The following is a 62,883-nucleotide window of genomic DNA, read 5'->3' as shown; positions in this document are numbered from 1 at the left end:
ACGAGAAAAAAAAACCTCATTAAATTTCGAGAAAAAAGTCGAGCTAAAATGTTGAGAATAAAGTCATTAAATTACGAGGAAAATGACGTTAAATTTCAAGAAAAGTCGAGATAAAATGTTGAGAATAAATTCGTTAAATTATGAGAAAAAAAAACTAATTAAATTTCGAGAAAAAAGTCGAGATAAAATATTGAGAATAAACTAATAAATTATGACGTTTTTCTCAACATTTTATCTCGACTTTTTCTTGAAATTGAACAACATTTTTCTCATAATTTAACGAATTTGTTCTCGTAATTTAATAACTTTTTTCTCATAATTGAACAAGTTTATTCTCAACATTTTATCTCGACTTTTTTCTCGAAATTTAACAACATTTTTCTCGTAATTTAATGAGTTTATTCTCAACATTTTATTTTGACTTTTTTCTCGAAATTTAACAACTTTAATCTCGAGATGGTTTTAATTTTTTATTATTGGCCCTAATCCTCTTCCGTGAAATGGTCATCAAACACCAAGCCAGACATATAGTTAGTTAGACATATAGCATAAACTTTAGAAGTATTCTTCACTCCTCACAATTCAACCAATCAGAAAGTGCAAATTTACTTGACGCAAAGATACAACCTGAATTCCGGAAATGTTGGGACAATTTTTAAATATGAATAAAATGAAAACTGAAAGACTTTCAAATCACATGACACAATATTTTATTCACAATAGAACATAGACAACATAAATGTTTAAACTGATAAATTATAAAATTTTATGCACAAAATGAGTTCATTTCAAATTTGATGCCTACTACAGGTCCTCTTCTTTTCAAAACAGTTTGAAGACATCTGGGCATCGAGGTTATGGGTTTCTGGAGTTTTGGTGTGTGAATTTGGTCCCATTCTTGCCCAATATAGATTTACAGCTGCTGAAGAGTTTGTGGTCGTCTTTGAACTGCACCAACAAACATTTGATCGTAACACAGAGAGCGAAATATTGTAACGTGTGTAGCCCGGAGTCCCGTCTCCTGCTCCCACAAACACACCACAATGTCATAAGTTGAACCAGAGAGGAAATGTTTATTTCTTAAATTAAGGTTAAGTTCTCTTTGGTGTAGGCTTGGAGTCAGTAGGTTTTGGTCGGCCAAAACAATAAACAAAAGAAGGTTGTTCTGCCTAATTTTAGAGGTCTTCCCTGGAAAAAGATAAAAAAAACCACACAAGTCTTACCTCCCTGCTTAACAGTAAACAGGAGAAAATGGTCATTAAACAAAAAGGGCCTCCCACCTTGCAAACGGTCTGCATGAAAAGGGAAAAAAGGGCAACTGAACATTTACCGGCCTATACCGTGAACAACTTGTACTCCACACGAGGAGGTCTTAAAGGCTAATCCAGCAACGTCACCCACACTTTGCTAGAAGCACGCTCACAGGCGTGCAACAACGCTGAGGAAGCAGGAGAGGGAACTCATCGAGCCGACTTCCCTCAAAGCTTATATCCACAGCAGATGAACTTCAGCTCTGCCCAGGTAAACAGCTGCACCTGCTTTCACACAAATGAGCACGGAGCGACAGGGGGAGAGCGAGAGAGAGAACACAGCACGCATACACAGTTTTGCTCCACACAATATATGGTACACAATATGAGTAAAACTCAGCGACGTTCAGACACATAACAATAGGTGAAAGATCTGGACTGCAGGCAGGCCAATTCAGCATCCGGACTCTTCTACGACAATGCCATGCTGTTGTGATAGCTGCAGTATGTGTTTTTGCATCGGCCTGCTGAAATACACAAGGCCTTCCCTGAAATAGACATCTTCTGGAGGGGAGCATATGTTGCTCTAAAACCTTTATATACCTTTCAGCATTCATAGTGCCTTCCAAATGCACTTATGCACCCCCATACCATCAGAGATGCTGGCTTTTGAACTGAACACTGATGACACGCTGGAAGGTCTCCCTCCTCTTTAGCCCCGAGAACACGGCGTCCATGATTTCCAACAAGAATTCCAAATTTGGACACTTTTCCACTTTGAAACAGTCAAATTTTAATGAGCCTCGGCCCACAGGACATGGCGGCACTTCTGGACCATGTTGACATATGGCTTCCTTTTTGCATGATAGAGATTTAGTTGGCATCTGCAGATGGCACGTCGGATTGTGTTTACCGACAGTGGTTTCTGGAAGTATTCCTGGGCCCATTTAGTAATGTCATTGACACAATCATGCCGATGAGTGATGCAGTGTCATCTGAGGGCCCGAAGACCCAATAAAGGTCTTCAGTGCTTTTTCAGACCTGTAGCAGGCATCAAATTTGAAATGAGCTCATTTAGTGGATAAAAGTGTAAAATTTCTCAGTTTAAACATTTGTTATGTTATCCATGTTCTATTGTGAATAAAATATTGGCCTATGTGATTTGAAAGTCTTTTAGTTTTCATTTCATTTAAATTTAAAAAAAAGTCCCAACATTTCTGGAATTCAGGCTATACAACACCTACTGTAAATTGAAAATGCTTCATGGTGAGTTCAAGTCATGATGGAAAGGTCATATTTATGAGCTGAATGCACATGAACGGCATCACAAAATTGTAATTACAAGTGGGAAACTAGAAACTTCCTTTAAGCCTAAAGTTTCTGAGTTTGGGTGTGTGAGTGAGCAAAATGTGAATGCAATTTATGATTATGAATAATTAAAGATGATATTAAACCATTAGAAAATGTTCTGCAGGATGAAATGATCTAGTAAGGAGTTAGTTTGTTTCTTTAAAAATAAAACCTAAAACATAACCATTAGAGAACATTCTGTATAGGTTCTTATTTGGTTGTCACAAAAACAAATAACTTGTTCTTGAAAATGTTCCTAGAATGTTAAAGAATTTGTTCTGAAAACATAACCAAATGTGAATGATACACTAATGTTAAGGGAATGCTGTGTTTGCTGGAAAAGGTACCAACCATGGTTGGCATTCGCTCTCAGTGTATTTGTCTTCACACATGCACTTTAAGCATATAAACACACTGACATAAAAATTAAAAGTATACAATGTTCTTCAATTTTAAATTCGCTATTACCGTTACCTAGAGCAGAGACGAGAATATGGCAGCTAAGTCTGACACTTGGTAAACACACAGTTAATGTCACAATGATTTGTGATTTTACAGTACAGCACTATTCAGGTTGAGGTAGCAGTTGCCATGGTGAGCATTATCAACAAATAACCCCATGCCCCCATCTGCCCTCTCTCAAAGCTAATGCTGGTTTGCCTGAGCTGTTCTTACCTAGCCATCAGTACTTAGTATACAGTATGTAGAGTCTGGGTTGAAATCAAAGAAAAGTGCACAAAGATGTACAGCTCAAGAAATGAGCCTTTTAAGATTGTCCAGTGTGTGTTAAATACATTGAAGTTCATAGAAAACCCATTTGGTCAAATGAAGGATAGCAATGAATGCCGAAGCACATGGCTGTCGAAGGTCAAGCCCCCTCAAGGCAAGACTGTTTATCTGCTTTTTGAGTGCTTTAAATTCATTAAACAAGTTCAGATGCTCTAAAAAATAATAAACTGCTTGACATCTCAAAATGACTGTGACTGAAAACCTTCATGAGCATTTGTAAAATGAGACAAGGAATTCCCATGTTGAGACTTGTTGAGGGAGAGTTACAAAAGTAATACAAAAGTATTTGTGGAACTGAAAATGACAAATACATGATTACTAAATGGTTACATGAATGAACTTAAAAATGTGCAACTTGTTCAAAATTAAACGTATATAAATGGGTGAAAGGCTCTTTCACATTTTAATACTCTTCAGAAGATGAAACTCATAACCAATAGTGCTTATGAGATACATTCCCTGCAAACAGACCCGAGGAAGATGATTGGCGAACAACAGACTTACAGACAAAATGTAATCTTTTATAGTGGGCTTTGTGCTGTATGAAATTTATCCTTCATCCTGCATGAGGATTCTTCAAAAATTTCCTTATGTGTTCGACAGAGGAAAGTCATATAGGTTTGAAATCAAGATGTAAACTCAAATCTCTAGTTTTACTGCAGAACATACAGTTCTTGAAAAATGCAGAGTCACAAAAAGCATTGTGGTTAATTAATTTAATGAAATAAATACTACCAGAGAACAAATAACCAGAGAGAAGAGTGAAAGTACAACTGAAATGAAATGACAAAGCATCAGTCATCAGGAAAGAGACATGACTGCATTTTTATGCATATAAAACAAATCTTCATTAATAATTGAAAAGGGAGACAGAGGCATTTCCCAGGGGATTCTCGTCAGATTTGGGATAAACAGAAAGCTCAAGCCAACGCAGAGTTGTACATTTTTTATTGAGAAATACATTTTTGCCTGTTTGCCATTGAGACCTGGAGTGAGTCAGTCACTGAACAACAAAGAAAATACATATTTCCTCTTAGCCAAAAAAAATAAAAAATGGTTAAAGCGCATAAAATTTCACAATAAAAAGAAAACAAAACATTTTAATAATATCCATAAAGGAACTACTGTATATAAAAGTAAAACATTTGTCTATAAATGTGGCTCTGAACAGCTCTCTCACTCTGAGATACAGTGGAAACTCTCGCACATGCCAACAGCTTCTCTTCTGCGAAAATACTCTGCTGACCACATCCACCACAATCGTGTCAGTGAAGGTCAGCTGTGTGAGAATCAGCATAATGAATGGATTCTGATGAGAGGAAGAGATGCAAGTTTGGGAAACTGAGATTGGATACTGATATTTTTCAATGTTTGTGGGCAGAAAAGAGAAAGTGAGGGAAGAGTTAACGCCAACAGTGTGGATATCAGTTATCAGAGCTTTTGAAATGCCAGACAAGCGTTCTTTAAAGGCAGGCCGCTCGAAGCCAAGCCACGGATTGACAGTCTGTTGGGACAGTTCCCTCGAGTGCTCGCTTCTGGATCCCAGCAGATCCAGTGCAGTCTTGAAGCACCCATCCATCACCCATCCTTTTCCTTTAGCCTGTGGATCAACGCTAAGGATTTCTGCAGAGAGGAAAGGTCAGGGATTTTAGGTTCATAACTCTGACAGGCGGGCAGGGCGAGGGTCACAGCGGACGTGACAAACAAAGCCTCTGGGACTGCAGCGGTTTAAAAGGTCAGGCTAAAACTGGAGTCTCTGCCACAATCATAACTGACAGGCTCTTGGCTCATTCATTAGAGTCCTTCCTATTAATTGCTATAATAAAATAACCGTCATCAACTGTACAAACTCTAATATTGCTGGTTTGGCCATAGTGCAGTCACAAGTTTGTACTCTCATGCTTTCATCCAATCAGCAGTCAGGGATGCATTACAAATTACAAGGGGGAAAAAAATAATTGGATGGGGCCATCAGTGCTTTATTCCTGAGAATAATAAGTGTATTGCTCCCCAGTGGGAATATGGAGCTGTCAGTCGGAGTGGCCCAATCCTCGGAGTGCATAGAAACAGGTTCTCCATCTCGTGTTAAGCAATGTGCATATCCACGTCCAGTCCCAAAGTTGGTTGAAGTGGTTTTGGGCAGGGTCGGGTCACAGCGCTAGGAAGGTGGACAGCTTTAATCCATCTCCAGGTCCATAAGCTTGTTTCGGGGGCGAGGCGTGTGCATGGGGTTCCTGGAGAAACAGCAGTGGGCGACAGCAAGCCCCAGCAGCACTGAGAGGAGAGCAGCGATCACAGCAGCGACCACACCGTATCCCACCGGCATCTTCAACGATTCCCACACTTCAGAACAACAAACAATCATCAGTGTCAATCACAAACACACCAGATATGGGAAAATGTGTTGTTCACGATTCTTCATCATTAAAGGTGCCGTAGAACATGTTTTCACAAGATGTAATATAAGTGTAAGGTGTCCCTGAATGTGTCTGTGAAGTTTCAGCTCAAAATACCCCATAGATTTTTTTTATTCATTTTTTTAACTGCCTATTTTGGGGCATCATTAAATATGCGCCGATTCAGGCTGCGGCCCCTTTAAATTCTCGTGCTCCCCGCCCCCGGAGCTGGCGCTTGCCTTAAACAGCATAAACAAAGTTCAGTGTATGCAGTTACGTTGAATGGGTTTATAGCACATTCTCTCTAGACATTGTTAGTTTACTCATTTGCTTGCTCATTGCAAATAGCATTTCTAATATGTTGGAGCTTTTGTGATGTTTGAGCCGATGGACGCACCACATGCGAAAAGTGCGTTTGCAACATATGCTGTATTTTTGTAGGTCCACTAGGTGCCGCTAGTGTCACACAAACAATATACTTTACCTTTAAACGTCTCAGTTTAGGACACAGATCTAAATCAGACATGACAAATAAAATACACCATAGCTTCAATTTAATTGTATGCCAGAAGTACTTTTTAAATTAATAAAAACTATTAATATTAATAATTAGTATTATCAGCCTATTATACATAAAAAATCAAATGTAATTATAATAAATATAAGTAGGCTATAATAAATAAAAATATCAGTATTCTTAAAAAAATAGGTTGAAATTATGCAAACTGATGACTTTAACAAGACTGTCGATTAACATCATCTGATGATGTTCAAAATGATGACACATTAGTTCATTCTTTAACTTGAAGTACATCAGGGTCACATGTGTATTTTTTACACATGTTTTTTAGTTTTTTTTACCCTTTCCAGCGATCGTTTTCAAAAAGTTTTGCATAGCATGTATAAAGTTAGATATGCTGTCAAAGTTAAATGCTTTTGAACACATTTAACTCAGAATGATCTACTATGAAAAAGAGGCTACATGATGGAGGGACACAGGAATATTTCCTGATCAAAAATGAAGAGGTGTGGTTAAAATCAGACTCAGCCAATGGACTAAAACAGTGGTTCCCAAACACATCTCTGGAGCCTCCCCAACGCTGCATGTATCAAACACACCTGATTCAGATCAGCAGCTCTTTAGTCGAGACTCAAAGACCTGAAATATGTGTCAGACAAAGGAGACATGCAAAATGCGCTCCAGGAATGTGTTTTTACATAAAGTTTCATGATTTATAAAATAAATATATATTTTTAACTTCACTTAAAAAAATTAAAGTTGAAATTCAGGGAGTTAGGGTTCAGGACAGCCACCTCCCAATTTAAAGTACCCAATAAATGATTATTTTATATATATTAAGATTACTGATATTTTAAATATTATTGTGGGAATCAATAGATAATAGAAAGGATCTAGTAAAATCTAAAATTTGAATACTTCAATGCATGTTAAATGTGTTTTTGGTTGTGGGACATCAGTTTGCACCAATTCTGTAGAATGGCCCATGCAAGAGGTTAGTCTATAATAAAACACACTGCAAGTTTTTTTTTACCTCAAAGCTCACTACCTAGTTTAAAATATGAGTTCTTGTTTTCCAACCCTCTGAAACACCAGGATCTGAAATCACCCCATTCATGACATTACAGTTTTCCTTTAACATGCCAATAAAGCAGGTGTGTTCTTAATAACTCATGTCTGTCCATCATCACAAGAGTAATAGTGCTGTGAGGATGAGATGTAGAGTAAGATAAGACCGTCTGAAGCGGTTCTGTCCCTGATGTAGACAAAGTGCACCTCCAAAAACTGTGCCTGCCCTTCCAAAAGATCAGATTATAAGAAATGCACGACTGAAGTTTATTTTTTAACGACGTGCCTGAGCAATTGAATGAGAATGTTTTTGTCTCATTTCATAACTCTTTTCTTAATTATTACCAACATGCTGCCATTTTTTCCTAAATATCTTGTATTGAAAGTTACAACAGTGTCAAGTACTTTGAACAATTGTTGCATTGGTCCATTTTAGTTTGGCTCAAACATATATAGCTCTATTACAGCGCTGGCCAATTCGAATATCAAAACACGGATGACGTGCTGAGAGGGAGCACAGCAGTGGGCGTTTACTGTCGTTTCTGAAAGCGGTAACCGTGATTAAGTGTTTGTGACTGAGAGAAAACAAGGATGGAAAATGATCATTTTTACACCTTTTTTGATGCAAAATCTTCATAAACTAACCTCCAGAATCTGAAAATCATTCTATGACCCCTTTAACAATGCCCATTCCCAGACACAACCATCAGGATCCTTACATTGCATTTGGACGGAGAGGAATGATGAAGCAGAGGTGAGGTCCTTCTCCCTGCTCCAGGCTCCAGTAGCAGGGGACAGGAGCCAGGGTGTGGCGCTACAGTAGTATTCTCCCACATCTCTATCCTGAACGCTGTGCAAGCTGAGGACAAACGTGTGCCAGTCGGTGCGCTCGAGGCAGCTGTCATTGGAGCCGCTCTTCTTCACCACCCCCCAGTGGTCCATGCTGATGAGAGGCGGGACTCCTCCGTTATCCACAGCCCATGCTGCACTCCGGAACCAGCGAACGTCAAACGCCATGTCACCTGTGGGACAGACAGGGTAAAACCATTGATGTCAACATGGAAAAAATGACATTTAAACACCTGCCATCACACCATTCTGATCTGTAACACCCTCCGGTGTGATCAAGTGTTGCTCTACAAGACTTGTCATTTAATATCCTGTTTTACTCAGAAGTATGTCTCAAGCAAATCATCATATTACAATGATTTCTGAAGGATTATGTGACACTGAAGACTGGAGTAATTATTTTGCATTCACAGGAATAAATTACAGTTTACTATGCATTCACATGGAAAACAGTTTTAAATAATAACCATATTTCATAATATTAATGTTTTAGAGTATCTTTGATCAAATAAATGCAGCCTTTGTGAGCAGAAGAGACTTGTTTCAAAAGCAACCAAAATAAAAATAAATACATTTCATGATTACTCCTAACTTGAGCGGTGGTGTAACTGTGCGAATGCGTTCAAAAGCGTTCTGCTTCAGCACTCCAAACAGCCGTGGCGGTGCTGCAGATTATACATGTATATGCGCCACAACCACAAGTGTATTCAAGTAGTGTATGGAAAGGAAACAAAGTTAAATGGTGTCTTTCAAGTGGTTCAATAGCATTACAGCTCCATTGAGGAAGCAGAAACACTCCCTGATGATCCGGAGTGAGGCAGGAGATACAAACAGGCCTCTACACGCCGTCCCGCTGCTATGTGTGGAATCTCAATGAAGGCCATTGGGTAATCAGAAACTGACAACCACGAGCGCGGCTCAAGCTCACCACAGCATTCTGATACTAGAGTCAAAACCAAGCTAATAACTAGAAAAATCCCATGGGAGCTGCAGACAACTTATGATTCTTACAGTGACATTTTTTTCAATATCTTGATACTGATTGTGTCTGAAACTGGCTTCAGTGTTTTCAAAGGAACCATAATTTCAACAAATTGTGTATATATTAGGGCTGGACAATAATTCAATATCAATATATATCGCGATATAATTCTTTTCGATAACGGTGATATGATTTTTAAACACATTTCCGGTATTTCGATATACATTACAGCATTTCTCACTGACTTGAGGCGCAGCGGTTAGAAAGAGCAGAACAAGATTGGCTATTTGCGTGATGACGTACACCACAGAGACACGCTGCCATCAGCGTATCTATTGGTTAATATGGTTTGTTTAAAATAGCAACGTGGAAAACAGACAGAGTTCAGATAATGTATGTATCAGTCGATGGATGCGCAAAACGTTACAACAACGATAATCAAAAAGCGTGGACAAAACAGTCACCCTTTGTAAAATGTTAACAGCTAACGTTAGTGCCGTATGCTCTAATGTCCAGTCATTTACGCCTTCATCACCCGGGTGTTGATAGCGCGCGAACGCAGGTGAGACCTGAACAGCACACATTGCTATCTGTGTTTAAACTAAACTCAGTTAAGCCTTGCTGATTTAAACCTTCAAGAACAAGACGCGAAAGAGAGAGAACTCGCACGCGCTATGAGAAGATTTGTGTGCGCTCATCCGAAGCGCGCACACGCTTATTTCAGACAGCGCGCAAATACTGAGTTCTCTTTCAAGTCTTGCGCTTCGACGGCCACATTCATACAAAAAATGATGTCAACATGCCCGTCTTGTCGAGTATCCTAGCAAACATAGTCAGTTATGTCTTAAGTGAACGTATAACAGTCGAGAAAGACAGCGCATGTGTAACAGTATATGTACTGGTTGTCTTAAAGGGAAAAAAAAACTATTCCTGCTGCCTGTTTTTAATGTTAAATCAAATAACAAAGAAATCACTCACTGATCTTGACTAAATAGTTTTTGTAACTTCAATAATGATTCATCTTATATACAGTAAAGATAATATGCAGTGTTATTTTATATTTGATTACTTTATCCATTTTCTGTACCTGAAAACTACTGTTACATACCTGAAAAACCTGAAAAGCACTGTTTATTTTATTTGAATATTTGCTTTATTGTACTTATTTGTGATGTTTCTTGTAGTTTGATTGTTTGTTCTTATTTTCTTTATTTTTATTTGACAGTAGTCCTATTTTTAGGGTCACGGTTTCGGTGCGGTACAGACATCCATTGTGGCCGTTCTTGGCAGTTTTTCTGAGGCTATTATATAGTTCATATCGATATCGGAATTATATCGTATCGACCGAAATTTAGAATTATATCGTGATATAAATTTTGGCCATATCGCCCACCCTAGTATATATTTATTTATAAAACAATTCTTTCCGGTTATTGAATCTGATTGGCTGAGAGTCGTGCGATATTCTAGTGATAACGGCACTCTTTTACCTTTTCACCGTTTGTATCACTCCGCTTTAAGCAACTGTCATGGCGGTCGAGCAAATCCACTGTTTATTTTTTACAACTACTACACTTGTTGTACCACGAACTGTAGTTTTAAGAGTTTTTTAGGTGAGAATGAAATATGTGACTCATATTTAATAGCATCTATTTTACAATTTGTTTAGACGTTTTCGTTTAGACGTTTTAGATATGAGCTCCAGGCCGTCAGCAGCCGTTCGGTGCTCGAGTACCCGCCGAGAACAGCTTCATCTCGGCCAGTGCTTCAGGGATTTGCTGCTGTGTGTTATAGTGGTTAAACATGAGATATAATTCCTTTTGGGTACATAAAACAGGCAGTCTTTGTTCTTATTCATCTATTACTTGTTCCTGAGCAAATTGAATTTAATAATTTAATATGAAGGCTATATGTAACTCTCATCCTGTAGAGCACTGCTTTTGTATGTTTGACTGAATTGTACAATTGTTTATTTCCTATCATTCATAATGGCTATTGTTGTTAATTTAAATATTGTTGATTTATAAATATTATTTTATATAAATAATTTGTTGTATTTGTTATTGAGAAAGGGTCCATTAGTGCTTAATATGGATTGTGTGAAAGTTACATGAATGCGCCATTAGATGGCAGCAAACATTACGAGTGATTATAAATGCAAAGGGACTTTTGTAAACAAAGGACGTTGTTTTAGTGGTTATATAGTACAGTCCAAAAGTTTGGAACCACTAAGATTTTTAATGTTTTTAAAAGAAGTTTCATCTGCTCACCAAGGCTACATTTATTTAATTAAAAATACAGTAAAAAAACAGTAATATTGTGAAACAATTTAAAATAACTGTTTTCTATTTGAATATATTTGACAAAGTAATTTATTCCTGTGATCAAAGCTGAATTTTCAGCATCATTAATCCAGTCTTCAGTGTCACATGATCCTTCAGAAATCATTCTAATATGCTGATCTGCTGCTCAATAAACATCTATGACTATTTTCAATGTTGAAAACAGTTGTTTTTTTCAGGATTCCTTGATGAATAGAAAGTTCAAAAGAACAGCATTTATCTGAAATACAAAGCTTCTGTAGCATTATACACTACCGTTCAAAAGTTTGGGGTCAGTACGAATTTTTATTTTTATTTTTTGAAAAGAAATTAAAGAAATGAATACTTTTATTCAGCAAGGATGCATTAAATCAATCAAAAGTGGCAGTAAAGACATTTATAATGTTACAAAGGATTAGATTTCAGATAAACACTGTTCTTTTGAACTTTATATTCATCAAATAATCCTGAAAAAAATATTGCACACAAATATTTTGTACAATTGTACACATTAAATGTTTCTTGAGCATCAGATCAGCATATTAGAATGATTTCTGAAGGATCATGTGACACTGAAGACTGGATTAATGATGCTGAAAATTCAGCTTTGATCACAGGAATAAATTACTTTGTCAAATATATTCAAATAGAAAACAGTTATTTTAAATTGTAATAATATTTCACAATATTACAGTTTTTTAGTGTATTTTTAATTAAATAAATGTAGCCTTGGTGAGCAGACGAAACTTCTTTTAAAAACATTAAAAATCTTAGTGGTTCTAAACTTTTGGACTGTGTATATTATATATATATATACATAGTTATAGTTATAGTTTCCAGTTGTTCCCAAAGACTTGCTTTTGATAAAACTTTTGTGCGATCCATCTTTGAATCCAATAAATCCCAACAATAATTATATTTTAGCTTTAGAAACTCTACTGTGACTGAAGAGCTTACACATACTGCTGTGGACTGACCATTACAGAAAGACACAAATGATTTTGATAATCACCAATACTGTTAGTTTAGGGCAGCTGTGGCACAGACCTTACTTTGGGTGGTGCTCTAATAAATTTGTTAAACACTGCACACACACACACGTAAACATACACACACTACTGTTTAAAACACTGCCAAATAAAAGTATTAATTGTTTTCAAAAATGTATCCGCACACACACAAGCATGTTAAGATAATTTTTTTGCTGCTATATTGCCAAGTCCTGCTCTCGTTAATACAGTAATCGATTACTTCACAAATCAATCTCCATATTAGAGTTATGATTCATTCCAACCATGACGACGCTAGTTGGGAAATTAAGGAAAGCCTTTGGCACTGCATCGTCATTACTATATATATACAGTATATATGTTATGATCATCAGTGGATGAGGAATGACATGTCCGAACTAGCGCTCGCTTCCGGAGCCCGAGGGTGGGCAAATGACACTCATAAAGGCCGAGTTGACTGTTCCCTACATTCACTGGATAACTGTGCCTTTTCTACATTCATGCCATCTGTAATGATTAATGACTGAACTTTACTGCCTCAAGACAGCATCTAATGCGGATTGCAGTGACGGGTCAGACGTGGGTCGCATTTTAAGCATCACTGCTTTATTAGTGTACACAGATTACACAAAATGACTATTAGGGGGTATTTGCCACACCTCAAACACTTCCGCTGTGAAAAGAGATTTTGAAAAGAGATTTTCACAGCCACGAAACATAAAAAAAAAAAAAAAAAACATTTTCAAAGTAAAACCGTTTTCTTTATTGCCTCCATAGTTTGTGTAGGACTGATGCTGTTCTTCTGCACAGGCTTTTTTCTCTGAACCTCAAGGTCATATGGAGCCTGAGGGAGCAGCACTGTCCTTATTCTCAACCACTGTGAACAATAACTAGGCCAAAATTAGCCTTAAAACGATGTTCTTTCTGCTCTAATCGAGCCCGGAATAAAAGAAGAAGCCCTCTCAGAACTCATGAGCAGCTCTTGACTCGCAGTTTTGGGTTGAGATTGTACTCACGGGTCCTTTCATCTCCCGGCCCTCCGCTTCCCTTCAGCTGAAGCTCATGTTCTTGGATACATTACTTGAGTACGTTACTCAGCCTGTGCGCAAGAACAAGCAGGGCAGGCATTAAGATTTATGAGTTTAATTAAAAATTAAACACTGCAATGTGATTTCACACTACAATGCTGTAGAGGAATAGTTCAACCAGACTTAGCTGAACATGTCGTTCCTAACTTGTATTTTATTATTTTGTACTTTTTGGGTGGAAGACAAAAGTAATCATCATGCAGCTCTGGAGGGATAGTTCAAACAAAAATGAAATTTGTCATCATTTAATGTAACAAAATTAAAGCTGTTCACACCAAGAATGATAACTATAAAGATGACGAAAAAGATATAGTTCTGAAAATCGTTCTAAATATAAAACAATAGCGGAGTCCACACCACAGCTATAATGATGATGACTGCACTTTATTTTACATGTACTTACCTAAGAAAATATTGGGTAATGAAGTCAAGTCAAGTCACCTTTATTTATATAGCGCTTTTTACAATGCAGATTGTGTCAAAGCAGCTTTACAGTGATAACTGGTATATAATTTTGGCTGCACAGCAGCTCTTAAAGAATAGTGTCAATGCAGGCAGATCACAGCAATGTTGAATATCAAATGTCAAGTGTCCCCAACTAAGCAAGCCAAAGGCGACAGCGGCAAGAAACTCAAACTCCAACAGGTACTCCAACAAACTCCAAATACAGGGGTTAAGGTTAGGTTTAGGGGTAGGTTCAGCATTATTACATAAGCACTAGAGCTGGGACTATACAGCGATTCTCGATTCTCGAGTAGCGATACGATGAATCTGGATCGATCCTGATATTTTCTCTCTCAAATCTACTCTGAGCTTAGTTTTAACAGCAGATGGCACTCTAGGCTAGTTTTTAACTGCGCACTCAAATGCTCAAAATGGATTGAGCATGAGTAAATCATGGAGTAATTTTCATTTTTGGGTGCACTATCCCTTTAAATATACTTGCACCTCGGCTCAGAATGCTTTTATGCAGCAGACGACAAATCCTCAGCACTTGCTTATAATCAACAGAGCGATATTATGGTGTGGACGCAGATATTGTTATCATTATAGTTCTCATTCTTGGTGTGAACGGGACTTCTTTATTTCTTTTGTGGAACATGAAGATATATTGACAAAAGTCTGTTTTTTGTCCACACAATGGAAGTCACTGTGTTTCAATGCTGTTCAATGAGGGTGAGAAAATGATAACAGAATTTTATTTTTGGGTGGACTATCCCTTTAATTTGCTTTAAATGGCTAGTTCACCCAAAAATGAAAATTCTGTCATTAATTACTCACCCTCATGTTGTTCCACACCCGTAAGACCTTCGTTGATCTTGAACACAAATTAAGATATTTTAGTTGAAATCCGATGGCTCCGTGAGGCCTCCATAGCCAGCAATGACACTTCCTCTCTCAAGATCCATTAATGTACTAAAATCATATTTAAATCAGTTCATGTGAGTACAGTGGTTCAATATTAATATTATAAAGCGACAAGAATATTTTTGGTGCGCCAAAAAAACTAAATAACAACTTATATAGTGATGGCCGATTTCAAAACACTGCTTCAGGAAGATTCGGAGCACAAATGAATCAGTGTGTCGAATCAGCTGTTCGGAGCGCCTAAGTCACGTGATTTCAGCCGTTTGGCGGTTTGACCCACGATCCGAATCATGATTTGACACACTGATTCATTTATGATCCGATGCTTCATGAAGCAGTGTTTTGAAATCGGCCATCACTAAATAATTTTTTTTTGGTGCACCAAAAATATTCTTGTGGCTTTATAATATTAATATTGAACCACTGTACTCACATGAACTGATTTAAATATGATTTTAGTACATTAATGGATCTTGAGAGAGGAAGTGTCATTGCTGGCTATGGAGGCCTCACGGAGCCATCGGATTTCAACTAAAATATCTTAATTTGTGTTCAGAAGATGAATGAAAGTCTTACGGGTGTGAAACGACATGAGGGTGAGTAATTAATGACAGAAATTTCATTTTTGGGTGAACTAACCCTTTACATATTGTGTGGCTTCACAAGCCTTGGAATATAGTGCATGAGTTGTGTGGACTATTTCTACAGAAAATAAGACAGGATTGGGATGACATACAGGTGAGTAAAAGATGACTGAGCTACACTTTAAAAACACAAATCCTGAGAGACGCACTGTAGAGTCTCCGTGGGGATTACACTTAAAGAAACACAATAGAAACAGAACCTTTTCCTTCAGGGCGGCAATCTTTTCAGAATCCCAACAATAAAAGCAGCACAAAAACATCTCTCATTTCTCTACACTGTACAGTGAAAAGAGAAGTGTGAACATTGTGCTGACATGTATCTATGACTGCAGCATGTGTGTGCCTGCCTGTGGCTACAGACTGATGAGGGAGGAACATGAGTGTTACCCAACATTCAGCCACAAGAGTGCAACATTTCTGACTGATTCGATCACAGCAGGCAATGGCACCGACAGCAGCCCGCAGGTCTGTATGTTCCCCGACACGTTTAGGATCACTAAACACATAAACATCCAACAGGAAACAGCAGTGCTTGAAAGTTCTAACCATGTGAGCCGTGACAAATTTCCACCGAAAAGCAATTTGTCGGTCCACAATAAATGAGGCACGACGTGGCACAAATCAATCACAAAACACAGTCACTTCCTGACACTCACAGCTAAACTCTGCATTGGGTGTGGATGTATTAGGTTTCATGTTATCTTTATTTGTAGGCCCTTTTTGTGTTTTCTGCACTAATTATAGGAAAACACTTATTACACTGTAAAATAGTCATATTTTAAACAAAACTAGAGCTGCACGATTAATAGTTAAAAGGAATGACACAATCTCATTCCTAAATAACAACGATTAAACCTTTGACAAAATCACAGCCAAACATTCAGATCGGTGTCGGTGCTGCCGCTGATCCAGAGAGAGCAGTTGTCAAGTATAGATATGAAAGAGCTTCACAAGCAGTGTTTTTAACCACACAGTATCATTATTTCTGTGTTACAATATTCATATTCTCACAGTACTGGGAGAAAAGTTTATAGTTGGGATATAAACACTGATGATGTCGATGATAGTGATCAAAATAGAGCAAATCACCTATTTAAAGTAACTTGATGCTTCTAATAATAATTGTATCGATTACATTGTCATGCCAGTAGGTGTCGACAAGTGACTTAAGTGTTTGTTCATTCAAGAGATTCGTTCAAAAAAAAAAAAAAAAAACGCTGATTCATCCAATAAAAAAGTGAAGAATTTATGAGTTGAATCCTTAAAGGGTTAGTTCACCCAAAAATGAAAATTTTGTCATTAATGACTCACCCTCATGTCGTTCCACACCCATAAGACCTCCGTTCATCTTCTGAACACAGTTTAAGATATTTTAGATTTAGTCCGAGAGCTTTCTGTCCCTCCATTGAAAATGTTTGTACGTTATACTGTCCATGTCCAGAAAGATAATAAAAACATCATCAAAGTAGTCCATGTGACATCAGTGGGTTAGTTAGAAGTTTTTAAAGCATCGAAAATACATTTTGGTCCAAAAATAACAAAAACTATGACTTTCTGCCGACAGATGAAAGGATTCAATGGAATCAGTTCAATGGAATCAGTTCAATGGAATCGATTCAATGGAATCGATTCAATGGAAAGGATTCCGGAAGAGAAGACAATGCTGAATAAAATCGTAGTTTTTGTTATTTTTGGACCAAAATATATTTTCAATGCTTCAAAAACTTCTAACTAACCCACTGATGTCACATGGACTACTTTGATGATGTTTTTATTACCTTTCTGGACATGGACAGTATAACGTACATACATGTTCAATGGAGGGACAGAAAGCTCTCGGACTAAATCTAAAATATCTTAAACTGTGTTCTGAAGATGAACGGAGGTCTTACGGGTTTGGAACGACATGAGGGTGAAGTTTTTATTAAATAATTTGTTCAGAATCATTAAACATTGCAGCAATTAACATTTTGTCTGAACCTCTAGTAAATTATGTAAGTTATTTTAGTTGTCTGTTCAGAATTGTGGGAGAATCGTGATTCAGTTTTAAAAACCAAAAATTATGATTCTCAATTTATCCACAATCGTGCAGCTCTAAACAGAACAAATATTTCTAAACAGTTTTTTGAAGTTGATATCATAATTAATAAGCTAAAACAATTTATAAACAAGAGGTTGTGTAGAACTTTAAAGTCACCATAAAATCCTAATTTTAAATTTATGGAAATTACTACATTTATTATGAATAATTTATCTGTGCACATCATTATTTTTTTAAATCCATGTGCCTCAATCTTGAATCAAAATAACTCTCCTTGTCTTCTCTAACATCTCTTCTCTTTTCTTCTCAACCTCACTCACACGAGATCCACCAATAGCAAACCTCAACCATCCAATCAATTCCCCACAGACAAAATCAAGCCCTGCCCTTTCCAGAAGCCGTTTCTTTGGGATATACGTCACAATAGGGAGGAAAAGACTAATTGCAACTAGTGTATTATGCCGAGTGTAAATGACAGATGTTCCAATTCTACCAAAATCTGAAGCAAGCACCAGTTTACCACAAGGCCCAGGATTCATGACATTTTACACTTCATACACCCTTTGTGGGTTTGTTTATTATAGATTTTCAGCTACTAATAAGAGCAATACTTTTAAAAGAGAGTTCCATTTTACCACATTTAAATGGATTCCACAGATTTTCACCAAGAATGTGTGCTAAAATGCCGACTTCTCAATAGTACGCTTGCTATGTTGACCAAGGCAGTCTCACGCGTGAAGTTTAAGCACTTTTGAAAAGACTGCTAAAAGCTCATTATAAAGAAACACTTCAACTTACTACCCCACATTACTGTGCATACCGTATTTATGAGTAACTATTAAACAACAGAAACAAAAGGAAAAGACGTGATACAGGATGTGACTCAGGGGGCAAAGTTGAGGTATTAGTTTATAATATTACCTGTGAATAACTGCAAAAACCACACCCACTAACCATGAGCAACAACATGTGACTTCTGAGGTGCTGATGAATAAACTGAATATGGATGACTTAATTCAAAAGGTTCAACCTGAATATTGATATTAAAACATGCCAAAACATGCCATCCAGAGAGCTTACAAGGTGAGAGCGGATTAAGGCCAGAAACTGAACAGTGCAGAGATGCTAAAATGACTGGCAAAAAGCTAAAAAGTGTTTTACAAAAAAACTTTGAATAATTAAAATTGTTAAAGCACTTGGTTACTTTTGAGATTCAGTTCGTACATCAATGCTTTAGGCAGAATGTGACATTGTGAAGTCATTCTCACAAAAGCTGTCAAGAACATGTCAGAAACATTTCCCCAAAAATATGTACAATAAAATCTCAGTCTGGTTACTTATAAGAATTTGGACATAAACCAAAATTAAAATGCAATGTCATTGGATTAGATCAATAATCAAACTAAATCACATTTGTTTTTAAAAATCTGAATGTTTGAAATTATAAAAGAGAAAAACTCTAGTAGGATTTTCTTGAAGATGCCATTTAGTTTTATCTTCTTTTTACACAAAGAAATCCATTCGTTTATTAACATTCTAAAAAACTTTATATCATATAAATTGTACTGTATATTTATTCTCTCTTGCACTGCACAAACAGTACTTGCCAGTGTTAGGAGAAGCGTTCAGGATGGAAATGATGCACTTCATCTGGACCGTGTCTCCTGGTAACACACTGTTTGCTTCTGAATGAATGGATATGTTGAACACTGGACCTGCAGAGGGGGAACACACACACACACACACACACACACACACACACATTCAGTTTTTAAAGTCTACCAAGATTGCATAGTCTTTAAGTGGCTGTTGAAGACTTCTATATTGATAAACATTTCAAAAATCAGCTTCTTCATAGTTGTGTTTAGTTCTAGTTCATACAAAATGGAGTAAAAGAGTGAGAGAGGCTCCGTTCCAAAACTTAGTGAGCCTCTCAGTCTATTGTCTACACAGGGAGCATCCTGACTGAATTTGAATATCAAAAGTGATTGAATTGTAAAATTCCACACAGTGAAACTCAAAATAGTGCTTTGCAGGAGAGATTCATTTCTCTACTGATTTCAAAAGACGCAATGATGCCGTACTCTGCATATTAAAGTGAAAAACACACAAATATTGGTCCATTTTAATTAGTCTAAACTATTATAGATACTTTAACAGTGAATGAAAGATAGCTGCAGGGATGATGTATTTTTGTAGGGCAAAATCCAAAAAAGGGTTCCCTTCATCCCAAATTATTTTTATTTTTTTAATTTTTATTAAAAGCCTGAAATAAACAGAGCTTGTGTTAACCACAGATGTTTTATTCTACAACATAAAATACGTCTTTAATACCACTTTTGATTAAAGCGTTTACTTTTCCCAGACAACCTCTGCAGTCACATTTAGACACTTGATGGCAAACATCTTTTTCAAGACATTAAACTTCATCAGCATCCGCTTTTACAGCCTCACTGTGTTTATAATCACACTCTTGCATATTATTCTAACTCAAACTTTCAGGGATAAACTTTTTTTTTTTTTTTTTTAAATGTTGGTGATGTTGTGACCATGGTGTAGTTCCCTAATGTAGGCTACATTAGCTTTTTTCTTCTGGTGATTGTATTTAGGCTTCAAAATTCGTGAAAAATCTCTCAAGATTATCAGGATGAACAAAACTTTGATGAATCATAAACTTTTGTTTGGTCACAGACCATATTGGGGTTTCTATTGAAAAAACAAACACACACACACAAAAAAAAAAAAACCCACAGGGTGACGCTAACTTCCGGGTTGGCCAATAAAAATATGTGATGACGCAGCGCTCTGAAATTATATATATATATATATATATATATATATATATATATATATATATATATATATATATATATATATATATATATATATAAAATCAAAATCAATTCTGCCATGTTGGATTTATTTTTTCCATAAAAGGATAGCCTTCATTGTGGAGGATACATGCGGTTTGGCCTTAGAATTTGGCCTCCAGCTTTTGGAACAAACTTTCACATCAGGAGTGTGTCTATGATGTTTTAAAAATGCTGCCTGTGAACGAGAGAGTGTGCGAGTGATTAAGAGAGAGAGAGAGAGAGTCTGTGGACAGCAGGAATCTGCCCTGAGGGAGAGACTATAGAGCTCTAGTCATCCAGAAGCAGACATGAAGAGGGAAGTACAGAATTAGAGAGTGAGAGGTAACATGACCCAGCTGTAAACACACCTACAGGCAGTTCAGCATCACCCAATGAGTGCTCAAGCTCACTGTATTCGGAGTCTAGTTAGCATGGTAATACCTGTGTGCACAAAGGCAATCTCAATCTTGTTGGACTCCGCGCTGACGGCTTTGATCCATTCTTGTTTCTGATCCCGTGTCCAGGCCGTGACATCGCAGTAATAGAATCCGCGATCTGTGTCCTGGGCCCCATACAGACGGAAGCGGTACTCGAGCTGCCCGGTCTTCTCCAGAACCACGCTGTCGATCCGGCTCGGCTCGCTCCACTCCTCTGACTGCAGGACCGAGTCTTGGCTGAGTGACAGCATTTTCCGGGACTTGCCTCCAAAGATCTCCTCGAAACGGATGAGAACGGTGTAGCCGGGATTCCTCAGGTGCTGACCCGTCACCTGACAGGTCATCTCAAACGTGGATCCAGCAGTCGAAGCTTCTCTCACACGGTGGGCTACTACTTGCAAAACTGGAACTGAACAGACCACACAAAAATACATCATTAAAACATTTGTAAAGTCCCCAAACTTCCCTCAAAGAGACAGGGATATATATATACATTTTTGTACATAAATCTATCTGAAAGCAAGAACTGTGGGAATAGCCAGAACACAGCAGAACCAAGTTTAGGCCAAGCAGTTGAGAGCAGATATAAATAATTGTACAGCTTTGACCAGTGGGTGAGGGGGTCACAAAACACATCTGAAGAACAATTTTTTTTTAAGAGTAGCAGTGGGAAAACTATACGGCAAAATTGGCAAAAATGTAACAAATGGGGCATCAATGAATTCTGTTTAACTCAAGCAATATTGAAGAGACTTCAAGGCATTAAAATAAACTTTCTTCTTGTTTCAACTTTCATCCCTTCTGCAAAAGCCCACAGTTAGAGGTCTATGCAGATTTTTCAGGCCCAATCCTGTAAGGTTCTGTCTCTCTGTGGTGTCATAGGCTCCTTTGTCTAATTCCTCAACAACGGACCTCACCTTGTTGCATTCGTCACAGCAGGAAACAGGATGCTACTTTGCCTCACTGTTTCTTGCAATTGAAAGCCATTAAAAATACTGAACCATGTGTCGGTTGAGGAAGATTTTTTTACTTTTAACTTTATCTAATTTTAATTAATCATAACTAACATTTCTTTCCTCAAAAGGATAACATTTATACATGTTTTAATACTGAATGTCTCGAACACTTTGGCCAGAATTACTGTGTCTGAAAATAACAAAAGGAGAAATAAAACTAGACAGGTGTCCAGTGTATGTCCAACCTCATGATCAAGGTATCCAGATTGGCTACCACACCTTTAGGACCTTCGTTTATCTTTGGAACACAAATTAAGATATTTTTGATGAAATCCGATGGCTCCGTGAGGCCTGCATAGCCAGCAATGACATTTCCTCTCTCAAGATCCATTAATGTACTAAAAACATATTTAAATCAGTTCATGTGAGTACAGTGGTTCAATATTAATATTATAAAGCCACGAGAATATTTTTGGTGCGCCAAAAAAACAAAATAACGACTTATATAGTGATTGCCGATTTCAAAACACTGTTTCAGGAAGCTTCGGATCATAAATGAATCAGTGTATTGAATCCGCCAAAGTCACGTGATTTCAGCAGTTTGGCGGTTTGACACGTGATCTGAATCAGGATTCGACAAAAAAGATTCATAACACTCCGACGCTTCCTGAAGCAGTGTTTTGAAATCGGCCATCACTATATAAGTCGTTATTTTGTTTTTTTGGCACACCAAAAATATTCTCGTGGCTTTATAATATTAATATTGAACCACTGTACTCACATGAACTGATTTAAATATGTTTTTAGTACATTAATGGATCTTGAGAGAGGAAATGTCATTGCTGGCTATGGAGGGTTTCATCAAAAATATCTTAATTTGTGTTCTGAAGATGAATGAAGGTCTTACGGGTGTGGAACGACATGAGGGTGAGTAATTAATGACATTATTTTCATTTTTGGGTGAACTAACCCTTTAATATTATGAAGTGACTAGAATACTTTTTGTACGCATAAACAAAACAAAAATAACTTTATTCCAGCTATCTACATTGCAGCGCTTCCAGGATCTACATCAGAATGCTGGTTCAGTATTGGCCGATGCCTGGTCACGTGAGCAGCACGACACATTCATGTGATGCTGACGCAGGAGCCAGCCAATAATGAACTGGCCTTCAGACATAAACAAGGAAGTCATGCACTGCGCCAACTGTGTTGGAGACTAACAAGGAAGAGGAAAAGTTTTTGAATATAGTAATTATGTTTGTTTTGTTTTTGCATATAAAAAAGTATTCTCATCTCTTCATAACATTAAGATTGAACCACTGCAGTCATGTCGACTGTTTTAACAATGTCTTTAGTACCTTTCTGGACCTTGAATGATGCCAATTATGTTGCAGTCTATGGTGGACAAAAAATATCTCTGAAGATGAATGAAGGTCTTACGGGTGTGGAGCGACATGAGGGGGAGTAATTAATGACGGAAGTTTCATTTTTGGGTGAACTAACCCTTTAAATCAGGTGCGTAGGGGAATTTCTACCACACTGTAAATAAAGTGTCTGCACCTTAAAAACAAAATACATTTGAGCATCTTTTAATTTATTTTCAGATATTTATATTCTGCAGAAGTCCCACAAGTCTTTATTTCTTTATCTCAATGACCTCTATTTGGAGACTCACCAGTAAAATTTGAAAGAGATTGACTGGAAATCCTTCAAAGATTTCAAAGACTTCAGATGAAGTGCAAAAATCATCATATTTTGGTAAAGATTTGACAAAATTTGTAGGAGCAGCATCAAGATATAATCATAGTGAATTCCATGCCTAGATGACATAGTTCATAGGAAATGAGCTGTTGGTGCTGCTAGTGGATTTAAGAGATCGATCCCAAAATTGCTCCAAAAAAAATGATTAGACACTCCTCAATTAGTGTGCCAAATTTCACAGCTTTTTGCCATATGGTTCTACCCTGCCAGAAATGAACTAACAGATGCCATCACACCTTACTACGGCGCTCGCCACCTAACAAGTATCAGAAATGTAAATTTTGTCAGTATCAGATATAGTTTCAGAGCACAGTATCAGTGACATCAAGGGTGCAGTGGAAAGCGTCCAGTCCCAGACAGAGCGGCCATTGTGTGTCTTCACAGAGAAGACGCCATCAGACACAATTAAAGTCATTTACTCTAATCCCTTATTGAGTGCTGAAAATGAGAGACACTAAGAGACTTTCAAACTCCAAGCTTTGATGCATGCTTTTTAAACAGTGCTATAAGTGGTACAACTCTCGGCCTCAGATGCTGGGAGCTCTGAGCTCATGGGCTAAAAATGAAATATCAGAACAGCGACTGCAAATCCTAAAAGGACAGGATAAGGGACAGTGAAGTTGCTGCTAAATGCGCTGGCTAAGTGTGTTTCTGGCCAAAGAAATGTTTCATCTTTATCAAATTAGATGTAATAGACAATAAAATGAAGGAATTTAGTGCTTACTCTTTGGTATCCACTGAACAGTAGCCAGAGTTGATTGGACCTCCTTCACTTTTTCCCATCCACCTTGCCGGGTGGGCATCCATGCGGTCACCATGCAGGAATAAGAGCCCATGTCTGCATCTTGAGTCTGGAGCATTCGCAGAACGAAGACGTTGGACTCTTTCCTGGTCACCGCTATGTCCCCGCTGTCCAGCCTCTGCTGGTACTCATTTCCAGCAATCAGAGCTCCTTGCTCATTCAGGGAGGCTATAGTGATCTTCTTCTGAGGTACGTCTCCAGGTGCGTTTGTAGAGTAAGTCCAGGTCACGCCCAGGCGGCCATCTTGAAGGTGGAGGAGGTCGACCACCTGACAGCGCAGTTCAGTGGGTTCGCTGGTGGACTGAGGCTTCAGAGAGGCTGTAAGGTTCACCTTAAACTGCAGCTCTGTGGGACAGGAAAGGAAAATAAAGACAATCAGTCACACATAACACTTGCGAGATCTACAGCTAATGATTAAGCATGAACTACACTCTAAAAAATCTTGGGTTATTTTTTCTACCCAAGTCCTGGGTTGAGCTTTTTGGGTCATTTTTTGGGTTATTTTTCCAGTGTTTGGGTAGTTTTTGTGTTACCCAGCTCCTGGGTCAGACATAACCCAGGGGTTGAGTTATTAATCGCGGGCTTTTTGCGCCCTCTTCAGGAGAGAGCAGTGCAGCTCCGTCAAATTGTGCATGTCTTCGGTAAAATACAGGTTTGCGTACATTTTATTTGATCTAAAAATATGTTATTGTTCTGTATATCAGTTAATTTTATGCAAAGCAACATAAAGGGGCATGATGTGAGTCACCTAAACGAGTGTCACATTGGTCTTTTCACGTGATGGAAACGCCTGATGCCTTGCAAAAAATGTTATGATTTTATTCAAAAAGATAAACAACCCAATTTGCTGGGTAAAATTAACCCAACATGTGTTCTGTCCTATATTTACCCAGCTCTTGTTTTTAACCCAGTGTTTTTTAGAGTGTATGTCACCAAATGAATTGCATAAAAACGTCTTTCATTAATTTTCAGATATATTTCCCCCGAACCTGGCATGAAATGAAAGTTGTGATTTCTTCCCTATTGTGATATCTTTACTTCAGAATGAAAATTTCCTGATAATTCACTCACCCCCATGTCATCCAAGATGTTCATGTCTTTCTTTCTTCAGTGGAAAAGTAATTAAGGTTTTTGAGGAAAACATTCTAGGATTTTTCTCCATATAGTGGACTTCACTGGGGTTCAACGGGTTGATGGTCCAAATGTCAGTTTCAGTGCAGCTTCAAAGAGCTCTACATGATCCCAGACGAGGAATAAGGGTCTTATCTAGAGAAACAATCACTCATTTTCTAAAAAATATAAAAATTATATACTTTTTAACCACAAATGCTCATCTTGCACTGCTCTGTGATGCGCCACGCATTACGTAATCATGTTGGAAAGGTCACGTGTGACGTAGGCAGAAGTACCGATCCAGTGTTTACAAAGCGAACGTGCAAAGACCAAGTCAAACGCCTTTTACAAAAAAAAAAAAAAAAAAAAAAAAAAAAAAAGGGAAAGAAATGATATTGGACTATTTTGAATTTGGGGGGGTAAATTAGTAGTTTTTCACCCTACCGCGGTACTTTTGCCTAAAACACACGTGACCTTTCCAACGGAATGTGTGCAGCATCACAGAGCAGTGCAAGACGAGCATTTGTGGTTAAAAAGAATTGAAGTTTTTATATTTTTTTAGAAAATTATCAATGGTTTCTCAATGGACTCTTATTCCTCGTCTGGGATCATGTAGAGCTCTTTGAAGCTGCACTGAAACTGACATTTGGACCTTCAACCCGTTGAAGTCCACTATATGGAGAAAAATCCTGGAATGTTTTCCTCAAAAACCTTAATTACTTTTCCACTGAAGAAAGAAAGACATTAACATATTGGATGACATGGGGGTGAGTAAATTATCAGGAAATTTTCTTTCAGAAGTGAACTAATCCTTTAAACACAGGCAGCTGCTTTGTGAGGCACAAAACAAGCTGTAATAGGACAGTGTGAAATGTGTAAAAAGGTATATAACACATCTTCACAGAAATAACTCAGAGTATGCTACCAGCATTACTTTCCTGAGGTGTGATGTGTGAGGCTTTAAGCTCTAAACCTACCCTTAAAACCATAACATGGTGTTGATGCATTGTCAGAATACCAGTAGGGCTTTATGATCGTCCCAAAGCAAACTTTTACCTCGTACGTGATCCTATGCTTTGTTTACACAATCATCTACTGCTGACTTCTCATGCTGGAAAAGTGCCAGAACTGATTTACCAGTATTTTTGGAAAGTCCTGTTCACACATCTCATCTGTACACTATCACATAGCTTTTTTTGTTTGTTTCTTGAGCATCAAATCATCATATTATTATGATTTCTGAAGAATCATGTGACACTGAAGACTGGAGTAAATTCATCTTTGATCACAGGAATTAGTTAATATATTCACATAGAAAACAGCTATTTTACACTGTAATAATATTTCACTATTTTTAATGTATTTTTGATCAAATTTTGATTTTGATGCATCCTTTAATGTGCTTCTTTAATGAAACATTTTAAATCTACTTGTAGACTTATGCCGATATTCGGTAATGCGATAAATCGCGATAATGAATAAGCGCGATATTGTAATCGTCGGCACTTCAGAATACCGTAAATAATAATTTATTACCAATTATTAATTTTTTATAAGGCAATTAAGAATACTTTACCCATCAATCGTATAAAATGCACAACACCGCTGTATTCTGCGTCAAAAGGACACGCGCTCAGACGTAAACAATCCCAGCGTGCACGAGAAGCACATGGCGGAACCAGTGAAGGAGACGCGCTGAGTGAAAGTGCGCGTTCACTCTCCGACAGCAGAGGGCGCTGATGGAACAGCAGCGTGCAGCGGTTACCACGGAAACCGTGCAAACAAAGTAATTTCATTCATTTTTTGGTAATCTCAGTGTTGTTCATCACAGCACCAAATACTGAATACTTAAAAACGACTTAAAAGGATATTTATTTTCAAACCTAAACATTTTTATATTTTAATCTGGACTACAACATGCCCTAATGATTAGAAATGTTCTGATTATTTGTTATTGTTCAGTAAAACTTTGAAAACATACAGCTTCATTAGTTAACATGTTAATTCATTATCACTAAACTGACAATAAATACACTTATAAAGTATTAATTATTATTAATTAATGTTAATTTCTTAGTTACTGTTTAATAACATTACTAAAATCAAAATAACTTATTTAATGGACCTTAGATAAAACTAACAATGATCAGTTGTGTTTCTAAACTAACATTAACAAAAAAAAAAAAAACACTTTCTGTAACAAATGTAGCTATTGCTCAATCTTAGTTAATGCATTAAACAGAGTAAAGTGTTATCTGTTGTTCTTTATAGCCTAATTCTTTTGCATTTTAATCTGTTTAAAAATTTCAGTCAGAGTTGTTTTTGTTTTATTACAAAAAGAGTTCTTAAACCTGTTAAACTATGACAAAAATGGTTTTGCAACTTATTTTAATATCGTGATAATACCGTATACCGTGATAAAAGCTTCATCAATTAATCGCAACATGAAAATTTGATACCGACACATGCCTATCTACTTGGCTCCAAAGGACTATTTGATTGAAATGATTGATTGATTTCTCTGACTAAAAATAAATCACCCCTTTACAGCCATTTCACGTCAAACACATCAAAAATGAATCAAAAGAATAAAAAACACAGAGACATACAGTAATTGTTTCCGTTATACATCACCCAGTCTCAGTGTCTGTAGATGTATGCTAGTCAACCTAGTTTTTTAGTTTTTCTCTGGGTATGAAGGGAAGGGCAAGGGTGCACATTCTCTCGATTTTCAGCTGTCATTGTTCAAGCTATGATGAGCTCGCACACACACACACACACACACACACACACACACACACACACACACACACACACACACACACACACACACACACACACACACGTCTGGCGTTGTGTATTTGACACCGGACCAGCTCACTGCAGTCACACTGTACTCAGCTGTTGTGTGCTGTGAGAAGAGACACCTGTTTGTATGTGAAAAACACTTGATTTAGCTCTCTATTGTAAGTCCTGTCCTGTTAAAGACAAAGGGCCTGAAATGATAAAATTAGTCTCTGCACATGCTGAACCAGTTCCTCTGCTCCTTATCTTACCCTGACCCACATCACACTATAACATTCATGCACTTCCTCTAGCACTGCTGTGTCCTCAGAAACATTACAAACAGACATACAGTATCACAGAAACTATCATAAAAGGAACAAGCTCTGACAAAGAGGGCTACGGCACATTACGTTTGGCAGCATTATGTGGCAAGCTTTGAATATCCAGCTACGTGGAAATTCCCCAAGCTGAATTCACAGCGCAGTTAGAATATGCAAAACACTGATTAACATTTAACGTTGAGGGAGAAGAGACTTCAAAAATAAAGCTGCACGATGCACAGAAATCCTTGACATGATTCCATCACCAGCGGCAAACGGCGTGCTGCTGCTCTGCGAGCACGCAACCGACAGTGTGAGAGCTGAGCAAAAACACAGCTGTAATGTTTCACAATGAGCCACTAGAACGAGAGATTAATAAGGAATACGAGGCCTCAGGAGAACTCAAAGGAGGAACTTCCTTCTGCCACTTTAGAAGCACATCCTGTCATAATACAGTCGAGAAATATTATGGTCCATTCATGCAAAATATTACATCAGGATATATTTCACGTCACGGTATAACATCTGTTAGTAAAACGTGGTAGTGGTCCTGTAGCGTAATTGACATTTTATTATCTAAATATAGAATTTGCGTGACCTAATTAGCTAATTAGAGTATGACTCATTAATTACTACACTAAAAAACCTGGGTTCAGCCTGCTGGGTAATTTTATTGGGTTATTTTTTATATGGGTAGTTTTTCTGCATCTCAGCTGCTGGGTCATTTTTTAATGTCAGTGAACCCCCTCACATACCGTCCCAGTGCTTGGTAAATAACCCAATGTTGGGTAGTCTGTGCCAAACCGGTTAAAACTGGAACTTAATGGTCATTTAGGTTTCTGTTCTGAGAGAAAACTTCCTGAGGGGAAATTCCTGAACGAAATTAAGTTTTGTATTACAGTGTATTCCTATCAAATTATTGCTGTACAAAAGAGGAAAACGTCTGTAGTCTCACATTTGATCTTTATTTTTTTATGTACACCGCAGCTTGGAAATGCTAGCCTTCTACAAACGCAGCTAACACTGGATCTACACTCAAAGCAAATAACGCGCCGGCGCGACCATGGACGTTTCCAATTGACGCTATAATATGAGCGCTGTTGATGTAGTGCGCTATGCATTTAATGGCTGAAACTTAAATGCTTGACAGATGTGCACATGGCACAAGGTAATGCTGTTCTTTATGTAACTTTTCAAAAATTAATATATAAGATCACCATTTAATGAACTGGAACAGCCTACTGATACCAGTTTTCTCCCCACAGACTCCATTGGCCAAACATTTACTAAATGTTTTGGAGTGTTTTATGATTGTAAAAGATTGACTTGTCATTGAACAAAAAATATTGTATATGAACTGTTCCTGTCCTATATGTATAGAGAGATTTTAGAGTGAATTTTATTATTTAAAACTAAAAACCACTATCAAATTGATTAACCCCGCACTAATTAAAAAAAAAAAAAAAGTTGATAAAACTAGGGATGCATGATATATCGGCCACCATATTGGTATCGGTCGATATACACTGCCCTCCAAAAGTTTGGAAACACCCCTGGTAAAGTGTGGTTTTGGACGATATCAGCATAAATCCTTCTCATTTTTTGGTGCAAATACATTACAGTAACTTGACATTGAAGACCAGCAATAATAATTTTCATTTTGATTACATAATAATGGCAGTATAAACTTGTCAAAGTCAGACACGCCCCTTTGCCAGCTGTGATGCTGGTTACTGGTTTAAACTTGGCCAGGTTTGTAACAGATTTTTGGGTCAGCACACGTTAATAGCTTCAACAATTAAGTTTAGAATACAATGAACCAATCAGAAACCAGTTTAGGTCAGAGAGCTGCTAATGCTGGATATTTAGATGAATCGAATATTTAGGTTTTTTCTATGTATAAACTGTTTATATAATAAAATATGTGTTTTCGTAGTTTGTTTTGTCCCTTATCAGTGCAAAATTATCACAAATTAAAAAGGATTCATGCCAATATTGTCCAAAACCCCACTTTTCTAGGGTGTTTCCAAACTTTTGGAGGGCAGTGTATGTTCACTTGTAATGTTATTGTTATCAGCCTGATAAGAAAATTTGGCTGGCATATATTACAGCCAATAAATAATGTATTATTTCCTTCAGCTGAGACACTTCAGCCCTCCATGATGGTTTTGAACTGCTTGAAATATGATTAAAATGACTTCAAAAATACAGTTAAGTGCAACATACAGTGCAGGTCTGTCATTAAGGCTACATATCATGATTGTGTTTGGGACATGACTTTTAATGGTGAGCCTTTTTTTTTTTGTAATCAGGCTCTCAAAAATTATATAAAAAATTGGATTTAGATTTATCGGCCAATATATTGGTTATCAGCTTTCAAATAGCGATTATCGGTATCGACCAAAATGTTCATATTGGTGCATCACTATATAAAACCCAGCAAGCTGAGTAAAAATAACCCAGCATGTGTTCTATCCAATATTTATCCAGCGCTGGGTTCCCAAACAAACCAAATTGGGTTGTTTTTAACCCAGCATTTTTTTTTTTTAGAGTGTAGAGAGAATCGGACTCTAAACTAAAGTGTTACCGAAAATTCACTTGTTACTGAATAAATCTATTGGGAATCCATGAAATGTTGTTAATCAGAATCCCAACAGGAGAAATTAAGACATTTTGAAGTTCATGAAAAACAAAAGAAAGTTTACCTCCTCCTACTGTTAATTAAAATGTATTCATTCTTGGGGTGTGACACCTCCACAACAGAAAGAAAGATTAATGGCAAATTTATGCTTATTAAAGTTTTACTTATTAGTCTCTAATTTTCCCTTTTCCTAAGCTGAAGAATGACACGCTCTTCCACACACACTTAACTAAAACACAACCATAAACTGGCAATTACTTCAATCTATTTCTACTGTATCTGCTCTGGCTTGTGTACTAGCTTACACTTTATGTACTGCAGATATTGTTTGCTCTTATTCTCTGTGATGTTCCTCATTTTAGGCTGCTTTGGATAAAAGCATATGCTAAATTAATAAATGTAAATGTAACCGTGGGAAACAGTGTCAGAATAGCTGGAAAGATCTACCGGTGTGACATACAAAACTACACACAGCATGTCATTTTCATTACCTCATGTTGTAACTATGTTTTCTAGCTCATGTGGCCTTGTGTTGTGTCAAAATAATGAAAAGTACAAAGAGTTGATTTAAACTGGTTAAACTTAAGTCAGCGCATCTGTGCATACACTTTCCCTTATAAAATATATAAAGTATTAATGAAAACAAAAGTTTGTGTCCATTTGTCACCTATACCGTCCAGCCCTACTTCACATATGTAAAACAAGAAATGCTTTGTTTCTCTTTCTATCATTTGACACTGCAAAGCCTTGGAAAGTGAATCATCTCTCTCTTACATGAGTGGAGTTAACAGACAGGTACACCAGGAAAAGACTGGATCAATCATTCATAGACAAACAACAGGTTAGAGATTATTGTCCAGCTCCACTGAGAGTGAACTCTGCTCAGACACACACAGTTACATTACTTCAACACTGGACTGAACCAAAAAGAAAGTGGACTCAAGAAAGGCAAGTGATATGGAGATGCACTACTGGACAAAAGGTTGCAATAACTATGATTTTTTTATGTTTTTGAAAGAAGTCTCTTCTGCTCACCAAGGCTGCATTTATTTGATAAAAAATAAAGTGAAATATTATAACAATGTAAAATAGTTGTTTTCTATGTGAATATACAGTAAAATGCAATTTATTCCTGTGATCAAAGCTGATTTTCAGTATAATTTCTCCAGACTTCAGTGTCACATGATCCTTCAGAAATTTGATCCTTCAGATACTGTAAAATGAATTTCCAGGACTTGAGGACTTTTCAAGCACTACTTTTTTGGTTTTCAAGGACTATATCTCACTTATCAAAAGAATAGCTTTATTATCTTTCAAATTCTTAAAAAACAAAATGGTACAAATAAAGTGCAGCACATGCATCAACTGTGGTAACTTTAACCATTGAAAGGACACTATGACAAAGATATCGTTTTCCTTATTCAAACAAATTTTTTAGCCATGAATATATGATTGACCTGAAGAATGAAAGCTGTATCATATGCTTGGATGTTTATATGAGCAATATCACGTTCATAGCCATGTGAAATGGCTCTATATGTATATCAGACAGGCTGCAGCGTTAATCTTGCATGAAGCGATTGTTTTATCGATAAAATTAAACACTAACTTCATATATATTGTCTTTCAATGATTCACACAATTTTCAAGTACCTTTCCATAAATATGGCTGTTTTCAAGGCTTTTCCAGGACTTACATTTCAAAGTCAAATTCAAGCACTTTATACGAACCCTGTCTTCAGCATTCTTTGAATAGAAAGTTGAAAATAACAGCATTTATTTGAATTAGAATCATTTGTAACATTATAAATGTCTTTACGGTCACATCTGATCAATTTAATGCATCTTTGCTGAAAAAAAGTATTCATTGTTAAATATTGAGCAGCACAACATTGATAATAATCAGAAATGTTTCTTGAGCATCAAATCATCATATTAGAATGATTTCTGAAGGATCATGTGACACTGAAGACTGGAGTAATGATGCTGAAAATTCAACTCTGATCACAGGAATAAATTACACTATACCATATAAAACAATACAGCCTTCAAAAACACAAAAATAATCTTTTGAACTGTAGTGTATAGTGATATACAAAACAAGTTATTAAACTTGTTTTTGTATTATCAAATACTACTTTCTAAAATACTGTGACCACCAAGATCTGCTTCCCATTCATGAAGGGTGAACTGCAGTGCACTGAGATTGGACAGTGACTCGGTTTGCCTGCTAAACTTCAAACATCCCTCACACGTTGCTGCATTGCAGTCTGGAGGCCGGTAAGAGGGTCGAGATTCGAGATAACATCAGGGCCAACGGCAAACAAAACCGACTCCATTAAACACGCCACTGTTAAAACTGCGTCCAGGCATCTAGTAATACTACATAGTTTAAAGGTGATGTAGGGAAGGGCAAGGTAGAGTTCCCCGAGGGAAAACGTTTGCGCGTCTGGAAGAGTTTGGGACTTTCTGTTCCCTGAGGGAGTTTCTGGTCCTGTGAGCAAGTCAGAGATAAAAACCGAAAACAAGTGATTACTTAAGCCAGAAACCATCATCTAAAGTTATCGCTCAGTTTTCCATGCATGTTGTGTGGTCAGTGAAGTATATCCAGCCAAATCTAAGATGGTGTGATCGGCACTCGACAAGAACATGGCCATCTGAATGTTCTCTTGAGAATGAACGGGAGGACAGAGAGGAAATAAATCAGAGAAGAGTGACAGATACAGACCAAAACTATCACATTAATCTTATATCATATGACCGCAGAAGACTCGAGTATGAGTATAGACAGCTTTAATGATTCTTTTACGGTACTTTTGGTCCTTTTGGTGCAATATACGGGCATCCTCAGACATTCTGACTTTGAATAGGATCAGTCATTGCCAATATTCGCAAAGCCCCGTAGGCCTCTTTATAACTTCAAGGCAAGCTGAGATAAAATGAACCCATTTACTGAAGAGAGAGCCTCATGAAAGAACTTTTAATAATGGATCACAGCTACAGTCTAGAAATCCCTTAGACTTCGGTATCATTGTTCATAATGCTTCATAATAACAGGGACTTCGAAAGCGCCATTGTCTCCTGGTTGATGTCTAGAGGCAATAATTTCTCTTACAAATCCCAATGCAAATTAAAAAAAAAAAGTTCAAGTAAAGTTCTGTAACCCAGACAACCCTGATAATCTCAGTCACAGACGGCAAACCCACTGTATGTTCACTGACTATCTAATGCATACTGCACACAAAACACTCATACCCGAGTGCAAAGATCAGTTTAATTAGAAACAGTCGTTTAAAAGGCAGCAGGTTGAGACAGCGAGGCTGTGTTGTGTCAGTCAGACCATCTTGTAGAATACTCTATTTTAAAGGAACTTTTTAGTTCTAAGGAACTAAAAAGTTTAAATAATAAAATAAAGGAATATTTTTAATTTAGAGAAACTTGTCAATTTAAATAGTGAGCACTTTTTATTGGTCTAACATTGAGCAGCTCAGTTTGATCCCGAACCTTTTGAACAGTTCCACTTTCCTTATAACTCGCACTATAACCATCACAGCTAGTCTTTACTTGCTTTCAGGATTCATTTTCTTTTTTATTTTTAATATAGTATGGATTTATGAAATGTGAATATTGTAAACCTGTGTTTACCTAAAAAGCAAACAAAATACACAAAATGTATTAATCCCAGTGCAAGGCATTAAGGGTATTCCCCCTCAGTAATAGATACAATAAATATGAGATTCAAGGAGTTTCTAGCTTTATAAAAGCAAACTAAAGCTAGAAATTCCTTGAATCTCATATTATTGCATATATTACAGAGGGGGAATACCCATAATGCCTTGCACTGGAATACATACATTTTGTGCATTTGGTCCAAACATGAGGATGTGTTTACACTCACAGGATTAAAAGGATAAATCATCTATTTAGAGTTTAGATGGTCTCTTAAAAACATGTTAAAGGTGCCCTAGATTCAAAAATTGAATTTACCTCGGCATAGTTGAATAACAAGAGTTCAGTACATGGAAATGACATACAGTGAGTCTCAAACTCCATTGTTTCCTCCTTCTTATATAAATCTCATTTGTTTGAAAGACCTCAGAAGAACAGGCGAATCTCAACATAACACCGACTGTTACGTAACAGTCGAGATCATTAATATGTATGACCCCAATATTTGCATATGCCAGCTCATGTTCAAGGCATTAGACAAGGGCAGCCAGTATTAACGTCTGGATCTGTGCACAGCTGAATCATCAGACTAGGTAAGCAAGCAAGAACAACAGCGAAAAATGGCAGATGGAGCAATAATAACTGACATGATTCATGATATCATGATATTTTTAGTGATATTTGTCAATTGTCTTTCTAAATGTTTCGTTAGCATGTTGCTAATGTACTGTTAAATGTGGTTAAAGTTACCATTGTTTCTTACTGTATTCACGGAGACAAGAGCCGTCGCTATTTTCATTATTAAACACTTGCAGTCTGTATAATTCATAAACACAACTTCATTCTTTATAAATCTCTCCAACAGTGTAGCATTAGCCGTTAGCCACAGAGCACAGCCTCAAACTTATTCAGTATCAATGTAAACATCAAAATAAACACTGTACTTACACGATTAGACATGCTGCATGACGAACACTTTGTAAAGATCCATTTTGAGGGTTAAATTAGCCATTTGAAATTTTTTTTATGTTGTTTAAGGCAAGCGCAAGCTCGATGGGTGTGGAGCACCAGATTTAAAGGGCCACACACCACAAACTGCAAGAATTTATGGTTGTATTTTAGGTTTAAATGACTGTTATATTGACAAATTTAAAACAGCTTGGGAGTCAGAATTGGGTGAAACTTTTGAAGAGGACTGGTGAGTGGGTGCACTGGACAGAATACATTCCAGTACAATTTGTGCACGTCTTGGCCTCATACAATTTAAAGTACTGTACAGGATTCATTTTTCCAAGGCCAGGTTATCTGAAATATTTCCTAATATTGAAGACAGATGCGACAGGTGTCATGCTTCTCTGTGCAATTTGAGTCTTTTACTTGTCCTATGTTGCAAAATTTTTGGTTAAATTATTTTACAACTATGTCTAAAGTGTTAAAAGTTAGAATTGGTGTTTGCCCCGCTATAGCAATCTTTGGGTCTCAGTTTAATCTGGTCTCAGTTTAATTCAAAACAATTAAGATATTTTATCCTTTACTTCTTTGTTAGCTAGGTGCCGTATTCTGCTCCACTGGAAATCTAATATTCCTCCAACAACCTCCCAATGGCTAGTGGATACCATGTTTTTTTTTTAAACTGGAAAAAGTAGGAAAAGTCATTTCTTTAATAAATGGGGTCCCTTTATTGATTACTTCAAGTCTCTTAATACTCTACCTCCTAGTTAATATATGATTGTATGTATAAATATATATATAATATGTATATTGTATTAAATATATATTGTATTTATTTATTTTTTTTATGGTTATGTATTATGGTTAGGTTAAGTCTCAAAATGGGAAAAATGTTACATTTGTAATCTATTTTCTTGTAATAACATTTGCTCTAATAAAAAGTTTGAACATAAAGGGCCACACACCCTGAATCGGCTCATTTCTAATGATGCCCCAAAATAGGCAGTTAAAATCTATGGGGTATTTTGAGCTGAAACTTCACAGACACATTCAAGGGACACCTTAGACTTATATTACAGCTTTTAAAATAAAAAGTTCTAGGGCACCTTTAAAGGATTAGTTCACTTTCAAATGAAAATTAGCCCAAGTTTTACCCACCCTCAAGCCATCCTAGGTGTAAATGACTTTCTTCTTTCTGATGAACACAGTCAGAGGAATATTAATACATATCCTGATGCATCCAAGCTTTATGATGGCAGTGAACGAGGATCAAAGAGTATGAGCTGAGGAAAGTGCCTCCATCCATAATGAACATACTCCACACGGCTCCGCGGGGGTTAATAAAGGCCTTCTGAAGCGAAAAACTATCATTTCTGCTGAAGAACTACACTACCCATAATCCCAAAGGGAAATCATCCAGCGAGAAAACCTGTTTCTGCCATGGGAATTGAAAGTGTGGCAAATGAGATCAGCAGTGTTCATCTACTCCCATGAATCACAGCGAATAATGTCATTCAAACTCAAGTGTCAAACTCAGTTCCTGGAGGACCACAGGCATGCAGAGTTTAGCTTCAACCCTATTTAAACATCTCATCAAGACCTTCAGGCTTATATGAAAACCACAGGTGTGTGTGTTAAAACTAAACTCTGCTGGACTGTGACACTCCAGGAACGGTGTTTGACACCCCTGCCCTAAACTCACAAAAAACTTAGCATTAACATTAAAATATAAGTAGTTTGAAAGTTATGTCATTAGTAGTGCTTCACATCAAAGTTTGTAATGCCATTATATTTAGCTGGTTAATTTGGGTGAGAGCTTATAATATTTTTTGAAGAAAGGATGAAGAAAACGTATGAAAAAAATTCTTTAAGTACCAAGGACACTTAAAAAATTTCTTTCTGGAAATGTTGTCACATCTTCTTCAGTATCATGAGTCATCAAATATGGAGAAGAATCATATTTTGTAATAGTACCGTTCATTCTGCAGTGCCATCGCTGAGGAGCTTTATAAAACACCTTAATACCAGCTATATTTTAACACACAACCTCATAATCATGTCTCAGGTAATGGAGTCATCTGTCTCCCAAAGTTTCATTGATCTAGGCCCACAATTGTACAGAAAACAGACTCACATAATGGGAACTGAGAAGAGAATGAGACGTGACTCACCTGTGGGTGTAACAACAACCATCCCCATTTCCTCAGACTTCTCCAGAATCTTCCTCCAATTTCTTCCTCCTTCTCCCTGCCTCACCCACTCTTGGGCCATACACACATACACCCCTTGGTCTGACGGCTTTGCTCTCTTCAGGACTAGTCCATAAAATCCACCTCCACGAAGGTCCAAGCGAAGCTCGCCGTCTGTGTAACGCTGAGTGTAGTTGCTTCCAACTTTGACCTTATCATCCGGCCCAAACGTCAAGATTTCCTCCAACGCTATGTTCCCTTTCCTGATGGACCAGGTGACGGAGAGGAAGGTGTGCTCCGTGAAGCCACGCGTCGTGTTGCACTGAAGCTCTACCGATTCTCCCTCGGACACCGATGACTTGGGAATGGCTGAAGTAACATTCAGACTGTCCCCGATCACTGGACAGAACAAAGGACACTTTAAAGCAGGCAGGAGAGGGATGTGCGTCAAAGGGTTTAAAGGTGAAGTGTGTGACTTTCACATCACCAAACAGAATTGCAAAAATTTTGTTTTCAAAACTCGTCTTCCATTGTTAGGACAAACAGATAATCCTGCCCCAATCTTAAAATCATGGTTTAGACAATGTTTTTATATTCGACCCTGTCTGGCCGCTCAAATAAAAGACTGTAATTTTGTTTGTTGCTACTGGTGCTGCAGAAATTTCACACTTCACCTCTAAAAAAGCTGATAAATACAACAAATACAATATTAATGGGATATCATGAAGGAAAAAACATATAGATTACACTACAACTCAAAAGTTTGGGGTCAGCATGATTTGTTTTTTAAAGAAATTAATGTTTTCATTCAGCAAGGATTGAATATGACAGTAAAATCATTTACAATAATGATGTGTTCTAGTGAACTGTCCATTCATCAAAGAATCCTGAATATTAAAGCGTTTTCAACATTGATAATCATAATCTGATCTGCCATCTTTTTTAAACGAACATTAAAACATGTAAATCACACTTAGTTGCAGGTCTCACGTGACTCTTTATATTGAACTTCATGTACTGTTCTTCTTAACAGTGCGGTTACTACTACTACATCACAACACCAGCTAAAAGAGCTGCAAAGAGCCAGTTTGTGTTTGACCCTTGACCTCTCTCACGCTCTGTGTCTGTGTCACAGTGAATCAAGCTTTTCTGACTTTTGGCTAAAGTTTTAGGGAAATTCCTGATTGTGTTGGCTTGTTTAATGCTCCTCTCTAAGGCCTGAACAATAAAAGACTGAACACGTTACTGACAATCCTCATTTTGGCTGCGTGAGATTCTCCAGCTTTGTTGTTGTTGAGATGTTAAAGCTCCGCCCTCTTCTGGAGCAGCAGCTCATTTGCATTTAATGGGACACACACAAAAACGGCCAAATAGGGGCAAATTTGTCAAGCTATAATAAGTGATCTGTGGGGTATTTTGAGCTGAAACTTCACAGACACATTCTGGAGACACCAGAGACTGACATTACATCTTGTAAAAGGGGCACTATAGGTCCCATACCTTTAATTACTTTATTTTGGGGTGAACTTTTTCATCTTGTATAACTAAACTCCCAGTTAGAATGAACAGATTTGTATTATGAATTAGCTGAACCTCATATTTTATGTTCCCTGTGTTGTTCTGTGCTCTTAATTCTCTCTATTGGTGCATCCAGAAATGGAATGGAGTGATAAAATCAGCATGCTGTCTGAAAGAAAGCTTCGGAGCTTTAGAGACTTTCACTCTAGTAAGTAGAGCAAAGAATAAGTCTTTGTATTTTTGTCACACTCCAGGCCTTGCAGCACATCGCATTCCATTTACACTCCTAGTGCAGCCTTGTTTAAACATGTAAAGCCTCTAAAATGATCAACATGATCAAAACTTTACTGATAATCCTGTCTCACACAATCTGCTACAGGCCTTCTCTTGTTTGTTTGACAGTTCATACTTTTTTAGCAAGTAAAAGTCTTTTAGTTTAATTGTACAATCGTCCTTCAGCTCGTGCTTCACATTTCTTTCTGCTGTGAAATCTGCACTGATTTCTTTTTATAAAGTAAATGTAAGAATCACTTTGATAGTGTTAGTAACATTTCAAGATGAACACTGATGCACTGAAGCGACTCTTGATTATCCATCATTTATTAGAAAAATCGTGAGTCTCAAATATGATCATCAGGCTTTTGAGAAAGGATTATTTGTTCATCTCTTAATCATCATTGTACTGCATTGCATTATGTGCTTTAAAACTACAGAGCTTTGATCAAAAAACTAAACATTTAAATATCTTACTACTATATTTAAAAATCTTACCAAGATATATTATTGGCAGATAATTATTTGATATTTATATGATTTTATCAAAGTAGTTGCTATATTGTTTTAAAGATCTCATTGATATACATTATAAAGCATCAGAATTTCATCCATATAAATATCAGCATCTGCAGCAAGTTACATATTTTTGGTCAGTTTGAGCCTCTGAATAAAATTTATCCGTTTTTCTTTCCATATTCTCACTAAATCAAACTATACAAGCAATAAAAGCCAGAGGTAACAAATATGATTATGAAAAAAAAAAACATATTTTTCCCCCCCCTGCAGATTTTAGGTTCATTAAACTGCTAATTTTCAAAAAAAAAAAAAAAAAATCCTATTTCATATGTCAGGCTTTATAGGTTTTGAAAATGTTGACCTATAAGGGCTAGTGCAGGGCAGCTGATAGAATGACAACATATATGTTACAATTAAGTTTAGTAAGATGTATGAAATAATTGACTACAGGCCATTGAATTATTAGAAAATAAAGCACACCCGAGGTGGTAAGGTGACAACACATTTCTGTGTGAGTGTGTGTTTGAGTGAGAGAGAGAGAGCGGGAGAAAGAGTACAAGCTTTCAGGACATAATAAAACGTATTTGTTGGCAAAAACCTTGAGAATAATTTGTCGTCTTCATCCTATAGTTTACTATATTTATTTGCTTGGTCACTGTCATTGTGGGATTTGTTTCTTTTGCTGTTGTAGGCTGTAAGGACCTATTGAAATAACTGAAATTATTTGGCGTACTGATATGGAACTGTAATGCGGTCAAGACCTGCTAGAACTACTTTAGACGTGCCTTTCCCTGAAATAATTGCACAGCTTAGAACGTTCATCAACCAATCAGCCCCGTAGTATAAATTTAAAATAACTTTGTACACAGAATGAAAACTAACATTTTTGACGCATAATATTTACCCTATATTCACAAATGCACAGGTTTTGGAATTGGCACTATCACCACTTCTGTTAATCAGACAATTTGCCAGAGTTATTATGATAAAATACCAAAATATCGGTCCATATTAAAGCTTATCAATTTCCCCTTTGTATATACTGAAGTCATTGCCCCATTTTTATTATAAATAAATAACTTCATTTCGGGCTGGCAGATGCAGCGACACTGTTGAAGTCTTCCTCCCAGATGGAGCATAATATGAATAAATAAACCTGCTTTTGCTCTGTGAAAACATCTAGTGTAGCACAACGAGCTGGTAAACGCACACTTGACTCACCTTTGAGCTCCACATCGGCGTCGTAGTTCCCGCTGTAGACGGAGTCGGTGCTGGGCGTGCTGCAGCGATACAAGCCGCTGTCCGTCACTCTGACCTTCTTGAATCTGAGCTCCACAGCGTTATCTGCCAGCTTCTTATAACTGATGTCACCACTGTTGACCCGGTCCTTCACTCTAGTGTCCGTGAAAGTATTGTCAAAGGTGGAGACGAGCTGGAGCAGTTTATCGCCGGCGAGGACCATAGACCACTCAAAGTCCTGATCTCTGGGTCCCTCGTAGTTAGATACATCGCAGCGGATGGAGACGGCCTGACCCTCGACGCGCACCAGAGGCCCGACGGGAACCTTCACCACACGGCTCTCACCGACCACCACTGAGAGAAGAAGACAAGAGGTCTCACATATGGTGTATGGAAAACAAGAGTGCTGAGAAACACACTACTGGACAACTGGAACAAGTAACAGATCAAATACACAGTATCAGTCAAAGGTTTGGATTTAAACAATTTTAAAACATTAGTACAGTGATCAAAACTACAATAGTATGAGAATTAGGCAGTGACCAGAAATGTTAATCAAAACTAGATTTTGTCATCTTATATACAAAGTCGCCACCCATGAAAAGCATCCTGGGATGGTTTTTAAACAATATGATATGATGGACACTTTATTCCCTTCACTGCCCCGTTCAGCTCATTTATTAAAAAAAAAAAAAAAAAAAAAAAAGTAAATTTGTATATTAGAAAACTAATTTCAGGCATTCACTTCACACTATTATATACTCTCAATAAAAATAAAGTACATTCATCTTTGGGATGTGCTGGAGTGGACTTTAAAGAGTGCTCACCTCTTGCATTGTCAATACAAGATCTTGTCCACACTTCCATCAAAATTTTGGTCAAGATCTTGTATTGACAAGCAAATCCCAAATACTTTCACTGAATATAAGGTCTGGACTCTGGAAAGTTTTTTTTTTTTTTTGGCAGGGCAGGGCAGTATATAATCCCTTAGATCAATTATCTTACAACCAAAATGATTTAGGCCTGGCTTCATAGACAGGGTTTAGATTAAGACAGTTATTACATTTAAAGGGATAGTTCAACCAAAAATGAAGTCTCTGTCATCATTTACTCCCCCTCGAGTTGTTCCAAACCTGTATATTTGGAAGAATGTTTGTAACCAAACAGATCCCGCCTCCATTGACTATGGTAGTCAATTTGGGCGAGATCTGCTTGGTTACAAACATTCTTCCAAATATCTTTCTTTGTGTTCATCAGAACAAAGAAATGTATACAGGTTTGGAACAACTTTAGGGGGAGTAAATTATGACAGAATTTTAATTTTTGGAAGAACTATCCCTTTAACTAGCTTTTATAAATGTGCATTTGAAAAAAAAACTTATGTGCATCTTGAGAAAACAATGGCACTGACATATTATAAGATATGCAAGTTACTTTTAGTCAAAACAGCTAAACATGCATTTTTGTCTGGGACTAGGCTGTGAAACCAGGTGTAAAAGTCATAAAAACCAAATTCTGTCAAGTTTGTCCAAACCATGTTGTTCAAAGGAACCATTGGAGACAGAACGTGTGGTGATGTCACGGGAAATGATCAGTCCCTAGTGCAGGATGAGTCATCAATATTTTTGCTGTTTTCCCAGAAGAGAAAGACTACATTTTAAATGAGTTTATCTGTTAAAAGTACACCTTAAAGATGACCTCAAAGAGACTGTCTATTCATGGACATGTTAGTTGTAAATAACCATATTAGGTCATGGATGAGTTCAAAGCACTGGAATGAAAACATGCTGTCGCAACTAAAGGTGAACATTAAGACTTTATTGGGTTGGGAATTAAGTGCTCAGAGACAGATTATATCGGCATGGCAGCTGAAGACAGAAAATTCACTAACACAAATTAGAATGAGCTGGAACATTACACTGGGGGAAAAACAACAACAACAGACAAACCAGCAGAAGAGAAGAGGAAGAGGGACAGAAACCAAAACTGAGAGAAGGTGACATGTAACAACTTGTCTCTTCATGAGGGATTGGTTGCTCTCATATGGTGTGAAGACTCAGAAGGCAAACATAGTAGACACTAGAGAAATATATGGTACAATAAACCTGCTGTCATGTAACTGAGGTCAAAAGCTGCAGTATTAAAACAAGAAACGGTGAGAGTTGATAAGTAAGAGCTGATTAGATGAATGATAATGAATGTGAGCCAGAGAACATGCCAAATCAGACAACAAAAACTTATCAGCACAAAAAAATATTTGCAAATGCAAATAATAAACAACAACTCTATCTTTTAAAGGGAGCCAAAAAAAACAACAACACTTCCCATCTTTTATTGTTAACGTCAAAGGTCATGCATCCAATCAAGTGCTGAATTTTGAAGCACATACTAGCATACTATTGGGTCATTCTGTGTCAACTCAACCAGAGGTCCCCGGCTCAAATTTTTGACTTTGTTAATATATTTTCTGTAGAAAGACAAACATAAATGGTAATCAAAGGCAAAATATTAAATGTCACAGATGTAGATTTACTGTGTAATCCACTATTTTGTCGAGGAGGGTCAAAATGAGCATTTTCACCTGAGATTTGGAGCCAAATTAGAGGAGTGTAAAAATGACTTTAGAAACATGGCAGCATCATTATTTTGTTTTTACACAGAGATTTGCAGGTCTATTAGTAAACTATGTCAATCTTTGTTTCATTATATGCCAACAGTGACAGTTCACTTCTTGTGTTTTTTTGCCTCAAGTTTGCATTTCTGTAACTCAAGAAGTATTAAAGATATATTAATATCCTTTTAGATTCTGGTTCTTTTGGCATCTTCGTTTTAAAGGCCTTTGATTGTTCAATCGCAGAGATATGGAGATCATAATGTGGCTCCATGAGTAAAATGGTAACTTGTACACAGTTTCAGTGGCCAAAAACCAAATGTGGGTCACTTTGCATACAGCTGATACTATTTTAATTTTAAAGAGGAATATCTGAAGAACAAATAATGTTGAAACTAGAAATGTATCTCATGTTTTTCGATCAACTCAACTGCATGATGTAAATATTCATTTTCCAAAGCTGCCATGCCTGTAACTCTACAAGTATTCAAGATATCTTAATATCCTTCTAGATTCTCATTCTTAATAAACGTTCCCTTTTAAATCTCCATTATCAAGGTCCTATTTCGTTCAGTCCCATAGATATGGGGATCTCAAAGCAGCTCCATGTTCAAATTGTTGACTTTTACCCATTTTCAGTGATTGAAAACCAAAAGTGATTCACTCAGCATACAGCTGATACTTACTGCATTTAAAGAGGAATGTCTGAAGAATAAATCATGTTTAAACTAGAAATGTATCTTGTTTCCCTCTATCAAAAGAATAGAGTACGGGAGAATCTCCCGTAGAAAGGTATTGTAAACATACTATGAGAAATATAGGCCTACTAGCAAAACTCTAGAGTACTTTAGTGCAAATTCATGCCACATGGTAGACGTTTTCAGGCGGATGCCAACATGGATATGGTGTGTGACATCCCCTCATCCTCAAAAATCAAGCATGTAATCAAATATTCAAGAACAAAGGGAGTCTATTTGTCAATGTAAACTCAAATATTATTCTGAATATTAGAGGTCATATTCATGGTGGTTAGTTACAACCATATGAAAACAAATAAAGCAATCAACATTATTGTCTGTTCAAAGAATAAAAATTTAAATTTAAGTGACACTTTATGATCTTATTGCACCTGTCATATTAATATTTTTTTGCATATTGTTGGACTCACACAGTAATATTCATATATTTTAATGTTTGATGTGAAGGCCATTTTTGTATGGTAAACCACTTTGGCCCCAGACACCAAGTCCTGAAGCAAAATCATGTTTAAAACCCAGCAAACATAATGCTTGAAAAACAGGTTTCCACTATCTGCTTGTAGTAAACATTTTACACCCAAACTAACCACTGGAATTAGAAACTAAACTCTGGCAGCTGGCATGTACACTGTAGAAAATTATTTTCATGATTAATCACGACATTTTTTCTTGTGTCAAATCAACTTCAATAATTAATGTGCTTCAGATAACATACTATTTTGAGTTTCTGTTGCCTTCATTGTATTAAGTTTAATGTACTCAAAATGTTAAGGCAACCAGGTAACTTACTCTTTTTAATTTAAACCAACAATTCTTTTTTACAGTGTAGGCAATATTAGACAACTGAGATTCACACTTTACACAACACACATATTTGCTACAATAAGTCAGCTCTGGTTTGGGGATTTACCATAAAGCCTAAAAGGAAACAAAATCTCAAGCTCTTAACAGACTAATGTCACATTGTTTGGGTTAACATAGCCTATAAAATGATAAGGAAGCACCTTCTGATGCTCATATGACAATGATTATATAAATTTTACATCGATCTTAAATACATCTAGCTCATTTTCATCATAAAGGAGTCTGAAGTAAGATAAACAACCATATGACGAGTTTATAATAAAGACACAATGCATGTCTAACTTTTTTTTAATCTACAAACACGCTTTTCAGGCGCGCTTCATGAAGCAAATCTCTTTGTTGCCTTGAAATAATGACAACAATCTTTTCATAGTCAGAAACTATCAACTTACCAAGAGCAATAAACAAAATCACAGGACGGAGGAGTCCCGTTCCTTTATCCATTTTGTGAAGGCGCGTGATTTTCCCACGGGATCGCCTTTGTCATTCAAAGTGTGAAATCCTCCTGTGAGCGCGCGGTGAAAGAGTCTCTCCCGGCACGAAAGTTGAATTAAGTTTTGCGAGAGTCGCGCGGTTTATTCCTTCAGCGCTGGGACTAGATCTGCGCGTGCTGCATGATAAAACTCAGGACATAGGGCTGGATTGGCACAGTCGTGTCCGGAAGTGAGTGTGTGTGAGTCAGCATGTGTGTGTGTGGATATGTTCTCTGTGTTGGAAGAGGGAGGGGACACGGCCGTGCCGTTCGCCGCAGGTGAAGTTCCGCCGCACCCGGTACTGACTGAGCCGCGCTGAGTCGTGACAGTGCAGGCAAAATTCAGGCGCTAATTATCTCCCAGAATAACTCCAAGAGTCCAGAGAGACCCACGAACCACCCACTTCTCCTCACATGTTCCCAGAACGGTGCAGAATGAATCATTTATGGCGAGAAATAGTCCTCATTAGTCTATCTGTCCTTTCATCTCCGAGAGAAAGTCGTTGTAGGAGATCTGCTCTTCTCTTCGTACATAAACCTGCATGAATACATGATCCATGCATTGATACAGTGTAGGAACACAACCATTCATTCATTTAAACAAATTGATTTTGGGGGGTTATGACATTTTTAGTAGAAAGGTGAGTTATGCTGTGAAATGAAATTATATTCTGCAGTGTTTCCGGGTCACTAATCGAATGTAGAATTGATCATGTGAACTGCAGAGACATCAGATTGTCTTGCTTCTACAGAAAATAGACATTTTCATGAGCGATCTCAGGATTTTGGACCCCATTGTGAATGTAAATTAATATCTGCATATTAGTTTTATCTTGAAAAGGGATTACTCTTTTCTGTAATTTAATTACAGATACTTCAGATGTAATTGCATTACAGACTATCCAAGAATTCGATATAAAACACTAAATTTAACATCAGATGTAATGTTAAAAAGTAATGTAACCTTCTCCCTTTACACAGTTTGCTCAGTTCAAGGATAATTTATGTAATTGTATATATTGTTTATTTGAAAGAATCAGAAGTGCAGTTTCATGTCTGTCCTTGTGTTGTTCAACTGCTGGAGGTCGGTGTGGGATTTAGAAAGTAATTCGTAATAGGTAATCTAATAATGTTTAAAGAGAGCAATTAGTAATCTAATAACACTTTTGAAGATGTAATTAGTAGCTATAATTAATTTATATTTTTAGAGTATCATACCCAACACTGTGTTTATATACAAACACAATCTCATGACAGTTCATAACTATTTTATGTTTTGATGAACTGGTGGCTACTTAATTCATACAATCTCATTTGTATGTTTTTGTACAATCTGCTTGCGCCCCTGTGACGAGTTGGGGCGGACCTATATGATTACTTTTGTCTAATAATCAACAAATTCATACGAAAAATGTCATCTCGTGATATTTACGTTTTCCTACTGGATCAGGTTGTATAAACTCATGCATTTTAAATGCTTGTGTACATACAGTCAGACATACTTTACTAAAAGATTAAACCGTGTGTTTGTTTGTGTGAATGTGAACGATCTGGGCAGAGGTCAGGTGTTGAGGTGAGTGGGTTCAGGCTCAAAGGTCAGTGTACCTTTTGGTGAAGCCAAAGTGATTAACACTGACACGAGTCATTGTGTGAGCTACTATTTTTACTTGATGCAGAGCATATGGTTGTTGGCTCAGGACCTCAGTCAGGCTGCAGTGACCTACTCCTGTGACACACACACACACACACACACAGAGCATGAACATAAAGTCAAAATTCGTTAAGCTTTCCCTTTCACAGTTCCATCAGACCATCATTGTGAACGGCTCCTCCCAGTTTTAGAGCTTTCAGAACAAACACAACACACCCTTCAGACATGCCTACATAACAAAAGAGCAGCTAGCTGGATTTACTGCACCAGCACAACCCAGATTATCATATGCAAACAAGGACACTACAGTGACTAATGACAGTGATCTGTCAATCAAACACACAATGTGTCACCAACACTGAATGTGATCTAATAAATGCATTTGGAAAATTGACCACTTTTTGTACTCATTTCAAACCTAAATAGAGATCAACTTGTCCCTGCATTCAGTTGTGCCATTATTAATGTCCTGCTATAACAGAATCCAACAAGATTAGAGTTATTTTCTTCTCCCTCAATCTGATCAAAATGTGTTCCAGGATATGCTTGCTCACATCTGCAAGCTTGATGCACTCGATATCTTTGTTGACACCTACTGTGATTTCACAACACGAGCGTCATGCTGATGCAGATGATGTTTGCAAAATAAAATATAACACCTTTGTGTTGAAGAAGGAACAGAGAAAGAGAAAGTAGAGAAATATCTGTCAAATGCTAGTCCAACATCCAACAAAGATTGATCAAAAGCTCCCTCTAGTGGTGATAACCTGTAAGTACAGAGTTGAGCCTCAACTTGAATCTGTCCAGTGTTGAGGAACTTGTCAGGCTACAAGCTGCTCATAATTTAAATAGTGGAACAACAGTAAATCTACCCTATAGCAAAGATAGTTAGCTATATTACAAGTTACTATATTAAAAGTAGCTAACAAACATATCTGCTATACATATATGTATATGTAACTAGTAGTATACAGTATATATCAGTAATTTGTTTTAAATTAATAAATTTCAGCAAGGATGCATTCAATTGTTCAAAAGTGAAAGTAAAGTCATTTATGATGTTACAAAAGAAGTCCACACACTCACAAATAAACGCCCTCATAAACGCTGCTGGGAATAAGTGAAGATAAATAAATAATGAAATCATTTTATGACTTAAGAGATACTGGGGTGCTCTATTTTGCATGCTTCATGCACAATTCATACACACACATTAGTGTAATACTGTATACATGATAGTTTTTCTATCAGTGAGTGCTGTGTGTATAGTCCTACACTATTATTTAAAAAAAAACTGTGATAAATAGCATGGATTATGGGATGCTGGCAAAGGGGTCCCTACACACTGTCTTTGCATAGGGACATGTGACGCTTGATCGCGAAATCTCCACCGGTTTTCAACATTGCTCAGTAAGGCTGCTGTTACATTTGTACTTTTAAATGAAAATAAAATAATGAAATAAATTACTGGTAATAATAATTATATAATAATAATAATACATTTAATCTTGGCTGATTATTTATCATAATAAGTGCTTAATGTTCCAGCTATTTGATTACTTTTTGACTATTTTATGTGCCTACATAAAGTCCTGGGACAGTTAAAATGATTAATTATTGCAGGTTTGAATAGAGAGGTCAGTGTTTATATTCCTTGTGTCTAGGATGTAAAATTAAGTAGATGCAGTGTCAGTAAAGACGTTCATAATATGGACACGCTTTGGTCTATAATTCAGAACAAATTCAAAAAGACATTGTAGTTATTACAGCGAAAAAGTCAATTTGTGGCAACTTTATAGGGTTCGTTATCCAGAAAGAGTTTTTTGTTTGTTTGTTTGTTTGTTCTAAACATGGAATTTAGGCTAATTATTGGGGTTGAAAATGTGGTTCATGGCATCATAATATCTATACACTTTAAAAATATTAGGCTAGAATGGCTATTTAAGTCTGAATTGTCCTTGTTTTTAACCAGCCTCAGATATGGGGGTTAGGAGAGACAGTTCAGTAGCTTCATGGTGAATTTGATCACTTTTTCATATGGCGCGCATCAGCGAGGGAGACCAGAAAGAAAAACTTCTGTTCTTAACTTGTTGCTTGTACTTTTTTCATATGCACTGCTTTAATTGTACACAGCAACTCTGCAATTCATTTGCCAATACAAATGTAAAATGTCAGTAGAATAAGATTCTGTATTCCTCATTTTACAAAAAAATTGCACAGAGAATAAACACCTGTAATAAATAAAAAGGCTACTGCACCGAGATATATCATAAATATGCAGTAAATAAATTCAGCCAAAAATGATTTGTTTGATTTACAGATCTGTTTTGAAATTTGTTGTTTTTCTTCCATTGCTTTATCATTTATGTATTGGTTATCAGTCATTCATGAGTGATTCACAAAACCAAACGCTTGACCAATCTGCTGTTTCATTAACATGAAGAAGAATAAAATAAAGACCAACATCAGTTTAGAGCAAATATTTACAATGTTGTTATGATTAAAGGGATAGTTCACCCCAAAAATTCAAATTCTGTCTTCATTTGCTCACCCTCAAGTAGATCCAAGCCTGTATGAGTTTCTTTGTTCTATCATTGATTACCATAGTATTTTATTTTTCCTACTATGGTAGTAAAAGGGGGGCGAGATCTGTTTGGTTACTGACATTCTTCCAAATATCTTCCTTTGATTTCAGCAGAACAAATAAACTCATACAGGCTTGGAACTACTTGAGGGGGAGTAAATGATGATTTAAAAATGAACACAGCCTAATACTAATAAAAATTACAGACAATGAATAAAAAATATATTTTTTGAATAAATAAATGTACATTTCAAATGAACTATGTTGGCTTCAGGCTAAACATTAAACCAGGACTTGAACTCAGATCTCTTAAAGCACAGTTGTAGCATGTGTTGTTACGCTGTCTGCTATGCTATTGTCTCAACACTGTTATTACTATAGGGAAGACTTCACTATCACTCCTAATACCCAATACAAATGTGTAGCCTACATAATTTACATTTTTAAAAGAAGAATAAAATAACATAATACATAGGCCTATTAAGAAATATTTTTAAAAATAAAATACAGGGTATTAGTACTGCATTAAAGCGCAGTCTATGAAAAAGTAAACACAATTTTGACATTAACTGTACTGTTTGCATTCATTCTAAACAGAAAATGCTTACATTCATGTGATTGTGATTTTTAAAAATCTTATTGATAGTATTTTTTACTATCTCCACATGGCACGGTTTTCTGCTACTCACAAAAATGAGCTGTAATACGTCCACTCCATAACATGTGAAAATATATGGTTATAGCACCACTTAGCGGTCAAGAGCAGAAATTAACTTCCTGCCGCAACGCGACAGTACCCGTCCCGCGGTGACAAAAAATGCATTCTGGTCAGTTCTTCACAATATGTGACAAAAGAAGTATGCTCAAATTCACAGCTGTCATAAAAGAGTTGGCAAAAAGTATTCGGATAGACACTTTACTATCCCAGGAGGTCACGGGAGAGGATTTGTGAATGGTGGTGAAGCTTTGTAACTGACGTCAGTAGGTGTCACGGGTAGTCTGTAGTAAATCAAACAAAGACAATATGTGACGAAGAATGATAGAACAAAGAGATCTTTAATGAACACAGAGTAACACTACAACTTAACCCTTAACGACGCAAAAAAAATGAACAGAGAAAATGGAGCATGTCCCAGAGCAGAGTCACGATGAGGGCCCATGGTGGTACCAATAGAGGGTGGAACCAGGAGCCCGACTGACAGAGTTAAAGTCAGGAACAGTGGGGACCACGACTAAGGTGGAGACATGAGCTTGGCTTGGCGGACCAAAGTTGGCGCGACTGAGAACAATTGGGGAACCAGACAGAAGGAGGAGCCTGGCAGAGCCAGAGGGGTGGAGGATCAATGCAAAGCCAGAGATCTGGAAGTCTGAAGAAGAGTCAGAGCGATGACTGGCAAAGGAGGAGCCAGAGGGACAAGGAAGCTTGGCAGAGCCCGAGGGATGACAGACCCTGTTGGAGACAAGGGATCGTGGAGCCAAGATAGAGCCAATGGGATGGAGGGCCAAGGTAGAGACCTGGGCTTGGAGGCCCGAGATGAAGCTGAAGGATCCGCAGCCATAGGTGGAGCTAATGACTGTGAAGACCACAGAGGATATGAGCAGCAGAGCAGAACCACTGATGGAGGAGCCGAAGAGTTGAAGGGAGACAGTGGAGGTGAAGTCAAGGACCTGGATGGCTTTGACAGAGGAGGAGTGAGAGGGAGGCTTGGACAAAGGAGACTTAGAGTTAGGTAGAACCACTGGTGACAAAAGCCCTATTCGGATGGGATTAGTTTTAAATGGAGAGGTGGAGTAATGTAATTTTACCACAGGACATCTGTAATGTTATATATGGCCAATTCGCACGGGATAAGACATCTCAGTGAAACTAGCAGAAGTCGGAGGGATAACTCGATTTACACACCGCCATCACCTCCCTGTCGTCATGTGGGAATACGTTGCTTCCTGATACCATGTGCACAAACATAATCTAAATATATAAACTATAAATAACAGTTAGGTCCGGTCGATTTATTAATTAAATTCTGATTGGATTATGATGGTAATAGGCACTTAGCTTCTTTTAGACAATTGCTTCAATCTTCTTTTTGCTCTGAATGGTATGTAGAAAATACTTGAGGTTTGCCACAGACTTGTCCCGTCACCTACAACACAAATGAATGTTTCTTCAAGTGCTTCCATGCTTGAAAAATGCGCAGAAAACTATTTTAAAACAGGAAATGATGGAATTTTACCGTACATATTTACAGCAGGTCTATTCGAACGGGATTAGTATTACCTGAGGTCATTTTTCCGGACCTTTTTACAGAAAAAGTCACTGTAATCTTTACTGATATTGTCCGTAATGATTACTGCGATGGCACATTCAGACGGGACGATAACCACTGAGAAGCTCTGGTAATAATTACTTTACTCCCTTCTCCCCAGGTAAAACTAATCCCGTCCAAATAGGGCTAAAGACAAATTGGAGCTGGGCTTAACCAGCAGAGATGAAGATAACTTGTTTTGACTGGACTAAACCAGCAAAGACAAAGACAACTTGGGCCTGAGCTGAACCAGCAGAGATGAAGACGCCCCCCTATACCATCACTCAGGTCCTGATACCATGTGTAAACTGAACCTCTGTATCATGATTTCTTTGTTTCTCTCTTATTGTTCTAAATTGGTCATGAACTGTCATCTATATGATTGAGATGTCCAGGGTGCTCTTGTTCTACATTTTGTAAAATATACAGGCCATTCTTGACGACTTATCCTCAGTCATCTCTTCACGTTCTCTGTCAAACAGGAATGTGGAAACCTGCCACAAACTGCAGCAATGACATCTTAACCGCCATACTGTGATCTCAGAGTGCAGAACTGTTTATTATTTTATTTATCTAGTTAATAAGTTTACTCTTTATTAGTTTGTGCCTAGAGATGAAAATACCTTATTTATGTTTTTGTTTTTGAACACAACTAGACTGAACGAGTGTGAGAGTTTCACTTCAGACATCAAGAGCAAAGAAATCCAAACGAAATAGGTCAATGCACCTGTGCATCAAGCAATACTTTCACTGTTTAGAATGTTTGTAACTCAGAATCACATGCAAGTCATGCTTCAAACTATCCAGCTTATTCTTATTAGCTTTACTATTAGCTACATAGATAAGAAAACAAAGTTTTAAAGAATGAAGAAACATGCAAAAACACTTAGAAAGATGAATATTCATGAGATAATTTTACTCATTTAGAAAGTTGTGGAAATATGATACCAGCATGTTCCATTTACCTCTTACATAACCAGGTTAACCTTGTGACTGCGAAAAAGCCGCATCCTACTCACTTTTCAGTTGGATTCCAGACTTATGCAATAATGTGTTTATTCATTTGACTGTTCTCTTGTCATGTGGAGCTCACAATGGAAAATTCAAATACATTTTCACGAGAGATCAATGCGGTAGACAGATGAAAGCACAAATACCCACATATTCACACGTTCAAACCAAATGTCAGAATCGCATTGACACCTACCACATGTGGGAAACCTTAGTGTAACTCAGGCTTTGGTTTAACGTTAAACTTTAACTTGCTATTTAATCTGTGAGATAAAGGAATCAAGGTCACAGTTTTCATAAAGTGAGACCCCTTTCTGAATATAAAATGTACACTGCAAAAAATGCTGTTCTTACTTATAGTTTTTGTCTTGTTTCCAGTCCAAATATCTAAAAATTCTTAGATCAAGAAGCATTTTCTAGACAAGTAAATATTATTTTCTTGTTTTCAGGAAAAATAAGTCAAAATTAAGAGTTTTTCCTTAAAACAAGCAAAATAATCAGCCAATGGGGTAAGCAAAATAATCTTATTTCAAACTGAAAACAAGATTATATAGCTTATTTTTGGTTTGAAATAAGATTATTTCTCTTAATTTTGACTTATTTTTCCTGAAAACAAGAAAATAATTTTTACTTGTCAAGAAAATGCTTCTTGATTTAAGATATTTTGGCTAGAAACAAGACAAAAACTCTAAGTAAGAACAGCATTTTTTGCAGTGTACATTTTAAGAAACTTTGCTAACTTGTGATTTGTTGTTGTTCAGTTGTGTAGCTTGAGGCTACTGAACAGTGAGTAAGGTTTCATGAACAGTAAGTGTACTGAACTGAGTGAGAGATCTGTGTAATGCTGTTTTCTGAAGCAGATCTTGCGACCACAATTCAGTGACATCAGTTAAAACAGGAAAAGTGCAAAAGTCTGTTGTGCTTGCATGTACAAAGGTGGTCTCGGTGAGCACAATCAGAAAATGTCACACAGATCCTCATATAATCAACGGAAATGACCTAGATTCAATGAGTTGCATATATTTACAAAGCATTTAAGGAACTAGAAATATTGTTTGTTCAGAATTAAATTTGAGATATGTAAAACAACGTCATATAAACTCAAACTTACCCAAACAAACGTACAGACCGATCACACAGAGCCAAGCAAATTGGCACTAATCAATCATACTTTTTAAAAGCATCACATCTTGACAAAGAAGCTTTTCAGGCTTCCATCTGTGCTACTTCATTGTTTTGATGAAGTTACAGTTATTATAAATTGTTGAAAGTTGTAATAATAAAGAATGAGTTGATGTGTCCAAACTTTTGACTGGTGCATTATCATCAATTCTAAAACATATAAACTATATTTCATTCAGCATTGGGGTTGTTCTCTCATTGGGGTTCAACAGCAGGACCTTGAGGGCCGGGCAGGGGCGGAAGAGGACGCTGGCTTTTGGAAGGCCTTTGAGATTCGCTTCTCTGCATGTACGGCTCATCAGGCTGATTTGCGTGATCTGGCATTAGAGAGACGAGTCGAAACTCTGCTTCCTCTGCAGAACAGACAGATACAGCAGAATGTGAAACAATTGGTTTAAGAATGTTCAGAAACACACCCACACTGAATGACATTATTACCTCAATCAGACCTATGTCTGCTTTCTCAAAACAGTTCACTGGGAACTTATACCTTTTGCCTTCCTCTTGCTTCGGCTGCAGCAGCGGCACACACAGACTAGGCAGATGATGAAGAGTATGAGAAGGAAACTTGCTCCTCCAGACAGGATCACCAGCATCCACCAGAAATCAAAGCCAAATAGTAATTTCTTTTCAGTCACATCTAATTAAGGATCAAATACAAACAAACAAAAAACATTATAATTACCACCATTTATCATTTCAGCAACTGCAAAAAGATGCAAAAACACAATTTCTCTTTCTGCACAAACTTAAACATAAACAGGACAGTAAGCAGGTCTGAATCACGACAGAAAAACCTGAAAGAGTTTACTGTAATGATCGTCTGTCTGTACATCAACCCACTTATTACACAGCTGCTTACCAACTAAATGGACATGAAATATTGATCTGAGCTGAAATGATTTTAATACATGAGAAGATTATGATTTGAGAGAGATAAAACTATGACAGCGACATAGAAAACCAATTGTCTGTGTTTAGCATCATTATACCAAAATATTTATTCACAGAATTTTGTGATTGACCAAACAGAATAAAGTATTCCACATTGCTGAAATATGTTTTATGTAAATGTAATATATGATCTCTTTTTTTTTCTTTTTACAAAATAACATTTTAACAATAATGATATAATTTAAATTGACAAATATTCAAGGTTAATAAAAGCAGCTTCATGACATATATTCCTCAAAGGCAGCTCTGTGGCAGGAAACATGATCATGAGGAACTTTGTGATAGAAATAGACATTTACCGTCATTTTTATTTTCGTTGTTGCTTTTCTCTTTTTTTTTTCTGTTCTTATCTTCATTTGTTGCATGTACACCTTTAAATGGATTATAAAAATATTCTTAGAGTCAACATCGTAAACCAATGTTGTCATGCATGAGAATATAACATGTAGAATGATTTCTTCAGATATATGAACCTGTGTCAGAGCACACCGGCTGAACATCTTTTGCTGTCTTTTTGCTGATCATGTTGCTGAGTGTGCATGAGAACTTATCTCCAGATTTGAGCTCAGACGAGCTGACGTGTAAAACGGCATGTGTCGTCTTTGACTCCTCTCCATTTTTCGTCCAGGACACAAAAACCTCAGTGCTATTCGAAGGAATGCAAGTCAGATTGACTCCTTCTTCTACACACTGGACTCTGACTGAAGGTTCAGGCACCGGCTCTGAAACACACACAACAACAGCAAGTCTTAATGCTGAGACACTCTTGGTCCTGCTTTGAAAAGGCAAAAACAGAGGAAAGAAATGACAAGCTTGTACATACCTTGTACACAGAGATGTGCTTCTGTTTTCTTTATTAACTTTCCACTCTCTAGATTAAAAACTTCGGCTTTGTACTCCCCAGATTTGCTCTTCTGTATGTTCTCCAGTATCAGGGATCCATAGCGGTCAATGCTGAGATCTTGTATCTTAACATTTGAGCCCTTTTTTAAATACACCCTGCTTTCATTATGTGTCCAGATCAAGTGGCTGTTCTGTGGTAATTCTTCATCACCCAGTTGAATCACAACTTTCTCACCCACTGCTTTGTAGATACATGAAGATACAGATTTACCTAAAAAAATAAAGTGGTATTAAAAGTTTGAGCAAAAGGATCAATAACACAGTGAGAAATGCTGCTGTTTCGTATCGAGCAGTCGTGACTTTTCACTATTGCTGACATGACCTGATTTAACACAGACACACGCGAGAGAAAAGATGATATCTTAAAACACTTTTGCTCAAAGCAATGGGTCTTACATGGGAAACACATGACTGAGTAATAAATATTCATATGAAACCATATAGATTGCTATGAAATGTGAATTGTTTTTAATTGTAAGTAATAAAAGTAGAAAGCAGAAAAGTTTAGGTTTTTATTCCACAACTTTGAGGACTGAAAAATGAAACTAAAATTCAATCCAAAACCAAAAACCACACAAATAATTTCTTATTCGGTGTAGAAATAATTCACTATGAAGAAAATTTGTGTATAATCAGACATGTGGCATTATAGAGAAAATATATATAGCTGATCAATAACTTACCAGAGGAGAAGATGAAGATTAAACTGAAGAGGAGAATGAATGTCATGTTTTGCAGCATTTTCACACAGGTCTCTGAGTGAGCTGCTGTGTTTTAAGATGTCAGGCTCTCAGTGGTCTAGTTTCCTGTGTGCGCGTCTCTGGGAGCGTGTGCGGGTAACGCTGAGCTCCAGCGCTGACGGTAATTCAGAGGAGATTATAATGAGATCTGAATTTCATTCTTATTGTGTATGTTGAGACAAAATAGTATAGAAAATTAAATCTGTTCATATTTTGGTCCATATGAGGAACACAGCTTATAGATCATACTAAATGAAGTGTTTTGAAAAAATAAAAATGCAGAAAGTTGTCTTTGATGGGTTTAGAAGTAGGGTTAGTGTAGGGGGAGAAAATATACAATTTATACAGTATAAAAATCATTATGTCGATGAAAAGTCTATGTGTGTGTGTGTAAGAGAGAGAGAAAGAGAGAGTGCTAAAAGTTCACCCAAAGATGAAAATTATCCCATGATTTATTCACCCTCGAGCCATCTTTTTGCATGAACTAATAATTTTTGAGTGAACTAACCCTTTAAAATGTATTTCTAAACATTTTACGAAACACTTGATATGAACACCAATGTCCCCTCTAAATTTTTTTTAAACTTCTCTATTGAGCGCAGATTTTGGCCACCTGAGCAAAAACTTTCTTTAAATCAGACCTGTACAAAAAAATGGTTTTATCATGCAACTGTAACTTTTAACTTTAATGTACCATTTCTATTTTATTTGACCCTTGATGTAACTTAGTGATATTAAATCTTATTTTTGAAAACAAGCAGTTCAGTCACTAAATTAAGCACATTATAGGTTACTTGAGATTTTTTTCACATTGCTGTACCAGTCTTTACCAAGAAATTCTATTTTAAAAAATAATTTAAAAATCTCTTGCAGGACAGTTCTTTATAATAATAATATGAGCAGTTACACTGATGGTTTGGGACAACCATGTGTTTTGTACAGTCAATTCTTAGCAACAGACAGTGTTAAACCATCAAAATTACATGTTTATTGCTTATGAATTTCCCAGATTTCTATACCATGAGGTTTCAAGATTTTTAGTGGCAATGAGCCCTAAATGATCCCCTTGTGAGATCAATTCTTTATTAGGCTTACATTATATTATATTTTATTATATTATAATCTTGAAGTATTTAAACTGATATACAGTATTATATCAGCTTAAATGCTTCAATTTATTTTAATATATTATAATATGAAAACAAACTGAAGCATTCAAACAGATCTTATAGCTGAATATTTTTAAGAAAAGTAAACATGTTAACTCTTTTATAGTTATCTAAACATCACAGCACCACCTCACACAATGATCTATTTAAACTGAGGTATAAAACTGAGGTATTTTGAGTGGTGGGTGTGTGATTGTAAATGTCTCAGAGTTTTGTTAGCATTCTGTGTCCATCATCCGTTATTTCCGAAACCCCTTCAATAAAACATGTTTTATGTAACATTTCTTTTCGTTTCCTGTTGTCTCTCGTATTGAGCTATTTAGTCAGCAAACATGACAATATTCTTACCGCGACAGACCGCCAAAGAGTATAGAACCCAAGAGGCGACACTCTGATACTTTTTGGGCAACAGTCACTAGATGGCGCTATGGGGTGAAACCTGCGCGCAGCTTAGAGGGCACATTGATGAACACAATTAATGTCCAATAAAGGTTGGTTTAAAGCACTTAATTTATGTATGGCTAATCTAAGTTTTTTTTTTTCTTGTAATAGATCACAATCATTTCAATCTCTTTCTCAAAATTATTTTTACTTTGCATTTTCTTGACAGTTTTTTTTGTTTTTTATCAAATTAATTTGTCTCTCAGAATGAGGTTCAAAATACCAGATGAACCAGACACTGTCATTCCTTCAGTTCAATGCTGCCATCTGGAGGAGATGTGAAGATTGTGACAGAGAGGCAACATGCCAAACCAATATGCAATCCCTACATACAGTATATCGTACGTAATATGGGTTATGCAGAGTAAACCGTGCTCATGAGTCCATGACCAGCGGCCCTAAGAGAAAATCCATGGGAAAAAATAAGGGAAAATTAAAGAAATTAAAGTTGCGTGTTTTGTTTGTATTTTTGTTTACAAATTGAGAAATAGTTTATAATAATAATTATTATTATTTTATTATTATTACGTAACATAATTATAATTTTTAAAATGAGGAGCTTCCTCTCGAATCACTGCCAACAAACAGCAGCTTCTCATTCTGATAAATCGCCCCATATGATGATGTGACAAAATGCTCCGTATTCTGCAACAATTAGTTGAACAAATAGATTAGAGTTTTCCGATCTCCAAAGTTTTTGAAGCGTCAAAGTTTCATTTGCAAAGGCAGTCTATGGAATAAAATCTGACAGCATTCTGTCATCAAAAAGATTTCCATTTGTCTTCCGAAGATGAACGAAAGTCTTACGGGTGTGGAACGACATGAATTCCAGAATTCTTTAATCAACTCCTTATTAAAGAAACATTTCCGTGAATGTTGTCATTTTTACCCTGACCAGAAGTATCTATTTTAGTTTATAAGGATTGCTAATGTGTCGTCATCATGACGTATTCCCAGTGGTGAACGCAAAGCATTTGGGAATCCGCGGCACAAACATACATAAGGCGCCAGACTTCTTTGCATGGAGGGAAGAACGCAGTGTTCAAGATGCCGTCTACCTGCTGTGTTATAGACCAATTTGGTGTTTGCAAACAGCGATGACGTTTTTTATGGGCGGAGCCTACCTGGTTGCAGAAAATGACAGTTGAGCAGTGGCAGTCTATGGAAGTCACGAAATAAAAGAATAAAAAAAGTTAATTTCGAGTTTATATCTCACAATTCTGACTTTTATTTCTCGCAAACCTGAGTTTATATCTCACATTTCTTACAAAGAAAAACAGAATTGTGAGATATACTCGTTATCCTGTCTTTTCTGAATTGCAATTTATCCCGCAATTCTGACTTTTTTCCCCTCAGAATTGTGAAATAAACTCACAATTGCGAGTTATGAAGTCCGAACTGGGAGTCATAAACACGCAAATGCAAGGAAAAGTCAGAATTGTGAAATAAAAATTTTATAGACTATGTTTAAAAGTTATCTATGTAAAATGTTGTAGGTTTAAATATTATTTCATGCTGTAACTGCTATGTATGTATGTCCTCTGAACTGCATATGTGAATATTATGTAGACTTACTGTTTACATCAAATTCCTGCTTTAACAGTAGAATACTTAAAGGTGCTAAAGAGGATCTTTTCATCAACTGAGAAACCAAAGACTGTTACAAGAGTTTTTTAAATGAGCGCATGCGTAAGAACAACCCCCCCCCCCCCCTCCTTTCGAGGGAACGCCTCCCAAAACTCGTGCACGAGTATTGAAACACGAGTGTTTACCACCGGCATTCGCTGTGTCGTGTTAGTGGATTCATTATGTCGGACTCACCGCAGGTAACTCATAATCTGCAGTTGTTACTCCTGTCTCCGGACAAAAACATTGCATGCGGCGCCTGTGGAGTGTGGAAAGTTACTGGAGCGCGCAGCTGCGCTCGTCTCTCACAAGGAACATCATGGCAGTGATTGACAAGCCAGACATACCCATAATTCTTTGCGTTCTGATGACGTTGCCGCCCAGTTCGTCACATGTCTTAGCGATCTCTATGGCCCTGTCCCAAATGGCGCAGTTCATGTGGACTTTCGGTCTCGTGGACTTAAATTGCGCGTGCTCACCGAGTCTACGAGTCCGTAGGTTGTAGGTCTTTGTACTCTTGAAGCGGTCTTCCACGAAGCCCGCATAGATGCAGGCTCCGCACACTTTAACTACCCAGGAATCCTTGCAAAATGCCAGTCAGACAACGGTTGGGAGGAGATTTCGCTCAAGAGCAATTGATGACATGGCTGAAAAGAAAATATTTCAGTGTAGGTTTCATTACGGTTTTTATGACCTAGGTGTACATTTTACCAGTTGTTACCTACAGTTTATACAAACATTATGGTCATCGACCAGTGGTTGATATCTCAAACATAATAGCTCGTTGAATAATACGATTGCATTATGATTCATTAAATAAATAGAACCAAATGTCAGGGCTTTACTGAGTCATATGTAAACCTAGTATTTATATTTAAACCTGTAAATTCATCTGAAACTCATGCACATGTTTATTATGTGTTAAAATTGTAATCTTAGTTCAAATGGAACATTATGTATTATTACAACTGTATACATTATTTAAATAAGCATGAATATATTGTCTAATGCCCAGGTGGCATAAGCAAAAGCAGGCTGTGTATTTGACATGGAGATAATATTTTGCAAAAGAAAAGAAACCTGTTCTCGATGCTAAATATTATAATATTTGTATAAGATATTTGTGATATGCAACAACAACAATAGGTAGCATATTTGCCACATGCCATACATCAAACTCATGATGGATGTTTGGATAGTCGACTCGCATTATCTTGCGAATTGATGGGGATCTATCAGTTGTCACCACACTTACTCCAATATCATCATCTAGGATTTTGCTGAGTGCTCTCCTGAAACCAGTCAACTCCATTGCTACAGAGCTTGATGATTCTGTAACCTATAATAAAAAGGAAATGCCAAAATTGTAGAAAATCTGTAAATCTCACAGAAAAACTGAACAGTGTTTTGTGAGTGACCATGTGTGACCTTTGTGAATATTGTCCATCTACACACAGGTAATTTGTAGTTCATTATTGTAAATAATACAAATAATAAAATATATTAAATTAAAATTACATTACCCTAAACATATCACTATTGTCATGAACACTTACTTGCACCAGCTCAAAGTGTACCACTTTGTCTGTATTGTCATCCATCAAGCTGTATGTGGTGTACTTTGCTGAATATCCAGGACTGCGTTGAGATATAACAGAAACCCCAATTTCAATAATTATTGTTACTTTAAATATATCACATAAAAATTCACCATTCACATAAAAAATTACCTGTCTGATCTTCCATCTCCAGATAAATGTATTTCCTTTTTTTCTGTGCTTTCTGCCTTTAAATGTTCCAGTAAGGCTGTCTGTTGTTCTTTGAATGCCTCATCAATTGCAGGTATGAGGTAAGAAGACTGAATTGCATAAAAAGTTGTTTTGTGTGGTACTTGAAGATTAAGCA

General features: G+C 36.9%; 2 protein-coding genes across 2 annotated transcripts; both read right to left on the bottom strand.

Annotated features, from left to right (window-relative positions):
* Positions 1-4,100: 4,100 nt before the first annotated feature.
* LOC137036142 (prostaglandin F2 receptor negative regulator-like) lies at positions 4,101-46,803 on the bottom strand. The gene is made up of 8 exons (XM_067410160.1): positions 46,332-46,803; positions 41,689-42,060; positions 38,140-38,556; positions 24,410-24,832; positions 20,970-21,374; positions 19,284-19,391; positions 8,093-8,395; positions 4,101-5,732 (listed from the first exon to the last, which is right to left on the bottom strand). Exons 1-8 carry the CDS (start codon positions 46,381-46,383, stop codon positions 5,566-5,568), a joined length of 2,247 nt encoding a protein of 748 aa, XP_067266261.1. The 5' UTR covers positions 46,384-46,803; the 3' UTR covers positions 4,101-5,565.
* Positions 46,804-54,704: 7,901 nt separating this feature from the next.
* Positions 54,705-57,804, bottom strand: LOC137036143 (T-cell surface antigen CD2-like). The gene is made up of 6 exons (XM_067410161.1): positions 57,686-57,804; positions 56,923-57,213; positions 56,573-56,821; positions 56,399-56,470; positions 55,636-55,785; positions 54,705-55,498 (listed from the first exon to the last, which is right to left on the bottom strand). The coding sequence occupies exons 1-6, from the start codon at positions 57,741-57,743 to the stop codon at positions 55,341-55,343; spliced, it is 978 nt and encodes a 325-aa protein (XP_067266262.1). The 5' UTR covers positions 57,744-57,804; the 3' UTR covers positions 54,705-55,340.
* Positions 57,805-62,883: the final 5,079 nt, after the last annotated feature.

This window comes from Chanodichthys erythropterus, chromosome 14, assembly GCF_024489055.1.
Source record: "Chanodichthys erythropterus isolate Z2021 chromosome 14, ASM2448905v1, whole genome shotgun sequence".
Classification (NCBI taxonomy): Eukaryota; Metazoa; Chordata; class Actinopteri; order Cypriniformes; family Xenocyprididae; genus Chanodichthys; species Chanodichthys erythropterus.
This window is presented reverse-complemented; position numbering and strand designations above follow the sequence as displayed.

Excerpts from the sequence above, each read along its gene's own strand:
- LOC137036142 (XM_067410160.1), bottom strand. The coding sequence starts at position 46,383 with ATGGATAAAGGAACGGGACTCCTCCGTCCTGTGATTTTGTTTATTGCT. Across the intron at positions 38,557-41,688 it reads CGCCGATGTGGAGCTCAAAG|TGATCGGGGACAGTCTGAAT; the intron begins GTGAGTCAAGTG and ends TGTTCTGTCCAG. Across the intron at positions 24,833-38,139 it reads GGTTGTTGTTACACCCACAG|AGCTGCAGTTTAAGGTGAAC; the intron begins GTGAGTCACGTC and ends CCTGTCCCACAG.
- LOC137036143 (XM_067410161.1), bottom strand. The coding sequence starts at position 57,743 with ATGCTGCAAAACATGACATTCATTCTCCTCTTCAGTTTAATCTTCATC. Across the intron at positions 55,786-56,398 it reads CAACGAAAATAAAAATGACG|ATGTGACTGAAAAGAAATTA; the intron begins GTAAATGTCTAT and ends ATCCTTAATTAG. Across the intron at positions 55,499-55,635 it reads AAGCAAGAGGAAGGCAAAAG|AGGAAGCAGAGTTTCGACTC; the intron begins GTATAAGTTCCC and ends TCTGTTCTGCAG.